At 44.4% G+C, this 72,089-nt stretch overlaps 1 protein-coding gene across 1 annotated transcript; it reads right to left on the bottom strand.

Moving 5' to 3' along the window:
• Positions 1-41,851: 41,851 nt before the first annotated feature.
• LOC148473734 (vitelline membrane outer layer protein 1-like) lies at positions 41,852-56,560 on the bottom strand. Its single transcript, XM_088459497.1, has 3 exons — positions 56,399-56,560; positions 50,331-50,437; positions 41,852-42,146 (listed from the first exon to the last, which is right to left on the bottom strand). Exons 1-3 carry the CDS (start codon positions 56,558-56,560, stop codon positions 41,852-41,854), a joined length of 564 nt encoding a protein of 187 aa, XP_088315623.1.
• Positions 56,561-72,089: the final 15,529 nt, after the last annotated feature.

Raw genomic sequence — 72,089 nt, 5'->3', positions numbered from 1 at the left:
GGGGGACAGCAGCCTTTAAGCTCTTTAGCGTGGCCACCACCACCCCAGGGCTTAGGCCTATTTGCCTGGTGGACGCCAACCCACCAGGGCATCGGCAACTTCGCCTGGTGGACGCCAACCCACCAGGGCTTCAGTGTCTTTGCAAAGAGGATGCCAACCCACCAGGGCTTTGGTGTATTCGCCTGGCAGGCACCAACCTCACCAGGGCTTCGACGTCTTCACCTAGTGGGCGGCAGCCGGCATCAGCTCTTTTTCGTGGCTGCTTCCCACTAGGACTTCCGGCGTCTTTGCCTGGCGGGCGCCAACCCACCAGGGCTTTGACATCTTCACCTAGTGGGCGGCAGCCTGCATCAGCTCTTTTTCATGGCTGCTGCCCTCTAGGACTTATGGCATCTTTGCCTGGCAGGAGCCAAACCGCGAGGGTTTCGACATCTTTGCATGGCAGGCGCCAACCCACCAGGGCTTCATCGACTTCGCCTGGCGGGCGCCCACCCACCAGGGCTTCTGGCGTCTTTACCTGGGGGGTGCCTGCCAACTCCCCAGGGCTTCTGTGGTCCTCTTCAGGTGCCGCCGCCTCCAATGATGTCACAAGTCATGATTGGCTTGCAGTGGCCATCTTTGACGTCATCGTCGGCAGCACCTGTTCAGGTGTCGGTGGCAGGCCTGGATTCAAGAGGATCCAGTTCCCACCAGCCATTCTGCTGAGTACGGCAGCGGCACCCATTTCAAAAACGGAACCTCAGCGCCATTTTTGAAATTCAATGATGGCTGCCGTGAGCCGTGATTGGCTTGTGGCGGCCATCTTTGAATTTCAAAGATGGCACTAAGGCACCATTTTTTAAATGGATGCTGCTGCTGTATTCGGCAGAATAGCTGGTGGGGACTGGATCCTCTTGAATCCAGGCCCGTCACCAACGCCCTCACTGCAGCCGGACCCTCCCCGCCACCACACCCTCCGCCCCCACCGGACACTCTGCTGACATCCGCAACCCACTGCCACTATCCATGCCCCCTCACGCCACTGCCGACACCCGCGACCCGCCGCCGCTGATGTCCCCGCCGTTGCTTTTGTCCCTACCGCTGCCGCATCAGTGTCCCCGCCGCTGCTACCATTGCCCACTATCACCCACAAATGATGGCCATCTTTGTCCACCCAAGTGAAGCCACATTGACTACACCTGCTGGATGCTCCTACTGCGGCTGCGCAACATGTTGAAAAGTCCTATCTGTATAATGGAGCATTCTTGAGGTAATAGTTTAAAAATTGCAACGTTCTAATTTACCTGAACCCCAAAAGCACGTACCCTGGCACAGTATCTACCTAATAAAATAAACCCCAAGTCTAAATTCCACCCCTACCCTGAAATTTGGCATGCAGCACCCAGTGACAGTTCTACGTGGCCATGCCAAATTTCAGATCCGTACATCCTATAACTTTTGTGGTGTAGCCCCTTAAACGCCCTGTCCCCCCCTTTGGAATTCTCTATGGAGAAATCCGTTTTTTATATGCAGCCTTAATATAAGGGCACGACTGTGCCCTTATAATAATATAAAGTGGTTTAAAATGCACTTACCTTGATCCCTGGAAGTCTAGGGTGATCTGGAGCTCTCCATGGGCTGAAAGTGGCATGAGAAGGTAGAGGGAAGGCTGCATAAAACAGCCAGCTAAGTGGGTTCAGGGAGCTCCAAAGAGCTGCTCCTCCGTGGCCAGAAAACCTTGCCAGGGGACCTTGGTTGTGCATCTCTGGAGCTCGGAGTAATGTTTACCAATTGGGCCGTGATCCCCGTAGCCATGAGGTACTGTGGAGATGGTCACGTGCAGAAGAGGTGGGATTGGTGTCAGAATTCGCCGCCTCAGTCCCCCATTGAAGAGAATTGCAGTGTGACAGCTTCCGGTAATCACTGGAAGTTGTAATGTTTACTATCGGGGCCGTTATCCCCGCAGCCACGAGGTACTGTAGGTTAACTCCTTAGGCGGGGAGATGAATTTGATTATTAGATGGAAATTGGCACTTTTAGGCTTACAGCCTTTTTACACATTTTTTGGGAATAATTGATTTCTTTATTAATGAGTGGATATGGATAAAAAAGAGGAAGTAGTGTTTTACTTCCGGGTCAAGGGACCTATAAATAGCAGATAATCCCATACAGCCTTGAGGAAGAGTACTTGTTACTCGAAATGCGTTGGAAGCTGGGATTTATCTGCTCTGAATTATTGGAAACCTGGAACTGTGTCTGGCCGGCCATACCAGATGCTAAAAAGGGACAAGGGCGGTCATCCGGAGATCCTCTTGAAGCAACAATCTGGTGCCACACACGGTATGGTTCCAATCTTTTATTTTTTTGGATATTGTTTTACTCTGGGTGATCCCATGAAGCGCCTTTTCGCACTATTGTTTGTTTGCTTGTTGGAAAAACCATTCTAGAAAATACTCTGTTTGGATTTTTATCTATTTTATTAAATTCTACACTATATTGCGATTTTCTTCTCTCCTTTTTTGTCTCCCCTCTATATGTATTCTGGAGAAATATGGGACTTGAACTGCATCAATAGAAAGCATTAAATTCAAGAATAACGGATTAAAGGAGAAATATATGAGAGACTTTTTTATTATTATTTTTTTATTATTATTATTTTTATGTTCATTTGCACCTGTGTGTATAACCATCTTTTTGTATTGCTAATGTTGAAGCTGGATAATTGGCTGAGACAGAATCTGTTAAAAATTTAAATCTGCACGATGCCATTTTGCGAATGGCAACAAGACGCCATTTTGTGAATGGCCGCCCAGCGCCATTTTAGTGAATCTCACACATAAGTACAAACAGCGATGATATTATTTAGCGTTGTGCGATTCCCACGCAATAGAACATTGTTAAAAGTCCCCATTATATAAATGCATACATTGATATAAACATATAATATGATCAACCCTGCAAAACATGTACCACGGTGTACTTTACAAACACGTAGACGCACAACGCTAACTAGCGTCTTTGTTTAATATTCCAATACTTACACTCTGCACACTTACATAAAAAGGTTCCCTAGCATTAAGGTTAATATTTAAGGTTTTATTCATTACCAGTAATGTTGTGAAATACATGTTATTTGATATCTAAGGTTTAGTGCATGATAAGCAGACCGTGTTTGGTGTCATTCTAAACCACTGTGTCTTTGCAGATTACCGGTTCCATCGGTGAAAAAATCGCAACATGTGTCTGCAAATTATGGATCATAGAGAGTTAGGCATTAAAATGTACTCTGTAATGCAGCCAGTTTAGATTTGTTATGCAGCGGGAAAATGGACACAAAGAGCTGTTGGAGGCTGGACTGTGACCATACGAACTGACATATGAACTGTACTGTAACAGAAGAACCAGGAATGGAATCATGCCAACCTGTTCTATTGTATTGCCTATCTCTCTAAGGGTATATATGTGGGCTCTCTGAAACTAGATCCCAGTCATCCTTTCTTTGCTGTTGATGGAGGTTTCATCTTTGATGCCGGGATCTGGATTCAGAGCGCATGCGTATGTAACGACTGTACCTTGTGACTGTATAATTTGTTTGCACTAATTGTATTTAGATCACAGCATGTAACCATCTGCTTTTTGGTGAATAATATCTTTTTGTGCTTTGGAACCACAATCAAAGTCTGAAAGCAATTATTTCTAAATAGCGACATTTTTAGAGTGTATAGATAGGTAGGAATCGATTGTTGGGGTCTCACAGAGTGAATTCACGCTACCGGTCACACGGTAACACACGGTTATCGATCTCTCAGCAAAAGGGTGGAGGCGCCATAGGTAGGAAAGAATGCATTCTGCCTTCGAATACCTGCTACCACTTTGTTGCTGAGAGGCCGCTAACCATTATTGTGTGAGTTTAAGGTGCACTGATTAGAATACAGGGACAAGGAAGGAAAAAGTTTGTTTTCCTTCTTTGATAGAATTTCATGTTAAAAGGGGAAGTCACACAATAGCGTAAGGGTAATAATACGTTTTGTGTAGTGGTTGCATTATTGTGTATGTGACTAGTTGCACAATAGCGTATACGTACTTCCTGTATTGCTGCCGCAAGTTTAAACAAAGCCGTTGAGATTGCATTGTGATATTGATCGCGTGATAACATTGTTGTAAATATCTTAGTCGGTGTTGCCATAATCTGTGAAAACATTAATTTTTCTGCGCAGGAAAAGGGTGTGTAACAGTGAATGTGTGTTGGTAGGGGTAACATGTTCCCTAGCTAGGGGTATCGTAGGACCCTTAGGTGCTAGGTACCTGGTGTCGGCCTAGTGGCTTGGTAGTATAAACCGAAGTCTATATACACTCCAGGTGTAGTTGTTGTTTTGTGTTAGGTATCGGCTCTCAGTGTGATTGCAGTATTCAGTGATCAGTTAGGGTTATTGGGCATTGTGATTGAGCCGCACAGTTATGGTAAATTGTGATTGTGAACTGAGCAGAGGGTGGACAAATCACTGAAAAGGGTAGGTGTTATTGGAATGCCCTCATGCTAGCAGTGGAAAGTACTCAAAAAGGGCTTAGGTGCGTGGAAGCAGCCTGGTTATTCTTCCATAGGTGTGTGGGCGCATCCTGTTAATATCGTCCACAGGTAAGTGAAAGTAGCCTTGACATTCTTTCACCGATTTAAATCTCTATTGAAAAGTTTAGTGTCATTTTCCCAAGATGGGAGCCAAGCAAACGGTAGAGATGTTAGATTATGTGCTGCATTTGGAAGCGCCGCTTGGGTCGGCACGGCATATTATGCATACCAGGTACGGTGCTTATGCAACTAGGTACTGTGATGTATGGTTTAAAATGATGAGGAAGAGTGTGAACCCATTTCCCAGATTTGGCAGCTTTGATAAGGAGGCATTGAACAATGTCCGAGATAGCATCTGTATGGTGCACTCTATAATTAAAAATATAAAGTATAAGATCTCCATTGGCTTATTGCTAATTAAATACCTTAACCAACCTTAATTACCTAAGCACTTAACTTATCTAATAAAGAAAGAGACGGACACCATAACAGCTTGGATAAAAGGTCACAGCTTTTATTTCTGAATTAATTAATTAATTCACCTAACCATGGTGGCCAGGAGACGCTGCATACTCAGTTCTAGCTTTCAAACTGACTTAAACGGGGAACGACTAAAACATTCCCCCTAAAGACATACTTACGCCATGAAGGTCTCGCCTCCCTCCTGGGCCAGTCTACTCCGAGTGCTTCCGTACAAAAGCGCTCGGGTCCCCTCGTACGAGAAGGACAGACTCGTCATGTTACATCGAGGTCCAGCACCCTCACAATGCTCTCTTGCGTCACAATAAAGCCACTGAGATGCAGCGTTCTCCCGCCAAAGCCAGCCTCAAATTGAGACTGGCCCGCCACCAAAGGAAAAGACCACTAATCCAAAAAGGCAAGCAATTCCTTAATAAACAAACCTAAACCCAAATTAGTAAAATGAACCCCGTCTGGGCGAAAAAATCTAGGTAAATCCGAACTACCAAGCCACCAAATGACAAGACATGTTTATTCAAAGCTCTGTTGACCTTACATCTAGCCCTATCCAAAGACTTGTGATCCCGCTCACCACACCAAACCAGCAGCGGCAATATTTCAGACCATACAATGCGCACATTCGGCCACAACAAGCGAACTGCATCAACCAATTCTCTCAGCTGAAAAGACAACTCCAAACCTTTCAATTTGCACAGATCATTCCCACCAACATGCAGGACCAACCAATCAGGTACACCCCATTTCGCTGCAGACTCCACCAACAAATCTCACACAGATGCATAAAGCAAGCCACGCACACCTATCCAGTGAACATGCCTGCCACCCAACAATTCACTGGCCTGTCTAGCCAAACCATGCCGTTCAGCCCAATAAATATAGGAATGGCCGACAAGCCAAACCTGCTCTTCTCCAAAATCTTCCCCTGTAAGGAAAGAACACCCTAACCATGAGCCACCGCACCAAAACCAAACTGCACACAACAAAATTAACACACAGCAACTAAACTAGCAATGGGGGAAACAGGTAACCCGAGTGAAGGAGAAAAACTAAAAAACCTTCCTTCACGCCCCCACTTATCAAATGCTAACCATTCATTAACTGGACGGTAAACAACGTATTCGGGTTGTTGCAGGAGCGCACCTACAGCTTATCGCAGCGAACATACGTCTTATATGTAGAGGAACTCCACCTCCCGATCTTTTGAATATCACTGCCGGACGCTCCTGCTACCGCTGCACTAGTGGTGGCAACGATCCTGAAAGCATGAGTCCCGTAACTAGCACCATCTAAGCCTAACGCCACTAAGCTACACCGAAGAACAGCAGCGAATTGAAATTTAGAGAGAGGGGACAGATTTGAGTGCACCAGCCATTGGGCATCACCTGCTGGATGACCCGCCATATATAAAGCGGCAAGATGCACCGGGCAAACCGAAGCGTCATCCTGTTTATGCAAAGTAACCCACCTGCCCCGGCCTAACTGATCCGTCTTGGAAAACCACAGTTTACACAAAATGGATGACTCCTGGAACACGATATCTCCCATCATGAACCCTGAGGACACCGAGGACTTGCTGGAAGCTACAATCTCACTGACCCTAAAAGCCCCAATAAATGCGATTGCAATAGCTAATCGGAATAACGAAGCCCCGAAAGAATCAGAAGCCACACTATCCATCACACCCAGCAAGCGAACAAGGAGATGGAGATTGATAGGCCTGCGGGAGTCAGCCCTGGCGGGAAACTCCTTGGCCCAGCCTTTAAGGGCTTTAAAAGGATGAATGATTTGGTGGGATCTGGTAAACTTTTTAATTTACTGAAGAAGGAATTCCCCGCCAGAGCCAAAGTCATGGAAGCCTTGGAACGACCTTGCTGGTAATGTCCCCACACAAACCTAGACATCAACTCCGAGGAAGACTTACCCGGCTGAGGGCTTTGTGAACAGAAAGCCTGCCAATCCTGCCACGATGCAGCATAAGCCCTCCGAGTTGCTGGAGCCAGCGACCTCTGTGCCAGGCCCTCTATTCCGACCTGATAATCTGCCATACAAAAGGAGGGCAAGGTAACCCAACTGCATAAGCTGCCGGCGCCAGCAAACGGAAACGGGAGAATTGAAATCGGGACAATGCATCGGCGATCGCATTATGTACCCCCGGGACGTGGCACGCGCGGAACCTAATGTTGGACTCTAAGCAACGCAAAACCAAATGCCGGGGGAGAGGAGGAACGCTGATTGTTGATGGCCTGAACTACGCCTAGATTGTCACACCAGAAAACTACATGTTGGCTGGCCAAACGCTCCTTCCATAGCTCGACTGCAACTATAATGGGGAAAAGTTACAACAAAAGCAAATTACTAGTAAGACCCTCTAAACGCCAATCAGGAGGCCAGGACGCTGCGCACCACTCCCCGTTGAAAAAGGCCCCAAAACCGGAGGACCCAGCCGCATCGGTGAAAAGCTGCAAAGTGGCATTCGACACTGGAGCAGCAGGCCAAATGCGTTCACCGTTAAAATGAACCAGAAAACTAGACCAGGTTCGGAGATCCTCCTTAATCTCAGAAGACAAACGAACGTAGTGATGCGGCTGGCTCACCCCGGCCGTGGACCTCTCCAACTTTCTGCAAATAACCCTACCCATGGGAATTATGCGACAGGCAAAATTAAATGACCCCAACAAAGATTGAACCACGCGCAATTTTACGCTATCTGTTCCTAAACAAGACGCAATCTGATAGAGCAATTTTTGAACCTTGTCGTGCGGCAAACGACAACAACCAGCCATCGTGTTAATCTCAATACCCAGGTAAGAAAGACAAGATGAAGGACCCCTCTGTCTTGTCATGCGCAACCAAAACTCTAAACAAAGCTGTGGTGGAAAATAGGAGATCCGTACAAACCTCGCTCCCACCTGTACCTATAAAGAGAAAATCGTCAAGGTAATGTGCAACACCGACATGACCAGTGCCCGCTACTATGCACCAATGTAAAAATGAACTGAACTTCTCAAAATAGGCACAGGAGACTGCACAGCCCATGGGCAGACATTTATCTACAAAGAAATTGCCCCCAAGTCTAAAACCCATATACTGCATTGCGTCTGAATGTAATGGTAACAAGCGAAATGCGGACTCAACATCTAACTTCGCCAGCAAAGCGCCCACACCAAAACTATGAACTAAACCCAAGGCATCGTCAAAGGACTGATAAACCACACTGCAAGCCGAATCGGGTATAGCATCATTAACCGAATTACCATGGGGGTAGGATAAATGTTGAATAAGCCGAAACTTCCCGGGCGCCTTCTTAGGGACCACCCCCAAAGGCGAGATGCAAAGATTCAGCAAGGGAGGAGAAGGGAAAGGACCCTCCATCCTACCCAGCAAAACCTCAGAATCCACCTTAGATCGCAACACCTGAGGGAATTCCCGGTCGGAACGTAAATTGCGGGGCGCATTAATGTGCAGAGGGCCGGAAATAGGTAAACCGAAGCCAAATTTAAAACCATCCAACAGAAAGGCAGCAGCCTCTCTATCAGGATAACGAGCTAACCACTTAGTAAGATCCGGCAAACAAATGGGTGACCTAGCTTTAACTAGCCGTCTTGGAGCTATCGCAAAGAATAAATTAAATAAAAGGTGCTATCAGGAGCAGTTTAATCCAAGCAGCTGCAAAAGGAGGTAGTTAGTCTCCTAATTACATGAATATAGAAAACAAAAATGCAGCGCTAAGTATAAGTTAAAAAACACATTTAATAATAAATAAAACTGAAAAATATATTCAAACAATCCTACTAAATGGTACATTAAACCATAAATGTTTGATTGAGCATAGGCAGAAAAATCAATAATAAATTGACATGCATGTCTCACTAGAGCTTGTAAAATAGAAACACCCTAATTAGGCACAAGCTGGGATGCACCAGATCAAATTTAGAGAATAAGTCCCGTTCAAAGGTTAGTTCTTTTCCCAGTTATAAGGATACTCTACCATAAATGGATCAAAGAGTATATGCAGGATACAGTCAATCCAATCATCCAAAATGGAACAGTATTAAATGGTTACCATACCACAGCTAAGTCATTCCAAGATGCTCCGGATTCCACAGTGAGAATACACCTATGGATAATTCGTTGTGTGCTGGTCCCAATGCACACAGCCAGATGACTGAAGAAGGTGATCTTTGTGGATAAAGGTTGCCAGTAATCACATCTATTGGTGTGCTTGATGTCACACAAAGTTTGTAGTCCTGTGGTAAGTGAGATGCTGCTATGTGGAAATTCCAATGGACTTCAGAGAAGTAGTGAAAAAGTCCTGCTGCCTAGATGTGTGTCATCTCATCCATGAGGGTGAAGAAATCAACAAACTTACCCCTACGGATTCGCTCTCTAACGCTTTTGCGCAACCCCCGGAGAACCGCAGTATTCGCGCAATGCACAGAATCCGCTCCAGGCGGTGGCTCAACATGGACGGAGGCCTCACCTGTCTTATTCTTACCCTGAGTCTTCTTAGCCAAACGCCATGCCACTAATCTAGCAATCTTGCCCGGGCACCCCGGGGAACCAGACGAATGAGAGGATGATGCAGAAAAAGAAGAAGACGAAGATGTGTCAAACTCACCAGCACCTGTATGTGGAACCGCATTTCCTGAAATGCGGAGGGTCCACCGGAGCCGCCTCGTGTCCACCTCTACACGCACAGGAACAGGAACCGCGGCAGCCCCCACGAGATCCGGAATGATCGATGGTGCCGACAGATCTGAAACTGGAACATCAGCGTGAGGAACCGTAAAAATAACTGGTGGAACAGTGACCGGGGGGGGAGTAGAAGGGGGGACAACGGAAGAAGTGGGGGGCTGGGAGGAAACAGGTTGGAGAATGGGGGGTAGGAAAAGGGGGGGCAGCGATAGAGGAAGAAGGTATAGAAGGAGTGGAAAAAGGGGGTGCAGTACCAGCAAAGGTGGCAATGGGGGGCATGGGCACCAGAGGTAGGTGAGAAAAGTTGCTGGAAACAGAGTGTTGCATGACTGGAGCAGGGGGAGGTAAGGAGTGCCAGGGAGAAGGGGGGGGTTGCCAATAAGGATAGCCAGAGGGGAAAGAAGGTGAAACATATGGGGGATAAACAGAAAAATGGAGGGCAGAGGAAACAGAAGAGATGATGGGCGGAGCAGAGCCAGCGCTCCAAGAAGGATGAGCCCAGGAAGAAAAGGAAGCAGAGGGGGGAAGATGTGAGCCAACTAAGTAACTGGGAGGATAGGAACCTGACAACCAGGGAATTGGCTGAGAAAGAGGGGTACTGAAAACAGGGGGGGGGGCAATAATATTAGGCAGGGCACGCAGCCTGCTGCCCTGTGTGGAGGCAAAGCTGGCAGGAGCTTGAAAATAGGGGCTGGATCCCACCACTGAAGTGGGACCCAAAATGGCCACTGTGGCTAAAATAGCCGCCGGACCCGCCGCACAAATGGGTCCAGGGGGCCATGGGGATGGTGGGATAGGGCGCTGAAGGGGCGGGGCTTGCTGCAGCCGCTTTCGCGGCATAGTGTGGAAGGAAGGGCTCAGCGTGGAAAGCAGGCGCTGGAGGAGCAGGGACAGCAGGAGCCGCAGCCTCGTCCTGATGGGGCAGAGGCAACCCGTCGGGGGAAGCCAGCTCTGAAAGGGTGGGACATGCGGGAGCCGGAGCTGCGACCAGCGGGAGAAGGGAGCTGCTGGCAGGGGAAGCAGGCGCGCTCCTGCTCGCTACATTGAGAGAGACAGGGGAACCAGGAGGGCAGGCAAGGGTGCGCTGGGAGGGAGAAACTTGGAGGCCAGATGGGGGGGAGAGTGGGCGCGCAGGAGAGCTGGCAGGGGCAGCCCTGAGTGGGTGGGAGAACTCAGCTAGCCGGCTGGGAAGGGGGGCAGACCTCTTGGGACGGGACATGGTGAGCAGGGTTGATATTACAGGGAGGTAAATGCAATGGATGAATCCTAGTGACAAAGGGGTAGAACCAAGGAACGCAGGGTGTGACACTTAGCTGTACTCCAGAAATAACCAAAGAGGCAGATCAAATGCCAATCACCTCTTTTATACTGATAATCACAGGCACACCCACAATTCCAGGCATTGGCCAGCTAACAAAACCACCTGACCCCTAACCATTTAATTTGCCTAGTAACAAGGCTGTCAAGACAGCCAATCAGCAAAACCCCCAGGATTCTTATTTCACTCATGTTTAGGCAACCTTTGTTTTCTATAACGATTGTTTAAAGTTGTGGCAGCACGAGGGGGATACATGGCTTAAGGGTGTGCACGCGATGCAAACTAGCGTTGTGAGCATGATGCAGGACAGTGTGCATGCAGCGCTAAACAGCCTCAAAATAGTGCGCACGCACAGCAAGGTAGCGTTGTGGAAGGTAATGTCAGTGGTTCACGCGCACCACCACCGCCCTATGCGGATGATGGTGGAGGTACAGTCGATGTAATAACTCATAAAAATGTAACATGTAACCTGTACCCTCTCTTGAGTAAGTATAAGGAGAATGTTTATGATACAGATGATGAACCTGTTGTTATGTCTGCCATTTCCCATGCCGTACAAATGTTAAATGCTCCATCACAATGAGTACGGGGGGTGGCCCCATCTTCATCACCCATAGAGGAAGTTGTTAACCCTATACGTAGCAGTAATATACTGAATCCCCAGCCAGGTAACAAAGGTAACAGTGTGGCTGGTCTCCATCCCATCCAGACAATAACTGTTACCAATGGGAATCCGGATGCGAATGGTGTAGTGCCCACAAGGGATGTAGTGATACATTGTCCTTGGACAAGACTTGAGCTAAATTCCATAATGAATGATTTCCCTGACCCTAAGAAGGAATTAGAAAAATGGCAAAGATTTTTGAAAAATGTGGGTAATGCTCAGGAGCCAACCAATAAAGATTGGCGAGTGGTGTTAGGGGCGTGTCTTCCACACAATACCGACGTGAAAAAGTGAAAAAGTTTATCATGGATTGCATATTGGAGGGAAGAGTGATACATTAACCATTAACCCTTAACAGGCGAGGATAACCAAGTTAACATTACCTGCATAACAACTCAATTGGGTGTATATTTTCCAGTAGAAGTTAACTGGAGTAAAATTTTCACCATAAAACAAAAAGAGAGTGAATCTGCAGAGGATTATTGTACCCGAGCTCTGCAGGCTATCACTCAGTACACTGGTATAGAGGATATTAAAGATAGCACCCATTATAGGGAAATGGTCATCACAGTACTTATGGATGGTCTTAAAGACAATCTAAAGACCTGAGTCCAGACCTCTCTACCTGGCTGGAGGGGAGTTACTGTAGACTCAGGGAGTCCGCTTTTCAACATGATAAAAACATCCTCAAAAAGAGAGAGACCCAGAGCGAGAAGCTAATGGCTGTTAGTATTCAAGCTCTAGAAGGAATGACTGTAACATCACAGCTACCAGACACATATACACCTGCACAGCTAAACGCCCTCACAAATCATTTTCAGCCACAAACACAGCCCTACCCCACTTATCACACACAATCACAAACCCCATACTATCCACAGCCACAATCCCTATCCGCACCCACAATCTTTCTCTACCGCTCAAACCCCACAGCAACCTTTTCACCCACCCCACTCACGAAGGTGCTGTAACTGCAACCAAGTGGGACATGTAAGTAGGAACTGTAAGGTGAAGAAGGTAGGACCCCCTAACCAGGGAGTACCTGGATATCCACATAAGGGATATACACAGAATGCAGGAAATTTCCCACAGTCACCAGCTCCAATTGTGACCTTAAATGCTGTATTGGAGAGTGAGAGTCAACGCTAGGGGTCAGGTCATACCTGTAGTCTACAGATAATCAGGTTAACTGGACGTACTAGGGAAGAACCGGTGATGATGGTTGATATAGCTGGTACTAAACATCCTTTTCTTGTAAACACAGGGGTGACCAGATCAGTGATAAAATCTCCAGCTAATTTACAGGTGACCAGCAAGACAGTACCAGTACCAGGTTACTATCAGGCCATTGCATACCAGGCATTCTTTTCTCCTGGCAGCAGCGGCTCCTACTAATTTACTGGGAAGGGATTTGTTATGTAAGATGGGATGCATCATATATTGTACCCCTGATGGTATATTCTTAGATATCCCAGAGAGAGTGACACACGAGGTGAGGGATATATTGGACACTCCCCAAAGGTTAATGTATCACTCTACTGGTTCAGGTAAAAATACATCTCAGGTAGATCAAATGTTATCCCAAAATCCAGATTCACTTTGGACCAAGGATGGACAGGAGACTGGATTAATGGCAAATGTAGCTCCCATAATGGTAAATCTAAAAAGCGGTAGGCAAGCTCCAAAAAATCCCCAGTACCCATTAAAACAGGAAGTAGAGATAGGGGTTTAGCCCATAATTGAGCAGTTATTACAACAGGGAATTTTAGCCTGTACAGTGAGCATAGCCAACAGTCCCATCTTTCATGTGAAGAAAAGTGGTGGGAGGGGTTATAGGCTGGTACAAGACCTAAGAGGAGTTAATAAGGTAGTAGAGAGACAATTTCCCATAGTGCCAAATCCAGCTGTCATTCTTATGCAGATGCCACCAAATGCAACCCATTTTTCTGTCATTGACCTCTGTTCTGCTTTCTTCTCTGTACCTCTTCATCCTGACTGTCAGTACCAATTTGCTTTTACATACAGGGGTATACAACACACATGGACACGATTGCCCCAGGGCTTCATAGACAGCCCCAGTATCTTCTCCCAGGCCTTACACGACTGTTTACAATCTTTTCAACCTGCCAATGGATCTGTTCTAATACAATATGTGGACGATTTATTGTTATGTTCTGATTCATTTATGTTATGTTTAAATGATACTAAACTTTTGTTGCTCCATCTCTCGCAAACAGGACATAAGGTTGCTAAGGACAAACTACAGCCATGCCAGTCCATGGTTAAATACTTGGGACATTGCCTAACCCAGGGGCTACAACACCTGACAAATGACAGACCATGATACTGCCACAGAACCAACAGCAAATCCATACCTTCTTGGGAATGTGTGGATACAGCAGAATGTGGATCCCAGGTTTTTCTAGTTTGACCTTGCCATTACAGGACTTAGGACCTCATTCAGACTCGCTCGCAAGTGCTGAGCGCTCGCAAGTGGGTTGATGTTTAGGCCCTGCGTACGCACAGCGGCTGCACTGCAAGTGCGCAAGCCCTGAAGCAGGAGAGAAATTCTCTCGCTACGGGGCTCGCTACCAACGGGGCGGCTGTCGATGTTGATCGACAGCTCGCCCCGTTTAGTAGGCAGGTAGGGGGGATGGTTTCACAAATGGAGGTGTTCCTTAAGGATCAGCAGTAATGTCAGTGGGGAGATTCCTGCTCGATCAGAGCAGGAAGCTCCCTGGGGCTTGCGGTTGCCGAGACCCAACCTCAAGGTCTTGTTACAAGCCCCGATGGTCGTGATGGTCTTGACCATCATGACCATCAACCTGGCCGGTCGCTAAAGCTGTGGGTGGTAACCTACAGCTTAGCTAGCAACCAGGAGGCCGCACTTCAAAAGGCAAGTGGCCGCCCACATTCAGAGTGAGCGCTCGCATTTTGCGAGCACCTCTGAATGAGGGCCTTAGTCTCTTCCTCAAAGCCCAATCATGTCATACACACAGAGGAAACAGAGCAGGCTTTCCTTTACCTTAAGGATAGTCTGACAAGAGCAACTGCATTGGGAATACCTGATTATGAAAAACCTTTTGATTTGTATTGTATGGAAGCTAATGGTTGTGCAGCAGGTGTCCTCACACAAAAACATGGTGATGCCAGTAGGCTTGTAGCATACTACAGTGCACAATTGGACACTGTGGCAAGATCACTCCCAACGTGTTTAAGAAGTGTAGCAGCAACTGCTCTATTGGTCAGTATGAGTGAGGATGTAGTATTAGGCCATGATATGATTGTCTATACTCCCCATGCTGTATCCAACCAGACATGTCTCCTCAGCTAGGTTCACAAAATGGGAGCTAGCCCTAATAACACCTGCAAACATCACCATCAAACGGTGCAGTACATTAAATCCAGAAACGTATTTACCATATGTGCAACAGGATGCACAAAGGGTGGAGAGAGGTGAGTCGCTGGCAGAAGGTGAGTTCTGCATGTATATTGATGCACATGATTGTATGGAATATTTGAATCAGACCTTTACTGCAAAACCTGACATACGGGATACACCTTTAGAAAATGTACATGTGACATTTTACACGGATGGGAGTTGTCATAGACAAATTGACACTGGAGAGTTATGTACAGGTATGCTGTTGTAAATGACGAAGACATCATAGAGGCCAAACATTTAGATCCATCTCATTCGGCCCAAGTGGCAGAGCTGGTGGCATTAAGGAGAGCATGTGAGTTAGCAGAAGGTAAATCTGCTAATATCTACACTGACTCTAGGTACGCCTTTGGGGTGGTACATGATTTTGGTGCTCTATGGCGTCTGAGAAATTTTATGACAGCAGCAGGCACACCAATCGCACATTCCAGGCATATAAACGGACTACTGACAGCGATCCAATTGCCTGAGACAGTGACGGTAATTAAGTGTAAAGCCCATACATGTGAGAATGACCCGGTGTCACTGGGCAACAACAGGGCAGACAAAGCTGCCAAATGGGCAGCAGGGTTATGCTAATTAACCAAATGATGTTCCAAACGATTGACATGCAGAAGTTAATTGAGATGCAAAATTTGTGTTTCATCCAGGAAAAGGCAGTCTGGAGGTCCAAGGGATGTGGGCAATAGTCTTCTGGACTCTGGAGAGATGGATAAGGTAAGCCAGTGGCCCCCAAGGCATACTACCCAAGCCTGGCTGAGGCAGCGCATGGTCTGACTCACTTGGGAAAGCAAAGTATGTGCAAGTTGGTGAGAGCTTACTGGTGTGCACCGTGTTTTTCTTCTCAATCGGAAAAGAGAGCAATGTCCTGTCTGACCTGCTTGAGGAAAAACATTGGGAAAATGATCCCTATTGAACCATCCCACACTCCTCCGACTGACGGACCTTTTCGGGTAATAAAAATTTATATCATCCAATTACCACCCTGCAGGAATCTCAAGTATGTATTAGTGTGCACTGATATGTTTTCTAATTGGGTTGAGGCTTACCCAGCTGCCACTAATACTGCTGCGTTTACTGCTAAGAAAATAGTTCAGGAGTTTGTATGCAGAGACGGTATCCCTAGAATTATTGAAAGTGATAGGGGTACTCATTTCACAGGTGATGTCTTCCAAAACATGTGTAAGTTGATGGGTATTAATAGTAGCCTTCATACCCCCTACCGACTGCAAGCCAATGCCAAGGTGGAGAGGATGAACGGGACTATTAAAAACAAATTAAGTAAAATCATGGCAGAAACTGGACTGGGTTGGCCAGAAGCACTACCACTTGTCCTTCACAGTATCAGGACAACTCCTAGACCTCCTCTCAATCTGTCCCCCTTTGAAATACTGTTTGGTAGACAACCTCATTTGATTATAAGCCCACAGCAGGATTTGAAAAGTAACAACGAGGTAACTGTAAGGTATCTTATAACAATGAGTAAACAGTTAAAACAGCAACAGCAGAAACTGAAATTATTGTCACATGATATGCCTGAAACAAACTGTCATGATGTTGAACCTGGAGAATTTGCTATGATCAGAAATTTCTTGCATTCAGGTTGTTTGACAGATCGGTGGGAAGGTCCGTAGCAGGTGTTGTTGTCGAGTACAACTTCATTGAAAGTGGCGGAGAGAGATACCTGGGTCCATTCCACTCAGTGTAAGAAGGTCAATCACCAGAAGGAGATACAAGGCGGAATCGAGGCACATAACGTGGACCTGTCGATTGCGAACCTGTTCCGGGAGAGTTGGTGACTGCAGTGGAACACCCGAGTAAGAGAAATATAAAGACCACTATTCCAGCAATGGAGTGGCGGGCTGTGATTATGGAGAGTCTTTCTTCCTGGGTTTTTCTCATTTTAGTTTGTCTTGGGATATCTCATTTCTGTGACGGAGGTCAGAGGATGGAGAGGGGAGCTGATGGTAATATCAATGGAGTGGAGTCAGGAGAAGGAGTGCAAAACCAACCAGGGTATCTAACCAAACCCAGTACAGTAATTGTTAAGAGATCTGCTATTGTGGAAACTTGGAGACAGTGTGAAGGTCTGTCGTCTGAGGATTATTATATGTGTGAGTTTTGTGGGTCCGTAGTTGATGAGAATTGCATCCAGCAGTGCCAACCTAAGTATAACCAGTATTGGGGTGGGTATCCTTTAGAGGATTATCATACTATGGTGGGCAAAGTTTTAAACCATACTGACTGCTGGGTGTGTTCTCATGTGCACGAGGCACAGCATAATGTAGGGTTAGTGCCATTTCCATTAAATGTCTCTGAGGTTTTAGAACTGCAACAAGGGAAGACGCTGGATGGAAAATTTCTAAACACCAAACCATCTCATTTTAAACTGCACCAGTACCAAGTAGATAAATCACTTTTATGTTTGAACATCACCAACTCCAATAAACCCGGAAGTTGGGAGGTGACTGGGAATAACCAGATGATGACCTTCTCACTAAGAGCTGATCATGAGCCTATGAATTTTGAACTGTTATGCACAATTAGGTTAAATGGGAGACAGTTCCGGTATCGGTATACATTAAGTAACATCAAAGAAATGGTTGGCAGAGTACCAGAAGGGTACTGTGCCAGGGTTATACAACCAGAAACGTGTGTTAACCAGATGGGAGAACCTGAAATAGGAACATTTGCTAGGGAAATGTGTTGGATGATCATGATGCACTCTGGCCCTGATTCAGAGCCGGACGCTCTGACAGAGCGCTCACTCTGAATCAGGGCCGGGCTTTTTTTTTTTCAGAACTGCCTCCTGGCCGCTCGCATAGCTGTGGGTGACCACCCACAGCTATAGCGTGCGGCCATGATGAAGGTCGCGATGGTCAAGACCATCGCAACCATCGGGCTTGCGACGAGACCCTTGTGGTAGGGTCTCATTGCCGCAAGCCCCAGAGTGCTTTCGGCTCTAACAGAGCCGAAAGCACTCCCACTGACATCACTTGTGATGTCAGTGGGGCCGGCCCCAGACGGTAGGCGTTCCCATGGGAATGCCTCTGTCTGGGCAGCCACGCCCCCAGCCCGCCCACCAAAGGGCGCGTGCTGTCACTCAACATCGACAGCATGGCCCATTTGGTACGAGACCCAGAGCAACGGATTGCCCATCGATATCCGGGTCTCGCCAGAGCTGGCTCTGTCATGTGCATGCGCACTGGGCTACCATCAATCTGCTTGCGAGCGCATAGCGCTCGTGAGCGGGTCTGAATCAGGCCCTCTATCCCTTATGTTCTCCCCGAACATGTATATTTTATATGTGGAAGGAAAGCATACAAGTGGCTCTCTCCGAGTTCCAAAGGTTTGGGTTATCTGGGAAGAGTACTCCCAGAGGTTATGACCCTTACACATGGTCAAATGCTTGGTATTCATAAAAACACACCATCAGCATATCTTCACACACAGTACGAACACAGAGACAAAAGAAATATGACACCTGGTGATGTACATAAAGCCACACAATTGATTAGTGAAACAATTGGCTTTCAAGTTTTAGCCACAATGGATCCCACCAGGATCGCTCAGGGTACATTAAAGGAGGTGATAGACCGCAAGATGGATGAAATTCTGCATCTGAAATGGGAATTTCAGAAGAACCATAATTCTTCAGTAGCTGAAGTAGAGGAGAAGGTAGAAAACTGGGTTTCTTGGTTGAACCCAGTGAAATGGTTCTCTGGTCTAGGAGGCTGGGTCCAGGAAATGGTTGCTAGTATAGGTAAACTCCTGATCCTTATATTGGTTGTCATCTTAGTAATTGGCGTATGTGTCAGGTGTGTTCCTACTGTGTTGAAATGTGGAGAATGTAAAGATAAGGTAAATCGAAGGAATGAGATTATGATGGTGGTTAGAAGTAACAATATGAATACTGAGGTAAATGTAGGACTGAATTACAACCCTGAACTAGAATGTACCATCAGATGATGTATAGAATTGGTCATGCATGAAATGTATTATGAAATGTTAGTTTTAAACATTTTAAATAATGTAAGTCCCTATCCCCTTCAAGACTTCCTTTATAGGATTGGTGCATCCCCACATCTTTCCCATGATCTCCCAAGATCTACGGTGTGCGTTTAAGGGTAGTTTTATGTCCCCTCCTAGAGACACATTATTGATGGTTTAAGAATCACCTTGTGCCATCCCATAATATAACATTACATAATATGCCATAGTGTAAGCCTAAAAATTAATTGTAAAATCAGAGTGTGATAGCACCATTTTGTGAATGGCATCAAGACGCCATTTTGTAAATGGCAGCCCAGCGCCATTTTAGCGACTCTCACACATAAGTACATACAGTGATGCTATTATTTAGCGTCATGCGATTCCCACGCAATAGAACATTGTTAAAAGTCCCCATTATATAAATGCATACATTGATATAAACATATAATAGATCAACTCTGCAAAACACGTACCACGGTGTATTTCACAAACACGTAGACGCACAACGCTAACTAGCGTCTTTGCTTAATATCCCAATAATTACACTCTGTACACTTACATAAAAAGGTTCCCTTGCTTTAAGGTTAATATTTAAGGTTTTATTCATTACCAGTAATGTTGTGAAATACATGTTATTTGATATCTAAGGTTTAGTGCATGATAAGCAGACCATGTTTGGTGTTATTCTAAACCACTGTGTCTTTCCGATTCCATCTGTGAAGAAATCGCAACATGTGTCAGCAAATTATGGATCATAGAGAATTAGGCCATGAAATGTATCCTGTAATGCAGCCAGTTTAGATTTGTTATACAGTGGGAAAATGGACACAAAGAGCTGTTGGAGGCTGGACTGTGACCATACGAACTGACATATGAACTGTAACAGAAGAACCAGGAAGAAGAACCAATGGAATCATGCCAATCTGTTCTATTGTATTGCCTATCTCTGTAAGGGTATATATGCAGGCCCTCTGAAACTAGATATCAGTCATCCTTTCTTTGCTGTTGACGGAGGTTTCATCTTTGATGCCGGGATCTGGATCCAGAGCACATGCGTATGTAACGACTGTACCTTGTGAATGTATAATTTGTTTGCGCTAATTGTATGTAGATCACAGAGTGTAACCATCTGCTTTTTGGTGAATAATATCTTTTTGTGCTTTGGAACCACAATCAAAGTCTGAAAGCAATTATTTCTTGTGCGACTCATAACGCTAAATAGTGACATTTTTAGAGTGTATAGATAGGTAGGAAAATAGAGACATGACTCCTTTTGAAACTATGGGGTACATAGTTCGATTTTAATTAATTTAAAATCAATCAAAATCGATGTGTTTCTGGGGCTAAATAATACATTTACTGACAACTTATGATTTTGTTTTTTAAGTATTAGTAAATGTGTGATCAATTAAAATCGACCTTTAGTAAATATAACCCTTTATAAATATATGTGTTTTCATCCTAATGCTCCTGTTCATGTCATTTCCGGCATATATCAAATATTTATGACGTCCCATCTACCGGATAGTCCGGCATTCCAAGATGTATGGGAACGGGAATTTTATTCTAGTGGTATATAGATTATTTGGGAGAAAGTGTATCAGACTGCTAGTACCTGTTCCTCAAGCTTGGAAGTTGTGGGAACACAATATAAAGTACTATCGAGGTGGGATCATTGCCCGGTTACACTACATAAATTTTCCCCAGGAAAGTCTTCTCTCTGGCTTTATCACTCAGATGTTCCCATTTCTAAATATAAAAAATCTTTACTTAAACATCTAAATAATGCAGCCAGCGCGGAGATCCCAGTACGTTGGCGCTCTTCTGTACCTCCCTCACCCTGGGAATGGTTCCAACGCATAGATTTCTTTATGTCAATGGACGGAATTTTTTTACTCGACTCCCGAAAAGCATTCTGATTATGTAACACTATGGTTTAGTTGGATGGACTTTATATCTGCCTCCTCCTACAAGAATCTGGTACCCCGGGATCAAGTATAAGTATCTGCTCTGATAGGATATAATCTATAATATGTAGCTTTGGTTAAGCATTTGCCAACTAGACCTTGAATGGCCACATACTTCTCCTGTTACTATATATAGGATATCTGCGTTATGCCCTATATCATCCCTTATATTCCCCCATCCCCCACTTTCAGTTTTCCCTTGTGTGTCCCTGCTGTGTTTGTCTTGTACTATGTTATTGTGTTTTTGACTGTATTATTTTTCTTTAATAGCTATATACAAATTAGATGTCGTACTGGTGTCTTTTGTTTTTATGTTGAACGACTTTTGCCTTTTCAGTATTTCTCTTTTTCTGTTCCGATATTGTATATGTATATTGTATATTGTATATGTATATTGTATATGTATATTGTATATTGTATATGTATATTGAAAATCTATTGGAAAATAAAGAATTTATAACAAAAAAAATAATATATTTCAGATGTCACTTTTACTTTTTAAGGTGTCTCTATCGCTGACCTCAGTCACATCCTAAACTTCAATTACCTGCCCGGTGGCTTCGTCAAATATGCAGCGTTTATGGTATTTCCTGCTTCCTTATAGCATAATACATTACTGACTGTACAATAATAGTATTAGCTACTTATGCTGTAACAGGGCTGGCTCAGAGACACATGCAGTGCTGATGTTCATTTAGGGGATCGATCATTTACAAATGCACACACGCAAAAAATTCTCAAAGCCCCCACAGCACATGCGTTACGCAGGGTGTACTTTCCGCCCAAAGGCACCGTTGCATTCGAGAGAGACGATATCAAAACTATGGTGGAAATGTGATGATAGTTCCTGCGCGGTGACTGGCCGGCGGCTATTAGTGCACACAATAATGGACTATTCAGGGCCGTATTATGGGTTTTTTGCAAGTGTGTCATTGCAAGCAGCTGAGTTCTCAGATGCACAGCCACAAACAAGGGAGGACGCTGACATACACAGCTCCTGCAAGTTTCCATGACGTAGCCGATGGTGGTTGTAGAAGGATGTTCCAAATGGCATTAAAGTGTGCACGGTCGCTAAAACTGGACGTCTCACAGCTTGCGCAGTTGGGTGAAAGTACTGTATGTGCACAAGGTAAGGAGTCTGTAGTAGCTGTTGCATAAGGTTGCAGAGAGGTGACTGTCAATGTGCTGTGTGTGCTTCTAGGTGCGAGTCCCAATCAGGTCCAAAATGATGTGTAGAGCTAAGATGAGATGAGAGCTGAATAAGCTTAAGACTATATAAGAGTCCTTAGTTTTTTGTAATTGGCTGGAATTGGGTCAGCAGTTTCTAGGTAGAGTAGTTTTGGGGGTTTATCTTGGTTGGTTGGTTTCTGACCATATGGGAGCTCGTGGGTGTGGCTTGGTAAACTTTATAAGGCTGGTGTACGCCCAGCAACTTATTTTCTGGATGGTGTTTGTCCCTTAGAGCCATCCTTTGTACAGTATCCGGTGACATTTATTACTTGCATTCTCCCTGTCTGTGTGTTCCTGTTTTTTTCTATTCCCCTTTGCTTCTCTTTGTTTCCCCTTTTTCTATTTTATCCACTCTTTTTCTGCTCCTTACACACCTCCCCTCCCCCACCTTTCATTGTTTCTACTCAGGTCTTACCTCACCCCTTCACCCTTTCATTGCTCCACCCCCTGTTGCATGCCCACCCTAAATGCTCCACCCCTAACCCCATAATATTATGGATTCCTCATGTCCACCTCCTGCCTCTGCCCTGCGCCGCATCAGCCTCCCTTCCCTAGTGTACCACCCCAGAGTCTTAACTTTGGCCTGGGGCTTGGCCATGCCCTCCACCGCTAGTTCCCCACGGCCTTTTTCTGGGTCCTCTCCTTCCCCAGTCGAGCGGTCACCCTCTCCTGTGGGGTCACCGCTCATCCCGGCAATTCCCCAGCATGCCCGCTTGGGTGTGGCATCACTTTTGGTGGCCACAGGCGGCCCCAGTCCTACACCGCCTCCCACGCCCAGGCCAGTACTCAGCCTCCTGAAGTCCTCTTCCACTGGATGTCCCCCCGCAGTGCTGCATCAACGTGCGGGGGGCTTGGTTCACTGACTGGTTTGAACCCCCCCCCTGCAGGGGTAGCGACCACCAATTTGCACACTGGCCCCTTCATATTAGGGTGCAGCCCCTTTTTGTTTCCTTGCTAGGGATTCCTTCATCCAGCTCCCCACATTTTCCATTGGGGGGCAGCTCCCACCGCCTATCCCCCCCTCCATTGTCTTACAGCCTTCACCCCCAGCCTGTTTCCTCCCTCCCCCCCTTTTCCCTTCACATCAGCCCATCCTGCTTTCCCTGTTTTTTCCTCTGCTCCTTCCCTCCCTGCCTGGTCCTCCCCAGTTTTTCCAATGGTTTCCCAACCATCTGTTTTTCCTCCTTTTTCTGGCCAAGGTTCCCCTTCTTCCTTTTATTCTTCTGTGGGGGCCCTTTTTCCTTACTGGCACCACTCTTTTTCTCAGTCTTACCGTTTCCCTCATTAGCCTCCACCCGCTTTTTTGTTTTTTTTGCCTCCCACCCCATCTTGGTCACAGCATTTTTCCCCCCACAGGTTCCTGCCCTGCTCCCACCAGTGCCTTCTCCCAGTGTGGTTTGCTCCACCCCTCCCCCTTTACCTCCTTCTCCTCCTGCCCCAGCGCTTCCCCCAGTGACAGTTCCAGGTACCCCTGCTGTGGTGTCCAGTGATTAAACATCCTTTGTGCCTCTTGATTTCCTCTACAGTAGGTTTCCTATATATTTTAACAAATCAAAGAGAAACTGTGATTTATCAACATAGAAAGTTCCTTTTTTCTCTCAAATGTTTGTCTGTATATCCAGACTCACCATGGCTAAATAAAATACGTACATCAAAAGGTATCTTTGATCTTCTCTATGTATACCAGGTACCATATAATCACCCCAGTGGTCTGAAACTCACCGATTATTTAGCCGCTATGTACACACCGAAGGCGGCCATGGCTTCTGCCCTTGCGGGTATTGCTTTTTTCTCTTGCCTTCATGGCAGTCATGACCCCAAAAAGTTTACAAGAATTAAAAAGGTTTCAACCTAGTCTGCGCACCGCATCCAATAATGTTCTCAATACAGATAGATGTCACCACACCCGAGAATATAATATTTAAACACAGAAAGCAAAAAGAACTAACACCTAGGTGCTTAGTAAACAAATCCAGATAATTAAAGGTATATACATCCCTTTTCAAAAATGAAGTCTTTATTTCTTATTTTCTCTTCTTGTCCTCTTTAAATAGCCTCTTGCTCAACGTAAGTTGATATGTGGAGAGATATATCCAGATATCAATCTTCAAATATATATTGGTCACAATTTAACAAAAAGAAACCCTCGTGACACAATAGCGTACCCCACTCACAGCAGAGAGAAGGTGTGTATTCGTCAAAAGGTTTCTTTAATTGGTACCATCACCCAAAGATTCCACAGAGAACGACAAGGAGAAAATCCTGCATACCGTAACTCACATTTAAACAGGTAGAAACACCACATATAAAGGTTTCTTTGATGGATAGTTATAGCAGGCATACCCAAACTCACAATCAGAATAGTGGTTATGTATTCGTAGCAGTTTCTTTTTATTCTTATTCCCCTTCTTCAAATAATGTAATGGACCATATCAAAAAAATGTATTCGTCAATATAGACTCCAATACCGCACAGTACATAACATGAAACATCAAAATAAAATAATAAATTAAAAACATATAAATAAAAGTAAAGGATCTCCCTTGTGGGTAATGTCACGATAAAAAGTTATAAGTAAATATTCACAAAAGTGTTATCACCACAGCTTATGCAGACATACCTCAACACAGGGGATCATGAAAAAATGGGTCACACTTCCTAGTCGACGCGCGTTTCAGCTCGTGCAGGAGCCTTTGTCAAGACATATGGGATAGTGTGATAGACTGCTATTTAAACTACCTCCCACCAATCACTGCAATCCACAGGACCAACCCTCTCAAACCTATCCAATCAATATGTGCCGAACTCACATGTATGGTAACCACGGAGGCCACATAAGCCGGAAATAGCTGGGGAATGGTCTCGCTATGAAACCGATGGAGCCCTCCGCATCACCCTACAGGCGGAAGTGACATTCCAGCAGCCGCCGGAAACTGTATTTGCGTGTCATCTAACCAGCCGCCGGAAACTATGTTTGCGTTTCACCTGACAAAAACCCGTGGAACGCAAAAGGCTCAATTCAATACTCAAATTGTATCAATTTCAAGCCCAGGAATAGCGCATGATTGGTGGTTTACAAATCACTAAGACATAAGATAGTATTGACATAAATTGTTAATGTCACATATCACCGGACTTTACACAACAAAATACATATAGCAAACATAATATAATGTATCTAAAACACTTATAACCAAAACTCTTTTCTAAGGGGACAAAGACATACACAAATGCATCAATCTCTGTCCTCCATAATGAAACTTCATGTGAGACAATTGTAATGAAGTGTTCCGATCTTGGTTTTTCAGTTTTCTCTTTTTCAAATAGTCCCAGGTGATATAAAATCTTCATAAAATCCCATAAAAACAGGAAAACAAAAACACATTAGCAACCATATTATTAAAAAATCTGAAGGACAAACCAAAAACTACAGAAACCATTTTAACTCAAAATCTTTGTTTAGCCCCAAAGGTATAAGTGTCTTCAATGAAAAAATGCACTTCATTTCAGCTTTTGCTAACATTGTGGCTGTATCCCCTGATCTCAAATTGCCCCTTATGGCTTTCAACCCAAAAAACCAATTATATCAGCCGGGGAACATCCATGGAATTCTTTAAAGTGCATTGACAGAGCGTGAGTCTCCATACCTTTCTTTATGTTTCGTAAATGCTCACTTAATCTAACTTTTAATGGTCGTGAGGTACGACCAATATAAAATTTGTTACACTTACATTCAATCCCATATACCAAATTTTTGCTATTACAGGTTACAAAGGCCCTCATTCAGAGCCGCACGTTACCAACAGTACGCTCGTTGCGTTCCGATGATGACTAACCGCGCATGCGTCGGTGTTACACTGCGCATGTGCGTACGGCAGATTGCGAGCTTTTTTTCTGTCATTCCTAAAATAGCGTACAGGAAGTGACATGTCAAATGTCATTGACAGAACAGGGTGTTTTTGGGTGTTGACGGGGGTGGAGATGGAAAAACGCAGGCGTGGCGAGGCGTTTTTGGGGCGTACATACATTAGCAGATGCGAACGTCAAATGTGTTCGGACCGTCACATACGTCACTGGAACATCCTCTTTCCCTTCAAAATGCTCGCACAGTTTAGGGTCTGGATTACTCGACCACATTGGCGATGGCCTTCTCCTCCGTCCCGGGACTCCATGATGTTGCAGCGATTAATCGCGGGTGGTCACAAAAGCAATTAGTGTTGTATTGAAAACCGGCTTGGTATGTGTTTGGAAAGCAGTTTATTGGGATAGCACAAAACCGTACGCAGGTGGAAATCATACCTGCTAATGTCAGGATTACACAATCAATTGGCGTACATTTTTTGGGGTTTTTTTTGGCCTCAATTTGTTGTTTATGGCCTATTGTGACAATAATGTCATCATGTTTTAATTAGCTCCCCTTTTTTTTATTAATGTGGAATTTGCATCGTTATGTGATTTTTTAAACGTTCCTTCAAGAGGCCTTTTTTCTTTAAAAAATGAAATGGTTTTTGGTGTCCTTTTTTGCCTTTAGGGCCAGGATTAAATGTAACCCATTTGTACAATAATGTCACAATACAATGTCAGATTTTGAACATAAATTTATTGGTTAAACACAAACCAATTGGCCTAATATTTTGTTTTGTTTTTTTCTGGCAAAGATACTTTTTATCAAAAATAAATAATCAATAACTGCTAACATAAACGTACAAAAATAAATTAAAAACATTTCACAAGAAAGGAGAGGGAAGTTTTGACCAGAAAGGAATATGAGCCAAGCACAGAAGGAGTGTGGGAAAAGTCGCCATTGCTGTCACCGTTTTTTCGCCCGTTTGGATGGGGGAGGGTGGGCGCCAGACCGGGTCCGGGATGCCATCGGGCTGGCCTGTCCAGAGGCAGATGTTGTGGCCTCTGGACTAGGCACAGGGCTAGGCACATTTGGAGGATTGGCTGATGTTGTGCCAGAGGTGGAGGATCCTGATGTTCCGGCAGGAAAGGAGGTCGGCTCCACCATGTGCTGGCGAACGAGCTGCTCCAGGGCATCGGCGATGCGGATGTTGGCCCTGGTATTTTCCGCCAGGGCCTGACCAATGGTCACGTTGCAGCATTTTGCTCAAGGGCCTCAGCCACCCGTATCAGACTGGCGTCCATCCTCTGCAGAATCTCCGTATGGAAATCCGATTTTAAATTGAGTTCTGTGAGGAGGCCCACTGCCTGCGAGGGGGCACGCCCTGGACTGGCTTCTGCAGGGTCCTCAGCCGGATGTACTGGTTCCTCCCCTGCAGAGCCAGCAGAAATTCTGCGGCCAAGGCTTCCCTCTGGAGCAGACTCATCCGCCTGTGTCTCTGTTGGAAAAATGAGAAAAGAGTCACATTAGAATCTACATATTGGCACAATAGCATTTCAGAGTTGGTGACATCACAATACTTACCTGGGCCAACATGAGGAGCCGCAAAGTCTGGCATGTCCGTATCCATGTTGGACACGCCAAACACCTCCACAGGCTGCACACACCCCTGTGCCAGCTCTTCTAAATCCGTCAACTCCAATGACACAGGGGTGGGACCCCCACCTGTCCCCCTTGCATGCCTAGCCCTGTCCGCGAGTTTTTGCTTTAGGCGATATTTGAAGTCGCCCCATCTGTGGGGAAAAATGGAAGCCATTATCCTTTGGTTTAAAATGGGGTTTGTTTTTAGGGGGGGCAAGGGTTTACTTACCGCCGTTTGACATCCCGGGCTAGACGGACATAATCACCAACTCTATTGACAGCAACGGCTACCTCTTCCCACATTCTCCACTTCTGGCTTAGACTCATATTCCTGTCTGCCTGTGGCAGGATGTCCACACACTTCTGGATCAAAACCTTCACCTCCTTTCTTGTGAAATGTGGCTGCCTTTTTTTTTTGCCCGCTTTGGCCGGAATACTGGGCCCAGCAGCCTCTTCCATGTCATCCTCCTCACCTATTTGTGTAAATTTACAGAATTCACAAAATCACAACTTGCCTAATCTTATGTTTCAAATTAATCGTTGATAGAAAATGCATGAAAGACTTACCGCCTGACTCTTGGCCATTTTTTCCCTGGTCTGTCGCCATGTCTGAGGTCCAAACAAGAAATACACCAGAATTTGAATGTGTTTTCGTGACGTATTTATACATGCGTCCTTATTTTGCGGCCGCATCATTGATTGTGCGGCCCTATGATCCCTCCTTAATTTGTGCGGGAAACGAAACACTATTTATGGCTTGGTGTGTCTCAAGTCGAGGTGGCGTTTTTGGATTGTTGGAGGTTATCTTGGCTGGAGTTTATTGATTGCGTAGAAAGGAGTTGGCGGTTGGAGATTCGTTTGTTGGTTAGATTTGCGTTTTTTTTTCCGTTATCTTTGTTGGTTTATATTTTTGGGACCTCGTTTCTTGATTTGGTAAGTTTTGTGAAGTCTAACTTTTGTTCAGTTGTTGTTTCATTGTGTTTCGTATATTTTGTAATTTTTGGATCCCTAATTTTTTCTATTTTAGATTTTGTTTATTTTCGACCCCAAAGACCTTTTGATTTTGCATCTTAGATATTTGCTCTTGGTAAGTCCATTTTTTATCTTGTATTAGCGAACTAATTAGCGCATTTTTAGTAGTTACTCTTGTGACTTGTATTAGCGAACTAATTAGCGCATTTTTAGTAGTTACTCTTGTGACTTGTATTAGCGAACTAATTAGCGCATTTTAAACAGCTTAATAATCATTCTAACTTTTTGGTGGTTTATCTTTCGCTTTTTGAGCCAACATTTCGACCCGTTTTGATGTACTGTGTTAAATGTCGCTTTGCGGTTTTGCTAAATGGGTGTTTGGCATATTTTAACTTTGGTCTAGCACAAAATTTTTAAACAAAAATGCCCAGAGTGAAATGTGTCAAGTAATTTTGGTGTTTATTTTCAGTTTGGACGTATCATGACAATACCCCGGCATGTAAGCAGCAATGGATGGTATCATCAAGCTAAGTTGTTTTAATATAGTTTTGGGGTGGGTCAAAAGCCTTACTTTGAAATCTTTGAATTTCAGGTTGATCTGGGGCGGATTGTTCTGGCCATGCTCCCGGAAGCCGACCAACCTCAATCTCATCCCAGGCGTAGGCATCGTAGGCATGCAAGGCCCCAGATATTTCGAACACGTGTCACCCTTTTTGGAATGCCCGATGATGAGGTTTTAAGACGCTACCGTCTACCTCCCAAAATCATCATAGACACTCTCTCATTAATAGAAAGTGATCTTGAGCGGCAAATTGACTGTCCAACAGCAATACCACCACTGACGCAATTTATGGCGGTGTTACATTTCTGTGCCTCAGGATCGTTTCAAACAACGTTGGGAATAGTGGCGGGCATCTCCCAATCCTCCTTTTCCCGGATCCTGAGGGCAGTGATGGAGGCACTTTTCAAGCACCTCCATCATTTTATTCAAATGCCTTTGGATATGGGTGCCCTTAGTGTGGCCAAGGCCAATTTTTACCAAATAGCTGGCTCCCCACACATCATAGGGGTTGTGGATGGTACTCACATACCACTTCAGCCTCCAGCACGGCTGGAGGCCATATTTTGAAACAGGAAACACTATCACTCCCTGAATGTAATGGTGGTATGTGATGCCTCCCTCCAGATCCTGTCCCTGAATGCAAAATTACCAGGAAGTGCACATGACTCCTTCGTCATCCAACAATCAGGGATATGGCACAAATTAAACAACCTACAAGCTGGTGATGCGTGGCTTCTGGGTAAGTGGAGACCTTTAGTACATAACAATGTTAAGCTTGATACACAGTGTTCCTGATGTTGTCTCTTATTTTTCACAGGAGACAGTGGATACCCTTGCATGTCCTGGCTGCTCACTCCTTATTTGGCTCCCACACCAGGCCCACAAAGTGAGTATAATTCCGCACTTACAGCCACCAGGCAAGTGGTGGAGCGCTGTATCTGCCTTTTAAAAGGCCGATTCAGATGCCTCCACCACTCTGGTGGCGAGCTCATGTATTTGCCGGATATGGTGTCGAAAATTGTGGTCCTGTGTGGGATATTTCACAACATCGCCATAAGGAGTGGTGTCCCAATGCAGCCAGAGGATGCCTTACCTGAGGATGGCCCCCCCGAGGTTGGTCGGAGGTCAGTATGTGGGGGGGCCATACGCGATGATGTGGTGGCCAGATTTTTTAGGTAAGTTTGACCAAAACTACAGTGTTTATACCTAATGTGTTTGTGTTTGTTTGCGAACATCTAATTTATTTTTATTTTTTTCACCATCTTCTGTTTGTTCACAAAATCTTTGCCACTCCAACGCTCACTACTTCCTGCTACCCTTACCAAACCTGGATCTGGTGATTTTGGGCATATATTCTGGAACCCATATCGCAACGCCATGTTTGTGGAATCATGTTGGCATGGTCCTTCGTCAACCAGTTCTTGATTGTTTTTTTTATTTAAATATTTTATTTGTATGTGTTGTATTTGAGATTATCACTGTTTTTTTTTTTTGGGAGTGACCACTTTGATTTCTCATTTATGTTGTGAATAAATGTTTGGAGAGTGAAATGGTCTTCCTTTTTTTGGACGTTAACAGCAAGTGTAACCAGGTTAACACACCTTACATTTGACTAAGGGGTAATCCAGTACTGACACCAGTTGATGTAAACTGAAATATGTTTTCAGGTTCCCAACCCACACCAAAAGGAAGCCTGTCCAAACCTTTGGATTTTGAAGATTGGCCTAAGCAGCTTGCACACCAACTAGGAACCTGTAAAATGTCGAAATATCTAATTGACACTACACCCAAAAAGGGAAATTACATTGTTACTGTTATTGGTTTCTTGTGGCTGTTTAACATACAAATACAAAACACAATCTAACTTTTAAAAAAGGGAAATCCTTGCAGGAACAGTCTACTTATGTCAGGGAAAACTATTTTTGTTTTGGAAAAAAAGAATGAGCCAGAACGTATATTAGAACAAAAAAATGTATTTAGAAAACGAAAATAAACAAAAAAAACTACTGGCGAAGGATGCCAGACAGCCGGTCAAGGCCCACAAGAATGCCAATGACATGTTGGCGCATCTGGCCAACACATTCGTCCACCTCTTGTCGACGCCTCTGTTCCTCTGTGGGTGAGAAAAGTGTGTGGATTAATAAAACAATAGGGAATCCACATTAAAAAAACAAAAACACAACGAAATCACTCCTAAACCTAAAAAACAAAAAAAAAACAAAAAGGGGGTGCTGCCAAAAATACAAGGCCTATGTACAAATTCCCACAGGTGTGATATGTGTATGTTGAAATCAGCAGGAAGAGGTAAAGGCAAACTGCTAAATCACCAAAAGTAAACCAAACAAGCACGAATAAAGGCACGACACATGATTACATACAAACAGTTTGTGGTTAAAAAAAATGTGAAAGAAAAACATACCGGGAGCCAAAACGGGAGCTCCGGAAGTCCCTCCATGTTCTTCCTCGGAGGAGCCTTCATTCCCCAAAGAACGGGGAGGGGTAATGACGGACTCCGGGGAGGGGGTAATTGGAAGAGGGGTGGGTGGAGGAGAGGGGGAAGTGGGACTGAGGGGAAGGAGGCCCGACAGTTCCGGGAGAGGGTCTTGGAAGGCTGGGGAGGAGTGGGGTATAGGGGAAATATTTGGGGTGGAGTGTTGGCTGGGGGTTGGGGATAGTGGCCGGGAACGCCGTCTGGCCGGACGGTGACGGCGTAGTCTTGGCTGTCCTCCTAAAATATGTCAAACAAATTGAGGTTAGTTTCTGGGCAAATCCGGGGCCCAAATAAAAAAAAAAAAAACAACAACAAAAAACATGCAAATAGGAGTAGAATGAAAAAAACAGAAATAGAGGGAAAACATGCACACGCAGATATGAGGACAAATAATAAATAGGACAGACAGGAAAACATGCACACGCAGATATGAGGACAAATAATAAATAGGACAGACAGGAAAACATGCACACGCAGTTTGCCCCACAAACACAAACATGAAAACCACAATACATAACACTTACTTTCCAGGATCTGCATGCGAAAGCATGCCAGCAAGCGGGGCGTTCGCCGTTGCAGGTCTGATCACCTGCGCTCCAGCTGCCCGATGTTGCAGCGTGAACCTAAGGACCCCAGGCGGGACCGTGCCTCCGCATACGCGGAGCGCTTCTGCCGGTTGGTGATGGGTGGAGGCTGGCTGGTGATACGGCGATCCATCACCTCCGTAAGCACCAGCAGCTCGCGCCTGGTGAATGCGGAGGCTCTCATGATGGCAATGGAGTTTTTCATACAAAACATTTTTGATAAAGTGTGCAATAAATTTCTGATTGGCTAATGTATTTTGGAAATTAACAGGAGCAATTTTATTGGTTAGTGTATGAGTCATGTGTTCAACAGGGCCAGAAATCTCTGGAGAGTTATGATAGGCTTGATGCAGTGACATGCGTTTGCAAATTTAAATAAAGAAATGAACCCCGGAAAATATGCGAGGATCCACAGCAATAGAACAATTGTTTAATTGTGGTTCACATGTTTTTTGAAAAATAAAAGCGAATGTTCCATCCGTACGTATTCTGCGGGTAAACACAAACACGGACAAGAGTAAAGTTTCTTGCATTGTGTTGAAAAAAAAAAAACAATTAAGCTAATTGATACATTGATTGGCATGATACGATTGAGGGAGGTAGGCAGAATAAAGGAGCAGGTAATCGACATCTGACAAGGCCACTTCCGGTTTCACTTGTGCGTGCGTTCCCTTCAAGCCATTTCGGGGATGTATGCTCGCTATTTCGCACGCACGTTAGTTAGAGGAGGAGTCGCCTGAGTTTAGGGAGGAATTTTAGATGCGAAAGAAAATACGAGCGAGCCATTGAATTTAAATAATTTTGTACGTACGCCTAACGTACGTGCGCCCGCTTGCGAGTGGGTCTGAATGAGGGCCAAAATCTTTTATGTGAAAATCCTTTCTATTAATCCGGACCACTTCTATTTTATTTCTTCCATCCCCTTTAATGGATTTACAACCTAAACAGGCACCACATCAGAAAAAACCTTTTGATAAAATATTTGTTTTATTATTAGATGGTTCAAGAAAACTCTTTACTAATTTGTTTTTAAGATTCGGGGCTTTTCTATAAATACATATTGGTTTGACCGGTACCATAGTACCCAAAATGGGGTCTCTCTTAAGGATCCCCCAGTGTTTTTTAAGAATCTTTTCAATATCTCTGTATTGTTTGGAATAATCAGTAATAAACGCCCATTGGTACTTATTATCTTTGGAGGGTGATTGACGTTTTTCATTTTGGAGAAGATCTTTCCTTTCTAAAGCCTTCACTTTATCCAAGGATTCATTTATTCTATCTTCCTTATATCCACATGCCTTAAATCTAGCTTTCATTTCTTCAGCTTGGCTGTGAAAGACTTGTGGATCTGAACAATTTCTCCGTAACATTTTCAACTGGCCTGATGGAATTGAATCAAGCCAGTTGTTATGGTGCAACTAGTCATATTAATATAAGTCCCTGAATCTGTTGGTTTTACATAATTTTTGGTTTCCATTCGACCATCCTTTATGTAGACTGTAATATCCAAAAAATTTAGACTTATTTGACTAATTTCAAAAGTTAAAAGGATGTTCCTATCATTATTATTTAGATGATTACAAAAATTATCGAGACTTGATCTATCTCCCCTAAAAACAAAAAATATGTCATCTATATACCTGCGATAGGACACCAAGCCCGCCCCAAGCTCGCCAACACCCCACACGGCTTCCTCCTCTCACATGCCCATGAAGAGGTTGGCATAGCTCGGGGCGAACTTGGTGCCCATCGCGGTACCTGTCTTCTGCAGAAAATACTCATCCTTAAATAGAAAAAAATTATTTGTTAAAATAAAATTAATCCCATCCAAGAGAAAACATTGCAAGTCCTTTGATAAATCGGAAGTGCTTAGAAAATATTTAGTGGCTGCAATCCCCAAATCGTGACTGATGATCGTATACATGGAGCTTACATCTGATGTTATCATTCTCTCATTGGATTTTTTCCAAAGATAATAAGAAATCCTTTGTATCTCTTAAGTGTGATTTATTGCGGACTACTAGAGGCTGTAGATAATAGTCAATAAATTCAGACAGGTTTGAGGAGATAGAATCTACACCGGAGATAATTGGTCGTCCCGGTGGATTACATAAACTTTTGTGCACCTTTGGCAATACATAAATCACCGGTGTAATGGGTTTATCATTAATAATAAACAATGCTTCTTTGTGAGTAAGAGTGCCTTTATGCTCATATTTATCTATCAGAATTTTCAGTTTACTACAAGTAGCTTTTGTGGGATCTCCCCGTAATTTTTATAAGTTTTTATATCATGTAATTGTCTGTAAACCTCTCCCTCATAATCCTCAATATTTAGAACCACCACTCCTCCACCTTTATCGGCGGGTTTCACAATAAGGTTTGTATTATCTCTTAAATCTTTAAGGGCTGCTCTTTCTTTTACTGTTAAATTACAACTCTTCTTTTGTATTTTGTTGTTATTTTGCCTTTTGATATTCAATTTTTCTAGATCTTCTGAGACTAAAGCATTAAAAGTGTCCTAAAATGGTTTTTATGGGTTGAAAGCCATAAGGGCAATTAGAGATCAGGAGATACAGCCACAATGTTAGCAAAGGCTGAAATGAAGTGCATTTTTTCATTGAAGACACTTATACCTTGGGGGCTAAACAAAGATTTTGAGTTAAAATGGTTTCTGTAGTTTTTGGTTTGTCCTTCATATTTTTTATAATATGGTTGCTAATGTGTTTTTGTTTTCCTGTTTTTTATGGGATTTTATGAAGATTTTATATCACCTGGGACTATTTGAAAAAGAAAAAACTGAAAAACCAAGATCGGAACACTTCATTACAATTGTCTCACATGAAGTTTCGTTATGGAGGACAGAGATTGATGCATTTGTGTATGTCTTTGTCCCCTTAGAAAAGAGTTTTGGTTATAAGTGTTTTAGATACATTATATTATGTTTGCTATATGTATTTTATTGTGTAAAGTCAGGTGATATGTGACATTAACAATTTATGTCAATACTATCTTATGTCTTAGTGATTTGTAAACTACCAATCATGCGCTATTCCTGGGCTTGAAATTGATACAATTTGAGTATTGAATTGAGCCTTTTGCGTTCCACGGGTTTTTGTCAGGTGAAACGCAAACATAGTTTCCGGCGGCTGGTTAGATGACACGCAAATACAGTTTCCAGTGGCTGCCGGAATGTCACATCCGCCCGTCGGGAGATGCGGAGGACTCCTTCGGTTTCATAGCGAGACCATTCCACAGCTATTTCCGGCTTATGTGGCCTCCGTGGTTACCATACATGTGAGTTCGGCACATATTGATTGGATAGGTTTGAGAGGGTTGGTCCTGTGGATTGCAGTGATTGGTGGGAGGTAGTTTAAATACCAGTCTATCACACTATCCCATATGTCTTGACAAAGGCTCCTGCATGAGCTGAAACGCGCGTCGATTAGGAAGTGTGACCCATTTTTTCATGATCACCTGTGTTGAGGTATGTCTGCATAAGCTGTGGTGATAACACTTTTGTGAATATTTACTTATAACTTTTTATCGTGACATTACCCACAAGGGAGATCCTTTACTTTTATTTATATGTTTTTAATTTATTATTTTATTTTGATGTTTCATGTTATGTACTGTGCGGTATTGGAGTCTATATTGACGAATAAATTTTTTTGATATGGTACTTATCCATTACATTATTTGGAGAATACATTATTAAAAGAAAAGGAAGAAGGGGAATAAGAATAAAAAGAAACTGCTACGAATACATAACCACTATTCTGATTGTGAGTTTGGGTACGCCTGCTATAACTATCCATCAAAGAAACCTTTATATGTGGTGTTTCTACCTGTTTGAATGTGAGTTACGGTATGCAGGATTTTCTCCTTGTCGTTCTCTGTGGAATCTTTGGGTGATGGTACCTATTAAAGAAACGTTTTGAGGAATACACACCTTCTCTCTGCTTTGAGTGGGGTACACTATTGTGTCACAAGGGTTTCTTTTTGTTAAATTGTGACCAATATATATTTGAAGATTGATATCTGGATATATCTCTCCACATGTCAACTTACGTTGAGGAAGAGGTTATTTAACATCAAACTCCAGTTCAAATAAAAGGAAAGAAGAGGACAAGAAGAGAAAATAAGAAATAAAGACTTCATTTTTGAAAAGGGATGTATATACCTTTAATTATCTGGATTTGTTTACTAAGCGCCTAGGTGTTAGTTCTTTTTGCTTTCTGTGTTTAAATATGACCCCAAAAAGGTCTTTTTTGCTGTCTAAGGCCCTTAAGGGTTGGGCTAAAGAAAGTTCCATGGTGGGTGATTCTCGCCGGCCAATTGATCTGGTACTGATGCAGCATCTGGTAGGGGTGGTTTTGTTGATTACTTCTTCTGACTTTTAATCTTTTTTGTTCCAATTAGCGTTTGCGCAGGCTTTTTTTGGTGTGTTTCAGATCAGTGAGCATCTAGTAAGAGGTCTGCTGATTCCGGGCTATTATTTAAGCATGTGGTACTCCAGGCCAGGGCTATCCTGTGCAAAATTCCCCATTCTAAAACTGATCAGTTAGGCCACGGGCATTGGGTTTTCTTCTTACTGAGATTTGCCCTTTGCGCTTGGCTGGTTTATATGCGGGTCTGCGTCCGTCAGTTGGCCCGCAATGGTTATTGAATGCTAACTCATTTTGCTGCTGTGTTTAAGCGCTGTTTGGGTCAGCTGGGTTTGGATGTTGTGCAATACGGTACTCACTCTTCGTATTTATGCAGCTACTCGTGCAGCAGCCAGCAGGATGCCTCCATTTGCCATTCAAGCGATTGGTAGATGGAAGTTGTCCACCTTTAAGTCGTATGTTAGATATGATAAGCTTTAAGTTGTGTTTTTCCTACCCAGAAACATTGTTTACCCGCTAGTTTTGAATGGCTAGCATTCAAAACTTGAGGGTGTGAAGGGATTTCTTAATTTTTCCTCCAGAAAAGGGCAGTAATTCAATTGAATTATTATACATGGCTCACAGGAGGTTTTTTAGAATTTATACTTCGCCTGGGCATTGCTACTAACATTCTCCTTCTTGTTTACCACTCTATCCTTTTATTATAATGTTCTTTTACTAACATTGTAATTCTCTTTGTTCTTTTACAGCTATTATGGGAATTCAATATGGGTTCGAAAACTCAGTTTTTGCGTTAATATCGCACCTATGATGTCATTATCGCAGGTTTTAGTTTTACACTGTATTCAATTTTAAAGACTTTTCGCAGGTTCGAAAAGTCTTTGAAAAAAAACAGGGATAACTTTTCACCACTGAATAGGTGGCGAAAAAAAGTGCAGAATTGGGGTTATGGGGTGCAGGCTTAAAAAAATAGCCTGCACCCCTGGGAATGACATTTTAAAAATAACTGTGTCAAAAAAAAAAAAAAAAATAGGGACAACTCAAAAAATTAATAAAAAAATTGGAGTGAAAAAAAAAATGGGAAAAAAGTGTTTAACAATAGGGAAATAGGTTCAGGGCTATTCTGCAAGTATGCGGCAGGTGTATTCTAGAATAGGCTATTAGCGGCAGGTGTATTCTAGAATAGATAATTAGCGGCAGGTGTATTCTAGAATAGGCTATTAGTGGCAGGTGCATAGTTGCAGAATTTTTAAAAACTTACTTTAGGGACATAAAAATATGCTAGGCCTAGTACCCATTTTCATGTACCCCAAATTTGATGGGACCACTTAAAAAAATGAAAAAATAACCTAAGTGCTCTTCTGCATCACTTGTCGGGAAAAAAGCACCTGCTGCGGCTATTTAAATCCCCGACTTTCATTTGCAGGCTAAAACGGGGGTACCCATAGTGATGCCCCATGTTTTTACAACTTGAGGGGGGTACTCCAATTTTTTTAAGGAAAATTTCATAACTTTACACAAATCCCACTTCGCAGGCTCCCGTTTTCGTTAGTTTCATATTGAATACGGGGATAAGCGGAAGCGCGCCCGATACTTTATCCCAGGTAAAAGCTCCGATATGAAACGTAAACTTCGACAGCGAAGTTTACGTTTCATATTGAATTCCCCTCTATGTCCGTGTCTTTTGAGCAAGTGTGGCTTGTGGGCCATTTGTTTATTTATTGGGCTGAGATAAGGATACGGACAGGGACTGCTTTGGTTAAATGGTCATAACTCGCTTTTATTGAAGGTATGACCATTATGCAGAGCCCCCAGTAGTAATGCCCATTATGCAGTCGCTATGGAGCACATATCCTTTGAAGGGTCGTAGTATGGCCTACCTCTGTGGGATGACTTTGGGCATCTATCTCTGCAGACATGCTCATGCTATGCATTATAGGGGTGGTGAGACTTCACAGCTCAGTTTACAATGGCCACGGGGGAGGGGGCGTATCAGTCGCTCCCTAATATTGGCAAAGATTATATGGCTGGAGCTGAGTGTTTGTAACATCCCAATAAATTAAATAAAATAATTAACCTAAAATTCGGGGTCATACCTTCAATAAAAGCGAGTTATGACCATTTAACCAAAGAAGTCCATGTCTGTATCTTTATTTTTAGTAGAAGTTAGTAGTAAGCTGTTATATATATTGTATTTTAATTGCAATACAGTTATGGATGCCTTATTCATCAATTTAATATTTCAAGTAATAAAGTGTGGTAACTCAGCTCCTCTATCTCCCTCTCTCGCATATCTACAAGTACTCATACCTTTCACCACTTACTTCCTTATTCTAATGTGAGAATCCGCTCATGTATAATAAATACCCATGCATTTGCCTGTGGACACCTATCCCACCAGGGGCGGTAAAACAAAGGAGAGGGCTCATGTACAGCCTCTGTGTGGGCCCCCTCCTCTCTGCAGTGCAATAGACTCTGGCTTTGTGACAATCTACTGTGCATGTGCAGGTCTTCGGTAACATGGCGGCCTTGCAATGTTCATGGAAACTTCTCTACTATGCATGCGCGGTGGCCATTTTCCTGGTGATTTGTGCTAATATTACAGGGCTGATGTGGGACTCCGGAGAAGTAAGCATTAAAATGGGTGTGGGCCGTGCGCACCACACAACATGCAGCCATTGTAGGTACTACAATGTATCCCACCCACTGTTTTTACATCTGCAGCCGCAAACCAGTGGCATAACAATGGCCCCCGCAGACCCTACAGTGGATTGGGAGTCCCGAGGCCATTGCTACTCCACTGCAACTGTGAATGCTGGCCTCTGAAGTGATCAGTAATGATGTCACCCTTGATGTAAGGAGCCTGCGCATCTGCTGGATCAAGTTAGATTCAGTCAGTGCAGCAATGGCAGAGACAGCCTTGATGGTGGCAGTGTGGAGTCAGCAATGCCTAGCATGGGCAGGTAAATTGGGCATTACTGTGTGGCATAATGTGTTATAAGGGGCATTACTGTGTGCTATAAGGGGCATTACAGTGTGCCCTCATGTGTTGTAAGGGGCACTACAGTGTGGCATAATGTGTTATAGGAGCACTATGGTGTGTCATAATGTGTTATAGAAATATTACAGTGTGGCATGAATTGTTATAAGGGCATTTCGGTGTGGCATAATGTGGAAGGGGCTATACTGAAACCACATACCTTTTTCGGGAGTGAGTGTGTCAGAGATGCGCGCAGAAAAACATCTACTTTGGGGCATTTATTTTGAGAGTGTGCAGGCGCCAGAAACTTTATTGGCAGGGGGGAGCAAAATTTATAGTTACGCCACTGCCGCAAACATCATCATTAACATCTGGATTGCCACCCACCCCATGCTGGTTTGCAAAAGATCTGTCAGAAGCAGGCGTCCAATGTCCATTCACGTGCTACAATCTGGCACAGAAGCCGGCATACATGCCCACGAGATGGAACAGTTCTGTGTATTCACATGGTAGCCAACCAGGTACCGTACTAGCCAAATATGTCCATTTGCGCAGATTAATTTAATTGGCACTTGTGCAGCATGCAGATATCCATGAGATCCTTGCGCAATTCCACTTGCACTCCGATGTACGATGTAGAGCCATTATGTTTAATGATCCATTCTTTTAATTGCTCAATTTTTTTTACACCATCAAGTTACTTAATATGTCTAAGACTGAGCTGATCATTTTCCCACCCTCCCACCTAACCTCACTTCCCACTATTTCTTTAACAATTGATGGCACAACTATCTACTCTAGCCCCAAAGTGCGCTGTCTTGGAGTTATCCTGGACTCCTCCCTCTCCTACAAACCACATATCCAGAACCTCTCACAGTCCTGTCATTTCCATCTCAAAAATATTTCCAAGATTAGATCCTTTCTCACCCAGGATGCCACCAAAACCCTCATACACGCACTGGTCATATCCAGATTGGACTACTGTAACCTTCTCCTATCTGGCCTCCCCAGCTCCCATCTCTCTCCTATCCAGTCTGTCCTCAATGCTGCTGCTTGACTCACCTTCCTATCCAAATGCTCTACATCTGCCTCCCCCCTCCTACATGTCCTACACTGGCTCTCCTTCCCTTTTAGAACCCAATTTAAGGTTCTCACACTCACTTACAAAGCCCTCACCCATTCCTCTCCCATTTACATCTCTGATCTCCTCTCCCTTCACTCTCCTGTCCGCCCTCTTCGCTCAACAAATGCACGCCGCCTCTCATGCCAACTGATTACTTCCTCCCACTCCCACCTCCAAGACTTTACCCGTGCTGCTCCCCACCTTTGGAACACTCTTCCTCTCCCTATCAGACTCTCCTCCTCTTTACAATCCTTCAAATGGGCTCTCAGACCCACTACTTCATCAAAGCCTTCCAGCTCCCATTCTAACTTGCTGCAACATGCTCCTTCCTCCCTGTTTATCCCATCTGTGTCACACCTGTTTGTCTGCCCCTCACCTTTAGAATGTAAGCTCTTACGAGCAGGGCCCTCTACCCTCTTGTGCTTCTCCTTACTTTACTTTCATCTACTTCTTACCCCCCACCAGGGCACCTAACACTTGGTTGATTATGCTCTGTTGCTTATCTGGGTGTCATGGTCACTTATGTAGCAATGTATATTATCCATGTCCTTGTCCTATATTGTATTGTACGGTAAGTCGCTTGTCAGATTATTAGTTTATGTACTCTGTAAGGTGCTGCGGAACACTTGTGGCACCATATAAATAAAGGATAATAATAATAATATGTTGCACATTTTCCTTTTGTTTTGTGCCCTGTTCGCTTCTTTAATCATTATTTATCACATAGATAGAGCAGTTCTTGTTTTTTTTAAATTCAACAATGTATTCTGAAACACCCTTGTACTATTTAAGTTTTAAGGCTTTTATTTAGCTGTGTACATCTGGAACATCCCATAACATCAACCCACCTATCCACACACTGTAGTAACTGGCATGAGCCTGAACTCATCCATGGTGTGCAGAGATGAGGAGAATGTGATAGGCAAGTTCATCACCCAGAACAGCAATACAACGTCACATCATTAAGGGCGGTGTCATCTCCATCTCCCTGAGGTAGCTCCACCTTGGTTTTAATCCCACAGACACCAAAACTGCAAGGAGCGCTCCAACTTCCATATGTTCCCCAAGGGCTTCCGAGATCCTCCAGAATTTGGCAGTCGGAGCACTTCATCCTGATGTTGTTGAGAGCCGTGTCGTCTCCACTACCCTGATTCGCCTCCACTTTTATTTGAAATGACTCAATGTAGCCACTGGAACATCTGTATAAGCTACTCCACGTGCCCCATCTGTGGAGACAAGAAGATAAAGACATTGAGGGCTGGAAGAGGTCAATTTCTGGTTTGTGTGATGGGTTATGGAACACTTTGGACCTGATTCTGTGGCTACATCTTTTGCCGCAGTTGCGCCTGTGTACCGGTTAGCATCCAAATGTGCAAGGACTGAGACACCCAGCTCGCAGAATCTACAAACGCTGCATTACCATCAGTGTACCAATGGTCTCACCATCGAAATTAGCACTAGCCAATAGCAGATGCAGCTTTCTCCGTGTGAGTGTGGCCATCTGTACGCAGCCGCTTTAGTGTGCGGTTATCTCTGCTTATCTAACTAGTCATATGGCCAGGCCCTATTGTGCCCTTCCTAGGGTTATATATAAGGTGCAACAAGTGATTACACTATGAATTCATATTATGGCATTTATTTACATGCCTTCAGCGATCACCTCATATTACACCCTCATACAGTATCTATAGATCACCCGTCCCCTGTGCGCCCCCTGCACAGGTGGTCACATGCCATCCAGTGTCACATGCCTGACAGTAATAGGTGTTGTAACACTTAGGCTGTGATCAGGGGCATCTCTCCCCGGTGGCCGGCAGCCGACTGACGTGGCTGGCCAGCCACCAGAGCCTTAGTAGACTCCAGGCACTAGAGTGTGCCCAGAGTATACTGCACATGTGCAGAACGCCATTTTCCGGTGTTCTGAGCAGCGCTGACACCAGACACGGGACCACAGACAGGTAAGTTTATAATAATATGGGTGCAGGGTGTGTGGTGCCGGGCCCCCTGGACCCTGGGGCCCGTGTGGCCCGTACACACTACACCCATTATAGATACGCCACTGGCTGCGATGTACATCAGCCCGTGCACCAGTGTTCCTGTGTCAGGATACACACGGGGCTGTTAATTCCCTTATTCAGGATATATACAGGTTAGGACTGGGCTGCTGGGGCCCCGGGTAAATCCCTGGTGGGCCCCCCTGCTTTGTAGCTCCACCCACTCCCATTGGGGGGCAGGGCCAATGTGGGCTGGCTTGTCCATAGTGGACTCTTTTTGGCAGGACCAGCTGACCCATCCTGTCTTTGTTTGCTGCTGCAAAATGTTTTGTTTGTAGTAACACTGAGGAGTCTCCTGATCAGAGCAGGATCTCCTCAGCTTTATGTGCTGTGCTCCGATTGGCTGACAGACACATCACACATACTCACTCAGCCAATCGGAGCACAGACACGCTCCCCAAACATATACAAAAACAGGGGGCTTAGGACAGGAGTCTGCTGAAAAGTGGAGACAGCTGCAGGCAGCACAAACTCAGGAAGAGGTTAGGTCAGTGTTACTGTGTGTGTAATAATGTGTGTCAGAGTTACTGTGTGTGTAATAATGTGTGTCAGTGTTACTGTGTGTGTAATAATGTGTGTCAGAGTTACTGTGTGTGTAATAATGTGTGTCAGAGTTACTGTGTGTGTAATAATGTGTGTCAGTGTTACTGTGTGTGTAATAATGTGTGTCAGTGTTACTGTGTGTGTAATAATGTGTGTCAGAGTTACTGTGTGTGTAATAATGTGTGTCAGTGTTACTGTGTGTGTAATAATGTGTGTCAGTGTTACTGTGTGTGTAATAATGTGTGTCAGTGTTACTGTGTGTGTAATAATGTGTGTCAGCGTTACTGTGTGTGTAATAATGTGTGTCAGTGTTACTGTGTGTGTAATAATGTGTGTCAGTGTTACTGTGTGTGTAATAATGTGTGTCAGTGTTACTGTGTGTGTAATAATGTGTGTCAGAGTTACTGTGTGTGTAATAATGTGTGTCAGTGTTACTGTGTGTGTAATAATGTGTGTCAGAGTTACTGTGTGTGTAATAATGTGTGTCAGAGTTACTGTGTGTGTAATAATGTGTGTCAGTGTTACTGTGTGTGTAATAATGTGTGTCAGCGTTACTGTGTGTGTAATAATGTGTGTCAGTGTTACTGTGTGTGTAATAATGTGTGTCAGTGTTACTGTGTGTGTAATAATGTGTGTCAGAGTTACTGTGTGTGTAATAATGTGTGTCAGTGTTACTGTGTGTGTAATAATGTGTGTCAGTGTTACTGTGTGTGTAATAATGTATGTCAGAGTTACTGTTACTGTGTGCGCAATAATGTGTGTCAGTGTTACTGTGTGTGTAATAATGTGTGTCAGTGTTACTGTGTGTGTAATAATGTATGTCAGAGTTACTGTTACTGTGTGCGTAATAATGTGTGTCAGTGTTACTGTGTGTGTAATAATGTGTGTCAGTGTTACTGTGTGTGTAATAATGTGTGTCAGAGTTACTGTGTGTGTAATAATGTGTGTCAGTGTTACTGTGTGTGTAATAATGTGTGTCAGTGTTACTCTGTGTGTAATAATGTATGTCAGAGTTACTGTTACTGTGTGCGTAATAATGTGTGTCAGAGTTACTGTGTGTGTAATAATGTGTGTCAGAGTTACTGTTACTGTGTGTGTAATAATGTGTGTCAGTGTTACTGTTACTGTGTGTGTGTAATAATGTGTGTCAGTGTTACTGTGTGTGTAATGTGTGTCAGTGTTACTGTGTGTGTGTAATAATGTGTGTCAGTGTTACTGTGTGTGTGTAATAATGTGTGTCAGTGTTACTCTGTGTGTAATAATGTGTTTAAGAGTTACTGTTACTGTGTGCGTAATAATAATGTGGGTAATAATGTGTGTCAGTGCTTCTGTATGTCTAATAATGTGTGTCAGTGTTTCTGTGTGTGTAATGTGTGTCAGTGTTAATGTTACTGTGTGTATAATAATGTGTCAGTGTTTGTAATAATGTTTTTCAGTGTTACTGTGTGTCAGTGTTACTGTGTGTAAAATAATGTGTGTCAGTGTTACTGTGTCTGTATGTATAATAATGTCAGTGTGTGTAATAATGTGTGTCAGAGTTACTGTTACTGTGTGCGTAATAATGTGTGTCAGAGTTACTGTTACTGTGTGTGTAATAATGTGTATCAATTTTACTGTGTAGGTAATAATGTGTGTCAGTGTTTGTGTGTGTAGTGTGTGTAATAATGTGTGTCAGTGTTAATGTTACTGTGTGTGTAATAATGTGTCAGTGTGTGTAATAATGTGTGTCAGTGTTACTGTGTGTCTGTGTGTAATAATGTGTGTCAGTGTTACTGTTACTGTGTGTGTAATAATGTGTATCAGTGTTACTGTGTGTGTAATAATGTGTCAGTGTTACTGTTGTGTAATAATGTGGGTCTGTGTTACTGTTACTGTTACTGTGTGTGTGTGTAATTATGTGTGTCAGTGTTACTGTGTGTGTAATAATGTGTGTTACTGTTACTGTGTGTGTAATAATGTGTGTCAGTGTTTCTGTGTGTGTAATGTGTGTCAGTGTTACTGTTACTGTGTGTATAATAATGTGTGTCAGTGTTACTGTTACTGTGTGTGTAATAATGTCAGTGTTACTGTGTGTAATAATGTGTCAGTGTTACTGTGTGTATAATAATGTGTCAGTGTTACTGTTACTGTGTGTATATTAATGTGTCAGTGGGTAATAATGTGTGTCAGTGTTACTGTTCCTGTGTGTATAATAATGTGTCAGTGTTACTGTTACTGTGTGTAATAATGTGTGTCAGTGTTACTGTGTGTGTAATAATGTGTGTCAGTGTTACTGTGTGTGTAATAATGTGTGTCATTGTTACCGTGTGTGTAATAATGTGTATCAGTGTTACTGTGTGTCTAATAATGTGTGTCATTGTTACTGTGTGTGTAATAATGTGTGTCATTGTTACTGTGTGTGTAATAATGTGTGTCAGTGTTACTGTGTGTGTAATAATGTGTGTCAGTGTTACTGTGTGTGTAATAATGTGTTTCATTGTTACCGTGTGTGTAATAATGTGTGTCAGTGTTACTGTGTGTCTAATAATGTGTGTCATTGTTACTGTGTGTGTAATAATGTGTATCAGTGTTACTGTGTGTCTAATAATGTGTGTCATTGTTACTGTGTGTGTAATAATGTGTGTCAGTGTTACTGTGTGTGTAATAATGTGTGTCAGTGTTACTGTGTGTGTAATAATGTGTGTCAGTGTTACTGTTACTGTGTGTGTAATAATGTCAGTGTTACTGTGTGTAATAATGTGTCAGTGTTACTGTGTGTATAATAATGTGTCAGTGTTACTGTTACTGTGTGTATATTAATGTGTCAGTGGGTAATAATGTGTGTCAGTGTTACTGTTCCTGTGTGTATAATAATGTGTCAGTGTTACTGTTACTGTGTGTAATAATGTGTGTCAGTGTTACTGTGTGTGTAATAATGTGTGTCAGTGTTACTGTGTGTGTAATAATGTGTGTCAGTGTTACCGTGTGTGTAATAATGTGTGTCATTGTTACCGTGTGTGTAATAATGTGTATCAGTGTTACTGTGTGTCTAATAATGTGTGTCATTGTTACTGTGTGTGTAATAATGTGTGTCATTGTTACTGTGTGTGTAATAATGTGTGTCAGTGTTACCGTGTGTGTAATAATGTGTGTCATTGTTACCGTGTGTGTAATAATGTGTGTCATTGTTACCGTGTGTGTAATAATGTGTGTCAGTGTTACTGTGTGTCTAATAATGTGTGTCATTGTTACTGTGTGTGTAATAATGTGTATCAGTGTTACTGTGTGTCTAATAATGTGTGTCATTGTTACTGTGTGTGTAATAATGTGTGTCAGTGTTACTGTGTGTGTAATAATGTGTGTCAGTGTTACTGTGTGTGTGTAATAATGTGTGTCAGTGTTACTGTGTGTGTAATAATGTGTGTCAGTGTTACTGTGTGTCTAATAATGTGTGTCATTGTTACTGTGTGTGTAATAATGTGTATCAGTGTTACTGTGTGTCTAATAATGTGTGTCATTGTTACTGTGTGTGTAATAATGTGTGTCAGTGTTACTGTGTGTGTAATAATGTGTGTCAGTGTTACTGTGTGTGTAATAATGTGTGTCAGTGTTACTGTGTGTGTAATAATGTGTGTCAGTGTTACTGTGTGTGTAATAATGTGTGTCAGTGTTACTGTGTGTGTAATAATGTGTGTCAGTGTTACTGTGTGTGTAATAATGTGTGTCATTGTTACTGTGTGTGTAATGTGTGTCATTGTTACCGTGTGTGTAATAATGTGTGTAATAATGTGTGTCATTGTGTGTCCTGTCAGTTTCTGGGGGATGACTAGGCTTTGCTCGCTCTGCCACAGGGCAAGCTGGAACTTGTAGTTTAAAAAAGCTGGAGAGCCTTTAGAGTAGACAATGGGGGGGATGTTTTATAGCTACTGCTGAAGCCCGATGGTTGCGATAATCGAGACAATTGCCAGGCTGCCCACTAAAGCTGTGGATGGTCACCCACAGCTTAGCGAGTGGCCTGGGGGCCGAAATAAAAAAAAAAACAGCCCGCCCTGATTCAGAGCTAGCGCTCGCAAATAGCGAGCGCGTCTGAATCAGGGCCAAAGTTATTTCGTTTATTTATTATTTGTGTATATATATGAAGTTATTGTGGAGTGGGTGTCTGTGTTTCGTAATACAGACGTGTCCCAAGTGGAAATACAGACTCTAAATCAAGGTGATTGCTGGTATTTGCATGGAGAAAAAAGGCAATCATTGAACGTGTGTGTGTGGTGTGTGTGTGTGTGTGTGTGTTAAATGACAAGAGACGATAAACATGTGTTTTCCTATGGATGGAACATGCAGTAGTAATAGTTTTACTTGGGTAGAATAAATAATAATAAAATAAATAATAGAAAACTGCATCTTTTTTAAAAGCGCAGTGTAAAGTGTGAATTTGTAATGTTTACATAATTGGTATGAGTAATGTAAATTGAATGCAGAGATCAGCCCGCGTGCCAGCGTAGTTCTAGTCCTTAAACTCTACACTTAATTAAACAAATACATAACATATGTTGCTGGGACAAGTACAGAACATATGTTGCTGGGACAAGTACAGAACATATGTTGCTGGGACAAGTACATAACATATGTTGCTAGGACAAGTACATAACATATGTTGCTGGGACAAGTACATAACATATGTTGCTGGGACAAGTACAGAACATATGTTGCTAGGACAAGTACAGAACATATGTTGCTAGGACAAGTACATAACATATGTTGCTGGGACAAGTACAGAACATATGTTGCTAGGACAAGTACAGAACATATGTTGCTAGGACAAGTACATAACATATGTTGCTGGGACAAGTACAGAACATATGTTGCTAGGACAAGTACATAACATATGTTGCTGGGACAAGTACAGTAGGTTTCTGTAGTTGTTAAAATCTTTCTTAAAATCCTTAAAATAGTGTTGATATTATTACTGACCATAAACCAAATGTTTAATGCTACGTTATACCAGACTAAATAAGAAATGTTTAAACCAGTTGCTGATTATCTTAAGAGATTATTGGAAAATGTTAAAGATTACATAGGTTGCTTATATGATTAAGGGACTTTTTATGTATACTGTAGGTTGAATGATGCATTATGTAATAGGGTAACAATTCAATATCTAAACTTTAAAATGGCATAGGAGAAACATCTTGCTAGATAAATTAAACTTCTGAAGCTTCAGATAAAGATTTGAGAAATAAATTCAGTTGAAATTGAACTAGAAATCGGATTAGGGACATGAAATTATTTGACCAATGATACGACAGATGAAGAAGCCATTATTATTAAAATACATAAATGAGGCATATGATATGAAAGAAGAATTCGAATGAGTACATTGTGATGAAGTTTCTGAAAATTTATTTATGATGGTCATGATTAGATTCTAGTTTTGATTTTCAGGATTGGGAATGTTTTTTAAACTCACTGATCCTTCTGTGCATCTGTGTTGGCCAGAACATCGTTCATGTGCTTAATCCCCTTTTATTAGCCACAGAATTGAGTTGTCATGATGGTTGTATGTTGAGATGTGAAACTGGATTTGAAAAAGGTATTCTAGTTGAGATTTCTATTTGGCGTCTTTTGCGGCCAATTTGCAATATTTTTCGGCTGTTCAAATACGAATCCTTAAGTAATTTGAAGTCTTTTTGATATCTATGGAAAAAGGCTGCCAAGTTGAATCCATGGTCTGTCCCTGCGAATCCCCTTCGGAGCCTTATCACGGTATTTTCTCAAAAAATACCGTGATTAAGTGCCCGCGCATGCGCTGACCGGTCGCCACTGCTACCCCCCACCAGCGCTAAGCCCCGCCCCCGGTGCTAAGCCCTGCAACCCGCGACCGCGGACCCCCCCGACCCCACCCCGCGACCCCCCCTCCCTTACTTACACTTACCTGCATGCTCCAGGCCTCTGGTGATGGTCTCCATTCCTCCGGTTAGGTGATTTCCCATACTGCACTGGGACCCGATCACCTGATGACCGGGCAGCAGGGCACTATGGGAGACCAGCTGACTAGAGGAGAGACATCACCGGAGACCCGATCTCCGGTCCCTGGAGTCAGGTAAGTAATTATTATTTTTTTTATTTTTTTTTACAGTAATCAGCTTGCGGTCTGTTTAGACCACACAGCTGATTACAGGGACCGACTCCCGGCTCTGCTCTCCCCGTAAGAGCAGAGCAGGAGGCCGGTAACCGGGGGAGACCCTGGATAACGCCACCTCCAGGTGGCGTTATTATCACAGGGCTTTCCCCAGTATTTTTTTCACATTTAGTTTTAGTAACTCTGGTCGGATCACATTTCCCATTACAGTTATGAGAAATGCGATCTGCTTTACTAAAAATAAGTGATACTTAGGGGTTGGAGTAGAATTTTACGAATTCTACTCCAATTGCCCTGTAATAACTATAAGTGATACTAAAATAATGTGAAAAGGGTGTGAAAACACAAAACACCCTTTTTCACATTATTTTAGTAAAAATAATGTTGATAAATAGAGCCCAAAGGCTTGTATTGCCAAGTACATTCAGTTTATGTAAAGAGTATATCTTTTATATATGAATGTATGTTTCTTTTGTACAGTAAGGATATAAATACACATTTTTACATTTTACATGAAGTATTATCTGTGATTTCCCCCATAGCGCTGTTATTATTTACACTTTCTTATTGTTATTGGAGAAGGACTGTCTCCTACCACTAGCAACCTTTTGCAGTGTCCGGCTAGTTAAAATATTTTAACTTTTATGAATTGGAAGTGTCTGCCTAGCTCCAACATAAAGCTGCTCTTCACTCACCCAGACACGGTAGACTGGACATATGCATAATTGTCATATTGGTCATAGCAAGCTAAACGGATTCCATTCACAGCAGTATCATCACCCGGTCCCTGATTTCCTTCAACCTAATAAAAAATAGCAATGAGATACATTAGTGCAAAAATAAAATAGAAAAAAAGTTTAAAAACTGATACACGCACAAAACTCAAAGGAGTTTGGCACGACACCTGCATATTGTCACAAATAACAGGGCAGATCTGCTAGCCAGAGGGATTCACAGGAAGGACCAGTAGCTGTAGCGGAGATATGGCAGCAAGGAGTGAGCAACCAGAAAAGTAGAGCATGTTTCTTATGCATGAGCCAGGTCAAAAAACACCAAGTTTGGAGGAGCAGTGGCCCTTTAATTGCTATGTCAACCCCTTTTTCCAGAGTGAGTTTTGCATTGCTTTGGTTATAGCCTATAAGGTATCCAGGGGCGTGTTTGATTTTTATATTAGTGTCAGTCACAGGGATACAGTCTTGGTTCTTCTCGATATTCCACCCCCACCCTTCCCATCTGTTTGAGTGGTTGTTTGTGTTGTGGCAGGAAGAACAGACATTATTAGTTGATTACTCAGATGTATTAGATGGGTGCTCTCTGGGGGGATGGAGAGTAGGAGACAGGGTATGGAGAGCAGGAGGGAGGGGGTGAAGAGCAAGGAGAGGGGGTAAAGAGCAAGGAGAGGGGGTGGTGGGCAGGAGGTAGTGGTGGGGAGCAGTAGGGAGGAGGTGGAGAGTAGGAGGGAAGAAGTTGGGAGCAGGAAGGAGGGGGTGGATAGTAGGAGGGAGGGGGTGAAGAGCAAGCGGGAGGGAGTGGGGAGTAGGAGGGAGATGGTGGGGAGAAGGAGGGGGGTGGAGAGTAGGAGAGAGGGAGTTGGAAGCAGGAGGGAGGGGGTGGAGCATATGAGGGAAGAAGGGAGTGGGGAGCAGGAGAGAGGGGTGGGAGTAGGAGGAAGGGGGTGTAGAGTTGGAGGGATGGGGTGGAGAGCGGGGGGAAGGGGATTTAGAACAGGAGGAAGAGGGTGGGGAGCATGAGGGAGGGAGTGGCATAGCGCTTCGGCTCCTGTGTCACATCAGACCAAGGTTCTTTTTCCTTCCACCCTTTGGGCCTCTTTATTTGGGGCCAGTGGTGATTGGGGGCCCTTTGGATGCACAGTGGCTTCTGACAAGTTTACTGTCACTGTTACTCCCGGCGGCCTTGCAGGTCTCTCAACTGAACACCAACTGCTTTAGGCTCTGGTCATGATGGTGCTGCTGGAGATGGGGACAATGAGCTGGTAGTCACACAGACCACAGTCCCTGTTACTGGTTGTGGGTCCTTAGTGCCACCACCAGCATCCATTGATGCAGCTCTGGCTATGTTGGTGGAGCCAAGATCTCTGGTTGGTGATGTAGATCCTACCTGTATGCCTCCCTGGCTTGATGCATCCCAAGTCAGAGCAACAGGCCAAAGGGTCTCTGACTGTGTTGTAGTGGTTACTCTCTGGGCCGGCTAATCTGTATGGCTCAGTGGTGACTATGCTGGTGCTTCTCCTACAGTGCCCAACTTTTCTGGAGTTGTGCCCCTGACCCCACCCCATTGGTCCCTCTGCTGGCCAGGTACTCCCTGGTTGCTGTGTCCATGGGGGTCTCTCAGTCCTGAGCCTTATTTTTTTTACATATTTTGTGGACTGTGTACTGTCTCCCTCAACACCCTGTTCCTGATCCAGCAGAAGTCCTTCCTACTGTGTTTCCACAAGTCTCCCTCATTGGGTTAAATCACAATTTTCCCTCCACTGTTGCCTCTCCCTTTGGTCCCCGCAGGCCCAAAAGTCATGGCTGGTTCTTGTGTTAACATGTCTTTTCTTGTAGTGTCACAAGTTCTGATCTCATCTGGTGCAGTGATGGCAGGTTCCAATGATGCAGCTACTCAGATGCCCAGTCCATCAGTCTCTAGTGTTGGGAGGTGCCAGTATTGTGGTTCCTAATCATCTGCCTCTGCTGAGTTGACTTCTGGAGACCTTGCCCATCAGCGTGATTATGATTAGCTATCTTTCAACATGGATCTTTTGCTCTCTTCTTCTCTCTCCTCCTCTTTGCTCTTCCTCTTCTAAGCTTCCCATTATATAGCAATCCATACCATAGTGTGGTTGGTGCATTGGGATTCAGCTCTTTTGAGTACATTCCAGTTTGGAGCGATCTTGAAGCATTACATGGATAAGGAGAGGTTGGATCATCAAGATTTCTGTACCCACTCCTTCCACAATGGTGCAGCGATGGTGGCCGGCTGGTGGCTTTTATTAAGGCATTAGGCAGGTGGAAGTCACATATTTATAAGTGGTACGTTTGTGCTGATCAACTCGTTGTTGATGCTTCCTGCGTGGTCTGACCCTGGGTTACCTGCCTGTCATAGACCACAACTCTGTGGGGGCCTCAAAGAGATTTTTCCTGGTGGTTTTTTACCTGTCAGACCTGGTTAACCAAATAGGTTAATGAAGGGAAAAGGGATCTACAAAAACTTCTGCACTAGGAAATTATTTCTTACATGTTACAAATAAACCCCAAAATGAAAATTCTCAAAAGACATTATTTGTAGGATGACTGGGGGTGCTGCCGAGGACAATATTAAATCACTGTCACAACAAGAATTAAGTAAAAGAAATGTCCTCTTTGTTGGCGCACTAATAGAAGGTATAAAATATAACCTTTAATCATTTAATTTTAAAATATATAAATACACTCCTGAAGTGAAATATAAAATTACAGCATGTTGTAAAAATAAAACTTAATTAAAAAAATGATGTTTTTGCTGTAATTTCTCTTTTAATATCTGTTTGACAATAAATTAATTAGTCGATTGTACTAAATCCACAATGTTGTTATGAATCTAATTCAGATTGTGATCCTGGAGAAATAGTTGGCTAATAAATGCAACGGTGAGAAATTATAAATCGGGAGAACTGGTTACACTACCTGTGATATAGTAGTATCAATTTAGTAATTGAGCAATTTAGTAATTGTTTGTACTCAGGGAACTGTTACTAAATTGATCTGACTACCAGTGAAAGTCCGCCTACACTGACTTTGGTGGCTTCCAAAACAGGCAGAAGAGGTCAGCAACTGAGTCATATTCTGGTTTTGATTTTCTTTGTATTTGGGTTGTTGTTCATATCTTTGTTCACTCGGGAGCTCAAGACTGCTTCTCAGGTCCGCTGGTTATGCGTTAGGGACCTTGCTTGGACAGGACTCAGTTGCTGACCTCTTCTGCCTGTTTTGGTAGCCACCATAATTTAGTCATTCACTGGGGGGGGGGTAATGACCAAGTCAGTGTAGGAGGATTTTCACTGGTAGTCAGATACTTGGTTAGATATACATGTGGTTTGGTCTGATATCATTCCCAGGCAGTCTTGGGGGCCCATTTATAAATGATTGCATTTTGCAATACGATCAGGACATGCAGTTCCGGCCATGATCGCATTGTAAAATGCGATCATAGCAGCCGGATGTATTATCCGGCACATGCAGGGTGACAGGCTCCGAAAAGAGCCCGTCCCTGCGATGTCTCCGGAGGGCAGTCGGGCTGCTGCGCATGCGCAGTCCCGCAGACTGCACATGAGCGGCGCCCATTGCCGGCGGAGGGATCTTGGAGATCCCTCCGCTGGCTGATATACGGTAAGTTGCCATAGACTACAGCAGCAAATGCTATCTTCAGATGGTGTAGCTGCTGGGGCTTCGCATTCCCGATATTGGTACATTTGGCAGCATCACATCCCCCATAGAAACCTATGGGGGAGGCGGCTGCTGGCGGCAATGGAGGGATCGCAGCAGGTATCGGAGATACCTGCTGCAGTCCCTTATTCATACATCTGGGGGATGCTTAGTATTTGAGGTAAACCTCTGAAAACGTGTGTCTTCAGGGATTTTACCTCAAATATTGAATGATAAATGGGCCTCTTGGCGGGGTCCTGCTATGAGACCTCAACTAGGTGAGGCTTGTTGGATGGCCAGTTGAGGTGAAGGCCATTTTGTTGATTGCAGTGGCTCGGTGGTGGGTCATCCTCTGCGCTATGTTTCAGCTCACTTGTATCACAGTGAGTGGGTGACCATTTCCGATGAGGGCATTGGTCTCTTTTTAGAGCTGATTTTTCCAGTTGTTGACTCTCTTTGATGGTTGCAGTTAGGTGAGATTTTGAGGGGCGGTTTGCTGTGGTGTTTTGCAGTTTGCTATGCTTGTAGCCATCTGCGGTTGTAACAAACCTAGTTGTTGCAGTAAAACATAGCATGTGGTGACCAATAGCTATTTTGCATATTTGGTCATGTGCAAATAGGCGTTTTATAGTAGCTGTTTTGCCAGTAAGACGATTGAAGATACCACTCACAATGAGGGAAGGGGGGGTCCGGTCCTAATCTGGTTTCTGGAGTACCAGGCACTCTTTGTTGACCGTGTGGCACAGGAGTGAGTGATGAGACCAACCTGCATTATAGATGTTGGTCATTGAAAAGCACTTTAGTTATTATAACTGCTGCTTGTAATCTGATTCACCACCAGTAGGTTTTGTTCTTTTAGTTCTATTTAGTCAATTGGGCATTCTAAATGTAACACTATTCAAATATTTACAGATATACTATATTCAGAATTTATGAAGCTGTTATAAATAAAAAAAATATATATATTTTAATCTAGGGTGTTATTTGTGGTCAGTTTGGAGATGTGTGCTGACAGGGGGATTATTACCTGGCTGCCTCACAGCAAAGAGGTTCTGGGATTGATTCCCAACACGACCCCACCTGTGTGGGGTTTGTATGTTCTCCCCTTGTTGAAGTGGGTTTCCTCCAAGTGCACCAGTTACCTCCCACACTCCAAAAACATACTGATAGGTTAATTGGATTCTAATAAAAAAAATATCCCTAGTGTATGTGTGTGTGCATGTGGTAGGGAATATAGATTGTAAGCTCCACCAGGGCAGGGACTTGTGTGAATGATCTCTCGTAAAGCATTTGCGGAACATATATTAGCTTTATAAATAACTGTAAATTAATAATAAAATTAATTGTTTTAGGACTATATGTTCCACTAAAATTCAGATGGTAACCTAAAGTGTAAGCTGATACAATATGCAGATTCCTCAAACTTCTACTAATAATCCATTTTCGTACTGTACAAAAATTTATATAATTAAGGAATATTGTTCGTTCAACATGTACTACTCTTTTCCATAGAATACATTTACTGTTATATTAGTATACATTTATAGCTTTATTTATTCTATTTGTGAAAAGTTTGATATACCCAAAAACATTTGGGATTGTTAGCAGTAAACAGTAAGTTAATCACGTATATTTGGCGCTTTAAATTAATTAGGGGTCTATTTACCAAACCTTGGATGGAAATAAAGTGGACGGAGATAAAGTACCAACCAATCAGCTCCTAACTGTCAGTTTTCAAACACAGCCTATGACAAGACATTTAGGAGGTGATTGGCTGGTACTTTATCTCCTTTCACTTTATCTCCAACCAAGTCTTAGTAAATAGACCCCTTAAGATCTATAACCCCCTTCGAAGCGAGATGCGGTCAGAATCCAACTCCGGCATCCCGACTACCAGGATCCCACAGCAAGTACTGGGGTTGGGGGGAGGCAGTAGGGGGAGGGTTAGGTGTAAGCTGCAGAGGAAAGGTTAGGGTTATGGTGCGGGGAGGGAGGGTTAGGTTTAGGCACTAGGTGGGAAAGTAAGGTTTAGGCACCGGGGAGGGAGAGATAGGGTTAAGGGTTAGGTTAGGAGTACTTACCATTAGTAGTCAGCATTGTGACCTGGTCAGGATTCTGACCGCCGAGATCCCGAGTGCCGGCATTCCATACCCAACCTCTTTAGAAGCTAATGTCTGTTACATGTCTATTACATGTTCTTGTGTACACCACAGTTTACAAGTCAGTGTTTTAAGACAATTGTTCCTATTGCTGCACAATTTTGTCCTCTGCATAACTGGCTCTATCTTCTCTTACTGCCCCATCCCCAGCACACTGTTCCCTCGTCTTCCCAGCAATGTGGACATCATCCATTGACTTACCTTCAGATAGAATCCTTTGACTTTATAACCAGATGGACACCACTCAACCGTACCCCAGTCTCCCCATATGCCTCCATTGTCGGTATTGATATATTCCCACAACTGTCCAAACCTAACCAAGCACAGGTATAGGAAAGTGAGCGATAACGTCATGTGCGCCATTGTGACCTGGAATGGAGGAAAACGTTGTGGCAGCTATTTATGGACCAGTTGGCTCGGCTGGAGTCCAGAATAAATACTTTCATACTACACTGAAAGTTGCCTTTGTTTTTTTCTTTCTTAGATGAAATTGTTGATGCTGTGCAATGAGACATTCTGTCCAAATTGCCCTATTGTTGGAAACTGGTGACCTATGGAGCACTGTGGAGGTCAGGCACGGGGGCCTAAATTAACTTCTGCTATTAATCTGTTTTTTCTTCTCGACCGTCTTGACCTTAAATGTAGTTTGCTATGTTCCTGCCACATCAGTTTTTTCCTGATTCCGGCTGGACCTTCAAGTTGTCTGGATTAAGGTTTAGTTCTGTAATTCCTGATATTGCTGCAATTCCTCCTTCTTACCTATGCAGGTCTCGTATACACCTGGTGTGCCAGGCTGGGCTTCCTCTGTCAATTTGTCTGCTGGGAATTTGTTTTCACTAATTTGTCTTGGGGCTCTTCTTACCGTCATTCTTCTGCCATTATTGAACGCTCTTACCGGTGTTCCTTAGCCACCAGGTACTTGAATATAAACTATGCACCAACTGAAGGAGAGAAGTCAATGCCACCGCCTCTTCCTTCACCAGAAAAGGGTGTCATGAGGGTCCCACACCGCACACCTTGCACCCATTGAATGTACTAATCTTGTGGTTCTGCAAGGTAAGTAGAATTCAGCAGGAAAATGGCATCCATGTCACTTTCCCAGAGATATACAGTGGAGCTGATACAGAGCCGCTCGCTAGATGCGATCACTTGCACGATGTGTACGCAAATTGCGTAGGCACTGCTACCGCACAGCAATGCATTAGCACGCCCAGTATTTCTTAGAGTGCGATCACATAGTGTATGCAGACACCCGTCTTAAGATGCCCACTTGTGCACGTCATGTCCAGGAAGTGTATGCAACCATCGGTACATCGGGTAACATCGGATGCTATCGCAGCGCTTGAGGTTGACCATACCCTGCTGCAAGCACTGCGAGCACTTCAGTGTATAAACCAGTCAGGTGACGTGTACTATGACGCTGTCCTATAATTATGCACACCTCTAAAACGCCGTTGAGATGCTCAGGCACGCCTGCGTTCGCACCTCCACACCCCCGTTTTTAATGGCCAGCCCCTGTCACTCACTCTGCTGGGCTGTCTATGCGCAGTGAGCGAACACATTGTGAACTTTCGTTAAGGTATGCGCATGTGCACAATGTATACACACTGCCTACCATCGGCAGCAGCGAGATTATATATATTAGCGAGCGGCTCTGAATGAGCTCCAGAAACCAGTGTGAAAATTATGCTGGTGCCATTTTCTTAGAGATATGGGCAACAGACATAGGTAGGGGAAGTTTTAAGAGAGGAGGGCGCCCGTGTGCAGACTGCTGTACATGAGCCTTCTCCTCTCTCTGGTGTATTGTGACAGAGTCTACGCACATGCGCAGGTGTCCACGCCTTGGTCCCTGAGACACCTCTACTGCACGTGTGTAAATATCTGGGAGAATGGACGCCGTGCCATTTTCTTAGTGATTTGCGCTGCTAATGGGGGACCAGTGTTCTCCCCAGGCTGTTTTTGGTGGGTGCACCACCCGGCAAGAAACCGCCTACCACCCGCCACTTTGGGAGCCTGCAAGTGGGGACAGTGTCTGCGAGCTGTATACAAAGGACCAGATCCTACAGACTTTGCAGCTTTTACATAAATCAGATGACTGGGCCCCTAACAAGAAGAGGAAAATGAATTTATAAAATGTTATTTCAAACCATTATAGGGTCAGGGTTTAAAACATTTTATTATTGCGAATGCCCCACCTGGCTACTTCTTGATGCCACCCGGCTGGAAATAATTTCTGGGGAGAACACTGGGGGACTCTTGAGAGTTGAGTTTGTGGTGTACGGTGTAGTCTCCCCTAGTCCCAGGGGCCATGTACACAGGGAATCAGCATGTTATACCGCCGCCCGCATGGTTCAAATCCTGACAGCGGAAGCCCGGCAGGGGGGAAGATCCCCAAGCTAAAATAGGCAAGTAAAACTAATCCTATTCTACCCCCTAACCCTCCTTTAGGGGTGTCTATCCCTAACCTCCCCCACAGGTGCCTAACCCTTACCCCCTAAACCTAACACCCCCTTCCCCGCAGTCTAAACCTAAGTCTACCAGGGGGTGCCTACCCCTTTCCCTAGCATAATCCTGCCAGGGGGCTGCCTAACCTTAAGTACCCCCTGGGAGCCCCTAACCCTCCACCCCCTGCAGCTGTCCGCGCCCGGTGCCCGGCTTACCTTCAATCGGTATGCCGGGTGTCGGGCTACCGGCGTAGGTCTAATGACAGGCGTCAGGATTTTGATACCTGTCACAGCCGGGAAGCACCATTGTCTTCCTGACTAAATCCCGTACACAGGACACCCTGCACCTATTATAGATACACCAATGGACAATTGGTACAATGTCAGGGTCTACACTACACATGTGCTGGAGTAATGGGGGGCACACACAGAGATTGGATCCATTCCTCAGGTATATTGCCCCTAGGTAATCCATTCTGGTATCTTTCCATCATTTTAGAACCTGCACTGTAATTGGTGCCCAAATTTTACACAAGTTTTGCACTTTCGTCTACATGGCTTATGCCCAGGGCAGGCTCTGCCGATGGCCAATGTCTGCTTAATACTGGTGGCTATAATGCTTATGCCGTCCATGGTCCAGGACACTGGTCAGTGTAGTGTGGACCACACTACACAGTAACAAACACCTCCCCCAGCTAGTACACTCTGATTTTTCTTCAGATCTGAACGATAACGATATAAAAAATCGTTCAATCGTTCATATCTGAAGGAAAATCTGACATATCTGTCAGATCTGAATGATGCACCTTCCCAATGGTCAGATAATGATATTTGACATCTGATGTGTTTGCAGTCAGACTTCATCGTTCATCTGACAGATCTGACAAATCTGCTGTGTATGCGCCATTACTACCGGGTGGCAGTGTGTTTGTTTTGACAGCCAATGAGAGTCAGACAGATTCTCATTGGCTGCTGCGCTCACCGTTGGAGCCAGGCTGGAGCTCATTCATGATGTCTCTCCCAAAGTGCAGAGCGGGCTGGCTGGGGAGAGAGGAGGAGTGGACGGTGGTGGCGCGGGAGCAGGGATTGAAGGTAAGTGTTTTTTTATTTTTATTTGTGTTTTTGTCTTTATATATGTAAGGGGCACTACTGGGGGGGCACTGCATAGGTAGGATTACTACTGGGGGCACTATATAAGGGGCACCACATAGAGGTGACCACTACTTGGGGAACTGCATATTGGGGACTACTTCCAGGAGGCACTACATAAGGGGCACTGCATAGAGGGGACTACTACTGGAGGCACTACATAAGGGGCACTACTGGGGGGCACTGCATAGGTAGGATTACTACTGGGGGCACTATATAAGGGGCACTGCATAGAGGAGACCACTACTTGGGGAACTGCATATTGGGGACTACTTCCAGGAGGCACTATATAAGGGGCACTGCATAGAGAGGACTACTACTGGAGGAACTACATAAGGGGCACTACTGGGGAGGCACTGCATAGGGGGATTGGGGGCACTATATAAAGGGCACTGCATAGGGGGGCTGGGGCACTATATAAAGGGCACTACTGGGAGCAGTGCATAGGGAGACTGGGGGTATTATATAAGGAGCACTAGTGGGGGCACACCATAGGGGGGGCACTACTTGGGGCACTGCATAGGGGGACTACTACTGGGGCACAATATAAAGGGCACTACTGGAAGCACTGCATAAGTGGGACCACTACTGGGGGCACAGTATAAGGAGCATTACTTGGAGCACAGTATAAGGGCATTATTGGGAGCACTGCATGGTGGGGACCACCAATAGCGCACAGTGTAAGGGCACTACTGGGAGTACTGCATATGGGGGACCACTACTGGGGGCACTGCATAGGGGGGACCACTACTGGGGGCACTGTATAGGGGGTACTACTGGGGGGCACTGTATAAGGGGTACTACTGGGAGCAATGCACAGGGGGGACCACTACTGGGGGCACTGCATAGGAGGCACTGCATAGGGGGGACCACTAATGTGGGCACTGTATAGGTGGACAACTACTAGCAGCACTGTATAAGGGACATTACTGAGGGCACTATAAGGGGCACTACTGGGAGCACTGCATGGGGGGGCCACTACTGGGGCACTGTATAGGGTGGACTACTGCTGTGGAACTATATAAGGGGCACTGCATAGGGGGGGACCACTAATGGGGCACTACTGGGAGCAATGCATAAGGGGGACAACTACTTGGGGCACTGTATAAGGGGTACTACTGGGGGCATTGCATAGGGGGGACCACTACTGGGAGCACTGCATAGGGGGACCACTACTGGGGGCACTGTATAAGAGCACTGCATAAGGGGGACCACTACTGGGGGCACTGGGGGCACTATGTAAGATTACTAGTAGGGGCACTGTATACTACTTGGAGCATTAAGGTGCATATAGAATGGAAAGGAATGTCCCAGGAGTGACGAGAAACATGTTGCCATGCCCCCATGTTACAGTGACCATGCCCCTTGTTGCATGTGACCACGGCCACTTTTTCAGCACATGCACCCACCGTCTTGAGGGCGGGTGAGGGTTCCATTTTTTTACTTGCTCTGGGCTCCAAATACCCTAGTCACGTCACTGCTAACATATCAACATCTGTTCTGCCTAGATCAAATCCAAAATAGCTATTAAAAACAAAAATAGCAGATTAATAAGAATGCATAGGAAAAGAAAAAAATAATATTACAGAAAATGAGAGAGGAGAGGAAGAACCGCAAAGGGTATGTGTGGGGGAGGGAATAGCGTCACTATATATATATGATAGCAGACTGGAAGGGGGGAAATTAAGGTGGACAGTATAGTTCAGGGACTCCTAATACTCCAGTAAATTAAACATGGTGGCCGTGAAAGCAGATGATGACAGGTTAGATGAGGACATAAGGTCTTCCATGGCATTTAGAGATCAACTCTCTGGAAACACTGATAGGTAGGGGGCCATGCGGGATACTTCCAAATACGTGGGATGGTTGCTCTTGCCTAGTTCATATGATGCTGGAGTAATGTTTTCTGATATTGGGAGATAGACATGTCCATTAAGTTAAAGAGCCAAAATTCAGGCGTATTGGGAAGTGGGCGGCCAGTAATGTTCTGGTCCCCCTTCATCTCTATCCATGAAAGCTTGTTCGGATAGGGCTACGTTTATCGGCCAATGGGCGCATACTGCACTGCGATCACACACGCACACAGGAATCCATCGCAGAGTGAGTGACAGGCCCTGAGCATTTGGGTTGCTGACGGGGGAGAGGTTGAAGAAACGTAGGCATGCCTGTCCGTTGGAACGCTGTTGCGTATATTAGACACTGCATTGGCATACATACACAGGTTGAGTACTCACTACATACGACGAGACCTGTAATATCTGCAATGGGTCAGACCTGCTATAATTGTGCGTGTACTTCGACGTTACCGATGAGTACGCAGGACTGTGAGGTATTACAGATGTGAGATAGCAGTAGTGGGTGTCTCTATGCTGGATGAGCTGTGGCTGATGTTACAGATGTATACACAGGACTGTGAGGTATTACGGATGTGAGATAGCAGTAGTGGGTGTCTCTATGCTGGCTGTGCTGTGGCTGATGTTACAGATGTATATACAGGACTGTGAGGTATTACAGATGTGAGATAGCAGTAGTGGGTGTCTCTATGCTGGCTGTGCTGTGGCTGATGTTACAGATGTATATACAGGACTGTGAGGTATTACAGATGTGAGATAGCAGTAGTGGGCGTCTCTATGCTGGCTGTGCTGTGGCTGATGGTACAGATGTATACACAGGACTATGAGGTATTACAGATGTGAGATAGCAGTAGTGGGTGTCTCTATGCTGGATGAGCTGTGGAAGGAATTAGCATATTTTGCAAACTTATCCAAGCACAGGTATAGGAAAGTGAGCGATAAAGAGATGTGCGCCATTATGACCTGGAATGGAGGAAAACGTTGTGGCAGCTATTTATGGGCCAGTTGGCTCAGCTGGAGTACAGAATAAATACTGGCACGCTTCACTGAAAGATGCCTTTGTTTTATTCTTTCTTCGATGAAATTGTTGATGCTGTGCAACGAGACATTCTGTCCAAATTGCCCTATTGTTGGTAACTGGTGACCTATTGAGCACTGTGGATGTCAGGCCCGGGTGCCTAATTTAACTTCTGCTATTAATCTGTTTTTTCTTTTCAGTATCTTATCCTTAAATGTAGTTTGCTATGTTCCTGCCACGAAAGATTTTTCCACATTGCTTTCTGCCCTACAGCTTTCTCTTTCTAGTGTCCGGCTGGAGCATCAAGTCGTCTGGATTAAGGGACTGATTCAGAGCCGCTCGTAAGCGGCCGCTCGTTCGCTCTGTTTGCCCAACTGCGCATGCGTACGGATCGTAATACGCATGCGCGAACCAGTCAGTGCGGCCGAAAATCGTTTGTTCGCTAAATAGCGAATGCCTGCTATTTTGAGTGACAGAATGAGGCGTATGTGGGTGGTAACAGGGGAAGTTGCTTGAAAACGGGGAGTGGAGATCCGAACGCAGGCGTGCTTAAAGGTCAAAACGGGCGTTTTATGGGTGTGCATAATTAATACAGCAGCTTCATTGACCACGTCACTGGGTTATTTTATAGCCAGAACTGCTCGCAATATTGTCGTAGCAAAAACCAACCACAAGAATAGCGAGCAGTTCATACGCTGGTCGATGTACTCGATTAATCTAATAAATAGCGGACATGACGTAGGATGCGAGCAGCCATGGGGGGTATTTTTTCAAAAAACGACCGCAAGTTTTGTTCGCTCGTTCAGACATAGAGGCGTGAACAGACCGCAAAGAGCGAACGGTTCATTTGAATAGCCACCCCTATTTTCTGGACGAACTACCGCAAATAGCGTCTGGCTCTGAATCTGGCCCTAAGGGCCTAAATCAGACCCGCTCGCGAGTGAAGGATGCTAGCAAGCAGGTTGATGGTGCCCGAATGCGCATGTGCACGGTGGAGGGAGCGACCGTCGTGCGCATGCGCGAGACCCGGTGAGCAACGAGGAATCTGTCGCTCGGGGTCTCGCACCAAAGGGGGCGTGCTGTCGATGGTGAGTGACAGCACGCCCCCTTTGTTGGGTTGTGTCGGGGGCGTGGCTGCCAGGCGGAGGCGTTCCCATGGGAACGCCTACCGTCTGGGGCCGGCCCCACTGACATCAGTAGTGATGTCAGTGGGAGTGATTTTGGCTCTGATAGCGCAAAATCACTCCAGGGCTTGCATCAGCGAGACCCTACCGCAGGGTCTCGTCGCAAGCCCGTTGGTCGCGATGGTCTTGACCATCGCGACCATCATCATGGATGCTCACATAAGCTGTGGGTGGTAACCCACAGCTATGCGAGCGTCCAAGAGGCCGCTCCATTTTTAAGTAGGAGGGCCCTGATTCAGAGCGTTCGGCTCTGAATCAGGCCCTAAGGTTTGGTTTTGTAATTCCTGATATTGTTGCAATTCCTCCGTCTTACCTCTGCAGGTATCACATACACCTGGTGTGCCAGGCTGGGCTTCCTCTGCCAACTTGTCTGCTGGGAAAAAGCAATAGAAATAGAAATAAAATCTGGCGCTGAAGTTAGCACAGCTCAATTTTAAGGTTCTCAGATTGCCGCTATCAAATCAGGATAGGGTATACCTTTCCTCTCAAGGTTACAAAGTAATACAGAAAAAATGAAGCGCTGTCAGTAATATCAAATGTAAAAACAGAATTTAATCACAAATATATATAAAAAAAAAATGTTTATCTATAATCAGATCAATCTTATTGCATCGATGGAACCATATTGAATATAAATATACTATATAATAGGGGTGTGCACCGGCCACTTTTCGTGTTTTGTGTAGGGGTGTGCACCGGCCACTTTTCGTGTTTTGTGTAGGGGTGTGCACCGGCCACTTTTCGTGTTTTGTGTTTTGGTTTTGGATCTGGATCTTTCTTCGTGTTTTGGATCTGAATTGGTTTTGCCAAAACCACCCTTCCGTGTTTTGGGTTCTGGGTTTTGTGTTTTGGATCTGTATTTTTTTTAAAAAAAGCATAAAAACAGCTAAAATCACAGAATGTGTTGGTTTTTCTGCTCCTATGCTATTATTAACCTCAATAACCTTAATTTCCACTAATTTCCAGTCTATTCTGAACACCTCAAACCTCACAATAGTGTTTTTATGTCCAAAAGGTTGCACCGTGGTAGCTGGATGACTATGCTAAGCGACACAAGTCGGCGGCACAAACACGTGACCCATCTAGGAGTGACACTGCAGTGGCAGACAGGATGGCAGTTTGAAAAACTAGGCCCCAAACTGTACATAATGCAAAGAAAAAAAAGAGGTGCAAGATGGAATTGTCCTTGGGCCCTAACACCCACCCTTATGTTGTATAAACAGGACATGCACACTTTAACAAACCAATCATTTCACTGCCAGGGACTGCCACACAACTGTGGCTGAAATGATTGGTTCGTTTGGGCCCCCAAAAACCAAGCTGGCAATTAATCATCTGTCCCTGCACAAACTGGCTCTACGGAGGCAAGATGTCGTCCTCATCCTCCTCATCCACCGATTCCTCACCCTCTCCAGTGTTGTGTACATCCTCATCCTCACAGAGTATTAACTTGTCCCCGCTGGAATCCACCACCACAGGTCCCTCTGTACATTCTGGAGGCTGGTCTCCCTGGAAGAGTTGATAATTAATTTTTATGAACATCATCTTCTCCACATTTTGTGGAAGCAACCTCCTACGCCTTTCGCTGATAAGGTTCCCGGCAGCACTAAACACTCTTTCGGAGTACACACTGGAGGGGGGGCAACTCAGGTAAAATAGAGCCAGTTTGTACAGGGGCCTCCAAATTGCCTCTCTTTCCTGCCAGTACAGGTATGGACTGTCTGACATGCCTACTTGGATGCTGTCACCGATGTAATCCTCCAGCATTCTGTCAATGGTGACAGTATCATATGTAGTGTAGAAATTGTTGCCAGGTCCTTCAGTCCGGACCAGATGTCCAAACTTGGTCTTGCCTGCCCTGCATCACCGCCAGCGGGTTGCTTAGGATACCTAAGTTTTTTCCTGGCAGCCCCAGTTGCGGGAGAAAATGAAGAAGGAGCTGTTGGCGTGTCACGTTCCGCTTCAGCTGACAGTGCTTTCACCAGCAGGTCTTTGCACCTCTGCAGGCTTGTGTCAGCCAGAAAGAGAGACACCACATAGGCTTTAAACCCAAGGATCGAGCACGGTGGCCAAAATGTAGTGGTCTGATTTCAACAGATTGACCACCCTGGAATCCTGGTAAAGCGAATGAAGGGCTTCATCCACAAGTCCCACTTGCCGAGTGGAATTGCTCCGTCTTAGCTCCTCCTTCACTTTCTCCAGCTGCTTCTGCAAAAGCCTGATGAGGGGAATGACCTGACTCAAGCTGGCAGTGTCTGAACTTACTTCACGTGTGGCAAGTTCGAAGGGCTGGAGAACCTTGCACAACACGGAAATTATTCTCCACTGCGCTTGAGTCAGATGCATACCCCCTCCTTTGCCTATGTCATAGGTGGATGTATAGGCTTGAATGGCCTTTTGCTGCTCCTCCATCCTCTGAAGCATATAGAGGGTTGAGTTCCACCGCGTCACAACCTCTTGCTTCAGGTGATGGCGGCGCAGGTTCAAGAGTTTTTGCTGGCGCTCCAGTCTTCGGCACACAGTCGCTGAATGGTGAAAGTGGCCAGAAATTTTTCAGCCACCCAAAGTGTCTCCTGCACGCCCCTGTCGCTTTTCAGAAAATTCTGCACCACCAAGTTTATTGTGTGAGCAAAACATGGGACGTGCTGGAATTTGCCCAGATGTAATGCCCGCACAATATTGGTGGTGTTGTCAGATATCACAAATCCCCAGGAGAGTCTAAGTGGGGTAAGCCACTGGGCGACGATTTCCCTCAGTTTCTCTAAGAGGTTGTCAGTGGTGTGCCTCTTACTGAAACCGGTGATACACAGCGTAGCCTGCCTTGGAACGAGCTGGCGTTTCTGAGATGCTGCTACTGGTGACGCTGCTGCTGTTGCTGCGTAAGGTGATACATCTACTCAGTGGGCTGTCACAGTCATATAGTCCTTAATCTGCCCTGTTCCACTTGTCCACATGTCCGTGGTTAAGTGGACATTGGGTACAACTGCATTTTTCAGGACACTGAGGACACTTTTTCTGACGTTTCTGTACAGTCTCGGTATCGCCTGCCTGGTGAAGTGGAATCTAGACGGGATTTGGAACCGGGGACACACTACCTCCATCAATTGTCTAAATCCCACTGCACTAATGGCGGATACCGGATGCACGTCTAACACCAACATAGCAGTCAAGGCCTCAGTTATACATTTTGCTTCAGGATGACTGCTGTCGTGCTTCATCCTCCTTGCTAAGGACTGTTGGAGGGTCAATTGTTTAGTAAAAGTAGTGGTGTTCCTACTTCCTCTCTGGGATGATGAACGACTCCTAGCAGCAGCAACAGCAGCAGCGGCAGCAGGAGGCGTAGCAATGCAGGATCCTCCGGAGGAATCCAGGGATGGGAGAGTCAGTCATGCCAGTGACATGGCCTGCAGGACTATTTCCGATCCTGACTAAGGAGGAAATTGACGAGGAGGGAGTTGACGGTGTGGTTTGCAGGCGCTTGGATACAACAGGACAACGGGATTTAGGTGTCCCTGGACTGCTTACGGTCTTAGCCAAAGTTTCTGAACTTGACAGTAACTTTTTATGAACGCGCTGCAGGTGCCGTATAAGGGAGGATGTTCCTAGGTGGTTAATGTCCCTACCCCTACTTATTTCACCTTTACATATGGTACATATGGCAAGACAGCTGTTGTCCGGATTTGGATAGAAATATTGCCAGACCAAAGAGGTGGAATGTTTGGTCTTCTGCCCAGGCATGACCGTATTGGGCTTTTTCATCCCACAGACAACAACTGTCTCCCCCGGAGCCTGATTTAAACAAACCACTTCACCATCAGACTCCTCCTCGCCAACTTCCTCCTCAGCGCCAGTATCCTCATCCTGTTGTACTTCAACAGTGACATCTTCAATTTGCACATCAGCAAGTGGACTGTAGGTGCTCCTTTCAGCACTAACAGGGGGCATGCAAATGGTGGAAAGAGCCACCTCTTCCCGTCCAGTGCTGGGAAGGTCAGGCATAGCAACCGCCACCACACTTGGACTCTCCTTGGGGATTTGTGATATCTCCTTAGAACGCACAGTTCTTCGCTGTGCTTTTGCCAGCTTAACTCGTTTGATTTTTTTAGTGGGAGGAAGGCTTCCATCATCATGTGAAGCTGAACCACTAGTCATGAACATAGGGAAAGACCTTAGCCGTTCCATGCCACTCCGTGTCGTAAATGGCATATTGGCAAGTTTACATTTCTCTTCATATGATTTAAATGTTTTTTTCAAGGTCATTTTCCTGTACTTTGCCATTTGGGATTATATGTGCCCTTTACTATGACATTGGGCATCGGCCTTGGCAGACGACGTTGATGGCATGTTATCGTCTTTGTCATGACTAGTGGCAGCAGCTTCAGCACTAGGAGGAAGTGGTTCTTGATCTTTCCCTATTTTATTTTTATCGGAGAAAGTTTGGTCCTCCATTTAAGTTATATTGATATATACGTGCGGCTCAGGCGCACACAAACACAGAAAATATTTTTTTATTTTGTTTAGAGTGCCCTTTGGGGGTTCAGCACCCTTTAACGGTCAAGCCAGCCGGCCCTTTACTTATGACACAGGCGCACGCTTGGCACTACTTTGCTGATGCACGTGCGGCTACTGCGCACACAATTCACAAACACAGAAAATATTTTTTTATTTTGTTTGGAGTGTACTTTGGGGGTTACAGCACCCTTTAACGGTCAAGCCAGCCGGCTCTTTACTTATGACACAGGCGCATGCTTGGCACTACTTTGTTGATGCACGTGCGGCTACTGCGCACACAATTCACAAACACAGAAAATATTTTTTTATTTTGTTTGGAGTGTACTTTGGGGGTTACAGCACCCTTTAGCGGTCAAGCCAGCCGGCCCTTTACTTATGACACAGGCGCACGCTTGGCACTACTTTGTTGATGCACATGCGGCTACTGCGCACACAATTCACAAACACAGAATTTTTTTTTTTTTTTTTGTACATGGGGGGAGCACCCCTGATGGACAGAGCACCCCTTGGACAACACTACAGCACCCCTTTAGGACTGGGACACTGCACAGGACTTTGGAGTGGACACAGCCCCTATGGACAACTGACTGCACAACACAGTCCAGCCAGCCCCTATGGACTTTGGGGGAATGGACACAGCCCCTATGGACAACAGCTGCACAGCACAACACAGCCAGCCCCTATGGACTTTGGAGGAGTGGACACAGCCCCTATGGACTACAGCAGCACAGCACAACACAGCCAGCCCCTATGGACTTTGGAGGAGTGGACACAGCCCCTATGGACAACAGCAGCACAGCGCAGCACAACACTACACTGCACTACACTACACTACACTACACAGCCCAGCCAGCCATAACTCCCACCCTCCCTATTCACTGTCCACAGCTGAGTGAGAAAATGGCGCAGACGCGGGTACCTTATATTGGATCCAAAACCCGCGAGACCCGAAAGGCGGGATGATGACGTTTTGCCTCGATTTCAGATCCGAGTCGGGTGGGAAAAGTCGAGCCTGACTCGGATCGGCCTCGGATCGGGGGGGCTCGGATTTCAGAAAACCGAACCCGCTCACCCCTAATAAAAATCAATTTGTTCCGCTGAATCACAGTTATATTAGTATTAATTGCTCTATGTTTTATCTTATGTATGGTATATCCCTTGGTTGGAATAGTCTGCAAAATCATATTTTATTTTATACTCAAATATTCACATCAGATTTATTTGTGTATTATAGATGTGGTTTTTCAGTGCTGTTTCCTCAAAACATAAGTCATTTATTTATCATACAACGGGGTAGATGTATTATAGCGGCACTTAACGTGCCGCTATAATGCTTCCCGCTTCGCCTCTTTACCGAGGCGAAGCAGGAAGCACTACCGATGAGATGTATGAACTCCACCCTCCGGCGCTACCCGCTAGAGACCACAGCGCATCAACCTAGTGCTGATGTGCTGTGTCTCTTCCCGGCCGGCTCCACTGAGCATGCGTGGGATCTCGCAAGTATCGCGAGATCCCCGCGTGGAGCCCTGGAGCTGGTAGCCACCGCAGCAGGGACAGCGCTGTCCCTGCTGTGGGGATAGGCTAGCGCCAGGCTGTAGCTGTCGGTAACGACAGCTACAGCCGGCCGAACGGTCAGACGATCTTACCGTTTGTACATAGCCCAGGCTATCAGCGATGCTATCTTGTAGACAGCAGCGCCGATAATGAAAGGGGCACATAGCACCCCTGTCATTTACCACCCAGACCCCCGATCATACATCGGGGAGAAGCGGTATCAGCGCACATAATGTGCGCTAATACCGCTTCTGGGCTTCATATATCTACCCCCATGAGAGCAATTGTAACATTGTAGGCTATTTGTTGCCTCATTGTTACTATAGTCCACAAATGATCTTAATGTAGCTCTTTCCTTTCATGCTGTTATTAGAAGGAATAGAGATTCAGAAGGGGGAGAAAATAGGGGAACAAAGATATATGAGATTATATGACAGAAGTATAGGGTGTTTACAGCATCTCCCAATGTTTATTGACTGTTTATTCGTCTTTGTCTGTATATATGTCACACTCTATCTGTTCCACTTATTATTCTCCGTATTAGTAGGGTGTTATATAATTGTCCCCTTTGTTTGTAATAAATACATTCATTATAGTGCAGGGTCTCCGCTCCATATAATATTATCCCCTCTTAGCCTATAACAGTTCTTATAATTCAAATGGATGCGGTTACAGTGACATTAGAACCCTGCTACGTTGTAATTCCAGTTCCTATCGTTAACTAACATCACAGTGTGAGAGTTCAGCCTCATGGATTTTTTTTTTTTACTCCTCCGCTTCTCACAATAGGTCCTTCATAATTTTCAGTCCCAGGCTCACGTAGCTCTTAATCCGGCCTTGAATGTGATGTTCAGTGCAACCTTGTACAATGCTATTTTGTTTTAATGTGATACAGTAGAAAACAGGTTCTCAAACTCGATCATCGGGACCCCAAACAGTGCATGTTTTGTAGGTCTCCTCACAGAATCACAAATGAAATCATTTTCTCCACCTCTGGATCTTTGAAAATGTGTCAGCGAGTAATGAATACACCTGTGCACCTGCTGGGTGACCTGAAACAACATGACCTGTGTGGGGTCCTGAGGACCGAGTTTGAGAACCACTGCAGTAGAATGATGTGACATCAGTGAGACATCTAGTGGTGGCATAGCATAGTACAGCTTAATACCTGGTAAATCTTGACGTTAACAAGTGAGCAGAACCTATCAATAAAGTTTATTTAAGAAGATTTCTAGAACCGGTGGGACTGTGCGGATATATACAGCAACTGCCCAATTCTCATATAACACAATAATCCACTATTAGGACCGAATTCAATTAGCTCGCAATAAGCTGTGTATCAAGGTCAAAAACTGTGGAACCACTGATGCGTTTCACCCCTCTTTCCACTATCGGAGCTTTATCAAAGAGTAATCCTATACTCCACCGGTTGTCCTTTTTAAAGCACTGAATGATTTCCAATTGGTCTGTCTCTTAAGTGAATTAATAAATTCAGGTGTGTCAGATTGATACCTTCTTCAGTCTCCTGTTCACAGCAAGTGTTTTATTTCACAGAGATAAATATATCAGACAGTTTAAAATTGGAAAAAAACTTTTATAGCTTTTAAAATAAATAGACCATAATAAATATATATTATCATTAAATACCAACACATAAAGATCGAGTGAAAATATATCTTAAAAGATTAAGAAGCAAATCCTTATCAATACCTTATAATTACACACATTCAATATAAAAACTAAATTAAGAATAAAAAACACATAAAATTATCTTCAATTTAATTTATTTAATCACCCTCTGGGATCGAACTCATGATCTCAGAACAACATGTTCATTCACTGAACGATTTATCTAACTGCTACACCAAACATAGATTTAGATTTACACATATGTGATCGAGTTGTGTCCATTTAATTCTGCCATTACAGATTACTAATAGGCACCAAGCACAAAGTCCAATTTTTGTCGTATTCTCACATAGACCAGAATGGCAGCATAAAGGGGCATTCTCACATATACTGGAATGGCAGTAAGAAGGGGCATTCTCACATATACTGGAATGGCAGTAAGAAGGGGCATTCTCACATATACTGGAATGGCAGTAAGAAGGGGCATTCTCACATATACTGGAATGGCAGTATGAAGGGGCATTCTCACATATACTGGAATGGCAGTAT

Source organism: Taudactylus pleione, unplaced genomic scaffold (genome assembly GCF_031769625.1).
Source record: "Taudactylus pleione unplaced genomic scaffold, aTauple2 ptg000913l, whole genome shotgun sequence".
Taxonomy (NCBI): Eukaryota; Metazoa; Chordata; class Amphibia; order Anura; family Myobatrachidae; genus Taudactylus; species Taudactylus pleione.
This window is presented reverse-complemented; position numbering and strand designations above follow the sequence as displayed.

Bases quoted from the DNA above. Each gene is read 5' to 3' on its own strand.
- LOC148473734 (XM_088459497.1), bottom strand. From the start codon at position 56,560: ATGGCGCACATGACGTTATCGCTCACTTTCCTATACCTGTGCTTGGTT. The intron at 50,438-56,398 runs GTAAGTCAATGG...ATTTTTTATTAG, and splicing joins TCAAAGGATTCTATCTGAAG to GTTGAAGGAAATCAGGGACC. The intron at 42,147-50,330 runs GTGAGTGAAGAG...TTGTCTCCACAG, and splicing joins GTCCAGTCTACCGTGTCTGG to ATGGGGCACGTGGAGTAGCT.